This window comes from Gobio gobio (assembly GCF_949357685.1).
Source record: "Gobio gobio genome assembly, chromosome: 4".
In the NCBI taxonomy this organism is placed as follows: Eukaryota; Metazoa; Chordata; class Actinopteri; order Cypriniformes; family Gobionidae; genus Gobio; species Gobio gobio.
Window position 1 is genome coordinate 69109307 of NC_137100.1, and position 72089 is coordinate 69181395.

The following is a 72089-nucleotide window of genomic DNA, read 5'->3' on the forward strand; positions in this document are numbered from 1 at the left end:
CCAACCCGCTGAACACGCATGCCCCAACCCAACCAGCTGAACACGCGTGCCCGTGCCCCAACCCGCTGAACACGTGTGCCCGTGCCCCAACCCGCTGAACACGCGTGCCCCAACCCAACCCGCTGAACACGCGTGCCCCAACCCAACCCGCTGAACACGCGTGCCCCAACCCAACCCGCTGAACACGCATGCCCCAACCCAACCCGCTGAACACGCGTGCCCCAACCCAACCCGCTGAACACGCATGCCCCAACCCAACCAGCTGAACACGCGTGCCCGTGCCCCAACCCGCTGAACACGTGTGCCCGTGCCCCAACCCGCTGAACACGCATGCCCGTGCCCCAACCCAACCCGCTGAACACGCATGCCCCAACCCAACCAGCTGAACACGCGTGCCCGTGCCCCAACCCGCTGAACACGTGTGCCCGTGCCCCAACCCGCTGAACACGCGTGCCCCAACCCAACCCGCTGAACACGCGTGCCCCAACCCAACCCGCTGAACACGCGTGCCCCAACCCAACCCGCTGAACACGCGTGCCCCAACCCAACCCGCTGAACACGCGTGCCCCAACCCAACCCGCTGAACACGCGTGCCCCAACCCAACCCGCTGAACACGCGTGCCCCAACCCAACCCGCTGAACAGGCGTGCCCCAACCCAACCCGCTGAACACGCGTGCCCCAACCCAACCCGCTGAACACGCATGCCCCAACCCAACCCGCTGAACACGCGTGCCCCAACCCAACCCGCTGAACACGCGTGCCCCTGCCCCAACCCGCTGAACACGCGTGCCCCTGCCCCAACCCGCTGAACACGCGTGCCCCAACCCAACCCGCTGAACACGCATGCCCCAACCCAACCCGCTGAACACGCGTGCCCCAACCCAACCCGCTGAACACGCATGCCCCAACCCAACCAGCTGAACACGCATGCCCGTGCCCCAACCAGCTGAACACGCGTGCCCGTGCCCCAACCCGCTGAACACGTGTGCCCCAACCCAACCCAACCCGCTGAACACGCGTGCCCCTGCCCCAACCCGCTGAACACGCGTGCCCCAACCCAACCCGCTGAACACGCATGCCCCAACCCAACCCGCTGAACACGCATGCCCCAACCCAACCCGCTGAACACGCGTGCCCCAACCCAACCCGCTGAACACGCATGCCCCAACCCAACCAGCTGAACACGCATGCCCGTGCCCCAACCAGCTGAACACGCGTGCCCGTGCCCCAACCCGCTGAACACGTGTGCCCCAACCCAACCCAACCCGCTGAACACGCATGCCCCAACCCAACCCGCTGAACACGCGTGCCCCAACCCAACCCGCTGAACACGCGTGCCCCAACCCAACCCGCTGAACACGCGTGCCCGTGCCCCAACCCGCTGAACACGTGTGCCCGTGCCCCAACCCGCTGAACACGCATGCCCGTGCCCCAACCCAACCCGCTGAACACGCGTGCCCCAACCCAACCCGCTGAACACGCATGCCCCAACCCAACCAGCTGAACACGCGTGCCCGTGCCCCAACCCGCTGAACACGTGTGCCCGTGCCCCAACCCGCTGAACACGCATGCCCGTGCCCCAACCCAACCCGCTGAACACGCATGCCCCAACCCAACCAGCTGAACACGCGTGCCCGTGCCCCAACCCGCTGAACACGTGTGCCCGTGCCCCAACCCGCTGAACACGCATGCCCGTGCCCCAACCCAACCCGCTGAACACGCATGCCCCAACCCAACCAGCTGAACACGCGTGCCCGTGCCCCAACCCGCTGAACACGTGTGCCCGTGCCCCAACCCGCTGAACACGCATGCCCGTGCCCCAACCCAACCCGCTGAACACGTGTGCCCCAACGTGTGTCAACACAGGAAAAGTGTCAGAGAAAGAAAAAAAAAACACAACGTCATTCATTACAAGCAAAATATGTACACTTTAACATCCCTGAGAAGAACGTTGATTTCAATGTCTCTCCTACAAAAGAAAATATATAAATTCAACAATAACTAATAATAAATTAACATCTCAAAACTGTAGGCAATATATGAAATGAATGAAAACCGGCTAGTTGGCAAAATCAGCTTTTTCCAAACTATTTTAAATATCCATGCAAGAAAACAATGTCACTGACTGATGAGGGTTTCAATAGCGAACGTCTTTCCTCCAAAATCCGACCGCAAAGTCTGAATGCTCTCTCGTGGCCGGGATGCAGAGGACACACTAGTGTTATTAGTGTGTACTGTATAGTGTTATTAGTGTGTGTTTCAGCCTTTATTCATTAATTCTGTGTTATTGGTTTATTTTGTGACGTTTCGCCGATAGTGTGAGACTGTGAGGATTTATGACGGTATGAGGATGTATTTGAGTGAACTTGAATATACGGCATGAATAAAATATTTACATTACCACCCCATAATTCCACATGTTTAGAAAAGTGTGAGACTGTATGCGTTTGTGTTAATGTAAATACTGTTTATTCATCAATGTTCAAAATGATTCGCGTAAAAACAACGGCAAAGAAGCATCGCGTGTGGATGTTTATTAATTTAATATCATCCTTTACATGAGTATTAGCATGTTAAACACATCCTATCGCTGCGATGATAACGCTACACACACACACACACATACACCACAGCGTGTTTCTGGGCAGATGCAGGAGTGAAGTGTCTCTTCACCTGCACAAGCTCCACCGTGCCGGTTTCCAGGTGTCCTCAACTTGTGTTTAATAGTAAACCTGTGGACACAATCATTTACCCTGACAGTTGTACAACAGAACAGAAAATCTACGAAAACACACGGACTCGTGCTGAACACCAGCCTATCCAACACAGAGCCGGCCAGCGACTCCCTCTCGGGACGCCATGTTGGACAAAAAGCGTTTTTTACAAGCGGCCAATGAAACGGCCTCTTCATCTGCTACATTTGTGCTCATGTCTTTTAAAACATTTTAAATCCTGCATTACCTTTTCATGTGGTATTTTCATACAAGGTTATATATTCACTTAGAAAAAAGTTTAACCTGCAATATGTCCTTTAATATCAGATTATGATGTAATCACATCTTAGATGACATGCAATTTAATTTAAGAATATTGTGTAATATCTTCTCTGTGTACAGTATTGGGCTTTTAATGTTCATTTCAACTATTCCTGATGTTAAGCTTCAGTGAAATAAAGCTGTGTGTGAATCTCTGTCTGTGTGTGTGTGTGTTAGTTTGAGGTTAGGGTTAGAAATTACTGCATATGTTCAGATTTTATGGCATTAGTTGACCTCAGGAATGTTAATAGAAGTGGTGTTTTATGAAGTGCGTAATAGTTAATGTTCATTGTTATATAATAGATGTTTAGACTGCGGTTAGATAACGTGAACAGCTTCTATATCCAGATGCTATCGTCAAATCAACAGTTTTCAGTCTCTCTGAGATCTTTCTGTCGAAAGCGTTTCTATGAAGTAGCCCATTCAAGGAATAGCGTATAATGCCTATGAATATGAATAACGCCTGGATAAAAAGAGTTGAATTAAATTGGTTGTCCTGGTTTTTTGAAAAACACTATTTAAAGCTTCTTTCTTGGGTTAAATTCTGTATATGCTAGAATCATTCGTTTATATTCACCTGTTGTGCTTATGAGAGTATCATAAAATAACATTCGGACGTTAACAATTAAATTGTAAAAGAAATGACCACGATAACCAGTAGATGGCGGAAGAGGAACATTCATTGGCTCATTAGCCATTTTTTTTCTTGTCATCAGAAATGCCCGTGATTGGCTGTAACACTCAACGCTGTAAAATCATGCCCTCACATGACCCAGATAAAATAACCAGATCACTCAAACAAACATGAATCAACATTATCTCTCCCCAGAGTAAAATGCTCCTGTAAAGCCCAGTCGAAGTCGATGCTCATATTGTGTTAATTAGGGCTGTCAAAAGATTAATCGCATCCAAAATAAAAGTTTGTGTACTCTGTTAATTATTATTTATATATAAATACACACACAAGCATGTATATATTTAAGAAAAAAATATTATTTTTATATATAAAACATTTATATTTATATATATTATAGATTATATAAATGTATATACAGTATATACATGCAAATATTTCTTAAATATATACATGAATGTGTTTGTATTTTTATATAAATAATAATTAACAGAGTACACACACATATATTATGTAAACACAATCTTTTATTTTGGATGCGATTAATCGCGATTAATCTTTTGACAGCCCTAGTGTTAATATTTACCAGAAATTGCTCAAATATAGTGAAGCTGCTGTCTGTCCTGCTCAACCCTGTTCACACAGATGGACAGCGCAGAGCTGTTTGGGACTATCGAGAGCTCCATGAACCACGAGACCACGGGATCAGAGACTGTCACAACTCTCTTTTCTATAACTCTGCCTCTGCCTATATGTAGTGAATTGCACTAAGTAGTGTATCCTAGGTAGTGTCATTCACTGCAAAGTCTTGTTAAGTGTAAGTTCTGAGCATTCTCTCTGGTTTCTGGTTTCGTGCCTGTTCGTGGATTACCCTTTTTCCTGTCTCTCCTGCCTTCTTTGCCTGTTTGGACTGCTTGCCTGTGTATGACCTTTTTCCTGTTTTTGACTATGATTCTGGATTACCCTCTGAATAAAACTGTGCTTGGATCCTCAGCCTTCGCGTTCAATTCAAGCCCCTTCTCATGTTGCTCACCATCAAGTGACCAGCAGGATGGCATGCAAGTGTTTGAACCCTCTTACCTCGTTTTTGTTTAGTCTGCACTTCTCACCATCAAAAGGCAGCAGATGCACAAACACACTTTGTTTTTGTTTACTCCATGTAGTTCTGAGAGCTGAGGTGCACATTTTGATTTTCTCAGACGCTGATAAGTGTGCAAAGGACACACACACGCACACAGTAATATGCTGTTAAACTCCATAGAAAAGCCAGAAACTAAGCTTTTTTTGCACAGTCCTATCTAAAGGGTTAATGGTGCCACCTGGTTATCAACTGTAAAAATGACACATTTTACCTCTTACCAACGGGGAAAACCATCAACAATCAAAAATGCATGAGTATATGGTGTGATTGGCTTTGCAAACAAGAAATGTGATTATAATGGAAGTCAATGGGGCAAAAACAGCCACGATGAATAAATGAGGGAGAAAAAATTTAAATCTGATCCTGCACAAAAACTAACAATGCATCAAAGCCAATGTTGTTTCTGATCTTTGACATGTCCAACACTGTGATAAAAGGTTAAAAAAATCCAGTCCACAATTACATTTCATATTGAAAATAAGTCATTTTGTGTTTTTCCCCCCAAATCAGTGACACCATTTATGAAATCTGCAATTAAAGAGTTAAAAAAAAACATTTTTTGTTTTGATCAGGACTGAGGTTGATTAATAGATTGATGCAAAAAAATGTGCAAAAAATATTTATCCGATACATTTTTACAGCAGTTTAATTTAGTGGCTGTTTTCAGCCACGAGGGTAACGAAAGTTTGTATCGTTGAGTTTGTTAAAACATTTCAAAATATGTGTAAAAATAAGATTTGTCACCAAAAATCATTAAATTTGCTGAAACACAGAGAAAGTTATGGCCAAATTAAGACTCAAAAACACCATAGTGGAGGAAAACGTCCCCAGGGATGCAAAAGGGTTAGTCCAGAATTACAGAGAGAAATTAATGAAGAGACACAGCATTGATGTACTTTACTAACAAACTGAAATCCACTACAGGTAAATATACTCATAACAACATGATTCTATGCACAAAATCAGGCATCAGCAGTTTGTTCTCATGTATTTTCCAAGTGTTTTTCCATCTCAGAACCAACAAGCTTAAAGGGTTATTTCACCCAAAAATGAAAATTGTGTCATTAATGACTGAGCCTCATGTCGTTCGACACCCGTCAGACCTCCGTTCGTCTTCAGACACAAATGAAGATATTTTAGTGTAAATCTGATGCTCTGAAAGGCCTCCATTGGCACAATGGCACTTTACACTCTCAAGACCCTTAAAAGACGTCGTTACAAAGTCCATCTCACTACAGTGGTTCTAAAATAACTTTATGAATCGGCGAGAATAGTTTTTGTGCGCAAAAAAAACCTAAATAACGACTTATATAGTGATGACGATTTCAAAACACTGCATCATGAAGCTTCGAAGCGTTATGAATCAGTGAGTCGATTCAGCGGTTTGGATCGCCAAATTTCAGCAGTTTGGCGGTTTGACACGCGATCCGAATCATGATTCGACTCACTGATTCATAACGCTTCGAAGCTTCATGATGCCGTGTTTTGAAATCGTCATCACTCATTAAGTCGTTATTTAGGGTTTTTTTGCACACAAAAACTATTCTCGCCGATTCATAAAGTTATTGTAGAGCCGCTGTAGTGAGATTGACTTTGTATCGACGTCTTTAGTGTCTTTTATGGGTCTTGAGAGTGTAAAGTGCATTGAGCCAATGGAGGCCTTTCAGAGCATCAGATTTACACTAAAATATCTTCATTTGTGTCTGAAGATGAACGGAGGTCTGACGGGTGTCCAACCACATGAGGCTCAGTCATTCATGACAGAATTTTCATTTTTGGGTGAACTATCCCTTTAAGAATAAAACATAATTTTAGAGCCATTACACTCATTCTGCTAACATCACACACACAGAACGCCCAGACCTGCATTATGAGGGCCGTTCAGAGCATCTGATCAATGAGATCCTCCGATGATCACTTGCTGACGGTGGGCACTGGATCATCCGCACGGCCGCTGGGGTTCGAGCAGCACGGCCGGACTTTGGGCAGCTTCTCCCGGGACAGATACAGAGCCGGCTGGAGGCTGCTGCTCACGTCCATGAACCCGAAGGCGATGTAGTGGATGTAGCAGCGGAACACCTCCGGGTGAAAATACTCTTTAAAAGGAAAGAGAGCCACCGGCGGGAAGTAGTTAAACACGATGATGGCCAGGATGATGAGCACCATTTTGAAGGCCTTTTTCTTGACGGGATGCCGCTCGTCTCGTCCTGGAGCCGATTGTCTCAGAGCCCAGAGGATGGAGACGTTACAGAAGAGCATGAACACGAACGCCACCAGAATCATGACCGTGAAGACCTTCTCAAAGTTAGGGATGTTTCCCACACACTTGGCTGCGGCGTAGGCCAGGGTGACGAGCCACACGCCCCAGGCACACACAGAGCGATGGCGCTTGTCCTTGAGCTCGGTGAAGGTGATGGGATGGCGGACGGCCATGTATCGGTCCAGACAGATGCAGGACAGGAAGAGCGGAGACGAGTCTTTGACGCCGTAGAAGAAGCGGAGGACGAACCAGGTGCTGCTGCTGGTCAGATAGATGAGGTTGGCCAGTTCCAGTGGAGGAATGAGGCAGAAGAAAGTGTCCAGCACGGCCAGGTGGACGATGAAGATGTCTGAGGTGGACGAGTCGCCCTTATTCTTACGGATGAGCCACAGGACCATGATGTTGGCCGGGATGCCCAGGAACATGTTGACGAACTGCAGCCCCAGGTAGAAGAGGAGGACGGCGGGCATGTGGGCGCAGCTGGCATAGACCGTCTGCTCGGCCGGAGAGGCGTTCAGCGGCCGGTGGATGATGAGCAGAGACGAGTTGAGGAATCTGAACAGCTCTGGGATCGCCATCGTCCTCAGAACAACCCCTGAAACACACACACTGTGATCAGATGCAAACTCTTGCTTTGTGCTTTTCTGGTCCTCGTTTAACCCTCTGGGGTTCTTCATTTATGGGTCACACTCAGGACCTTCGGGTCAAAAATGATTTGAGTAAAAAAAGATTTGAGTAAAATCAATTAAATATTTTTTTCTTTTTTGGTGTTTTGAGAAAATGTTATGATTAATAATGAATATTTATGCAATAATTATGACCTATTTTTTCTCATTGAATATAATAAAAAAATGATATATATATATATATATATATATATATATATATATATATATATATATATATATATATATATATATATATATTTTTTTTTTTTTTTTTAATTAAAGCCGTATTTCATTTTAGAGTCAAGCCTAGGACTCATGAAAGCAATTTTTTTAATGAGATCGGTGCCATCCGGTGGACACATTGAGCATTTTTATCACGCTGTAGCACATTTTTACCACTATAGTGGATCTTGCGTTTTATAAAAAAATTAAAACAATAGTAGCTTCATTGGAATGGTCCGAAACTTGGTGACTTTATTCATTCATTTCCTATGGCGGTCATCACTGTCCAAATCACAGTCTTTGTTGTCCTACCTTAATTGACATAAGTACCAATGTAGAACATTATATACAAACTGTGTCTATTCCTCGTTTAGTGAGGTCAAACATTAAATCTACTATAGGATCTAGGGTAAAATCTAATTGTGATTAAACCAGAAAATCTCAATATTAGTGAACAAAAACAATTTCTAAAACTAGGTCTTCTAAACATTAGATCGCTCACACCTAAGGCGGTTATTGTAAATGAAATGGTCACAGATAATAGTTTCGATGTACTTTGCCTTACTGAAACCTGGCTTAAGCCAAATGATTATTTCGGTCTAAATGAGTCTACTCCGCCAGGATACTGTTATAAGCATGAGCCCCGTCTGATTGGTCGTGGCGGCGGTGTTGCAACAATCTATAGAGATATTCTAAATGTTACTCAGAAAACAGGTCACAGGTTTAATTCGTTTGAAGTACTAGTGCTAAATGTTACGCTATTAAATGTAAGAAAGAAATCCGTATTATCTCTAGCCTTGGCTACTGTGTATAGACCTCCAGGGCCGTATGCTGATTTCCTAAAAGAGTTTGCAGACTTTCTCTCAGATCTATTGGTCAACGTCGATAAAGCATTAATTGTTGGAGATTTTAACATACACGTAGATAACACAAATGATGCGTTAGGGGCTGCGTTTACAGATCTATTAAACTCCTTTGGGGTCAAGCAAAACGTCACTGGTCCCACTCATCGTCTTAATCACACACTAGATTTAATTATATCACATGGAACCAACCCAACCGATATAGATATTATACCGCAAAGTGATGATGTCACTGACCATTACATGGTAACTTGCATACTGCGTACTGCTGAAATCTGTCATGTTGCGCCACGTTATCGTCCAGGCAGAACAATCCTTCCAACCACTATAGATAGATTCTCAAATACCTTACCTGATCTGTCTCAGCTGCTCAGTGAACCCAAACAAACAGATGAACTAGAGGAAATGACTAGCAGTATGAGCACCATTTTATCTAGCACATTAGAAATTGTTGCACCAATTAGATTAAAAAAGGTTAGAGAGAAAACTAAAGCACCATGGTACAACAGTGCTACACATGTTATCAAGAGAGAAACTCGTAACTTAGAGCGTAAATGGAAACAAACTAATTTAGAGGTCTTTAGAATCGCGTGGAAAGATAGTATGTCACGTTATAAAAAGGCCCTAAAAGCAGCCAGGGCTGAGCATCTCCGCAAAATAATAGAAAATAACCAAAATAATCCAAGGTTTTTATTTAACACTGTGGCTAGACTAACAAATAAACAAACATCGCCTGAGCAAAATATTCCGTTACAGTTTAGTAGTAATGATTTTATGAATTTCTTCACTGAGAAAATAGAAAGCATCAGAAACAAAATTGTAAATGTACAATCATTAATGATGTCTTATGATTCAACCGCAATTATCGCCCCTCAAGAATTACTATACCGCTTTACAACTATAGGACAGGAAGAGCTAAATAAACTTATCATTGCATCTAAACCAACAACATGTTTATTAGATCCAATACCCACTAAACTACTGAAAGAATTGTTACCTGTAGTGGAAGAGCCTCTTCTCAATATTATTAACTCGTCTTTATCTTTAGGTCATGTTCCAAGAATATTCAAGTTGGCAGTCATAAAACCTCTCATTGAGAAGCCACAATTAGATCATAATAACCTAGCAAATTACAGACCCATTTCAAATCTTCCATTTATGTCTAAAATACTAGAAAAAGTTGTGTCCGCTCAATTGTGCTCTTTCTTGCAAGAAAATGATATCTATGAAAAATTTCAATCAGGATTCAGGCCGCATCACAGCACAGAAACCGCGCTCGTTAAAATCACAAATGATTTACTTCTAGCTTCTGAACAAGGCTGTATCTCAATACTAGTTCTACTTGATCTTAGTGCTGCGTTCAATACTATAGATCATAAAATACTATTAGATCGACTTCAAAATTACACTGGTGTTCAGGGACAGGCATTAAACTGGTTTAGATCGTATTTATCAGACTGCTACCATTTTGTCTGTCTAAATGGGGAAAAATCAAAGATAACGTCAGTAGACTATGGGGTGCCGCAAGGATCAGTGCTAGGCCCTCTGCTATTCTCTATATATATGCTGCCACTTGGTAATATTATAAGAAAACATGGAATTAATTTCCACTGTTATGCTGATGACACTCAATTATATATTTCATCACGACCGGATGAAAACGCTAAATTATCTAAACTGACAGCGTGTGTTGAAGATATTAAATACTGGATGACGTGTAATTTTCTGCTATTAAAATCAGATAAAACGGAGGTATTACTTATTGGTCCAAAAAACTGCCCACAAAACCTCTCACAATACAACTTTAACTTGGAAGGATGTCCTGTCACTTTATCCACTACAGTAAAAGACCTGAGTGTTATATTAGACCACAACTTGTCTTTCGAAAATCATATTTCATATGTTACAAGAACGGCATTTTTCCACCTTAGAAACATTGCTAAGCTACGTAACATGCTATCTATTTCTGATGCAGAAAAGTTAGTTCATGCATTCATGACCTCGAGACTAGATTACTGTAATGCTTTATTAGCTGGTTGTCCTGCATCATCGATAAACAAACTACAGTTAGTCCAAAACGCAGCTGCTAGAGTTCTTACTAGGTCAAGAAAATATGATCATATAACACCAATTTTATCATCTCTACACTGGTTACCTGTGAAGTTCCGTATCAATTACAAAGTATTGCTACTGACCTATAAAGCCCTAAATGGTTTAGCTCCAGTGTATTTAACGGATCTTCTATCGCCCTACAATCCATCGCGCTCTTTAAGATCACTAAACTCGAGGCTTCTGGTCATTCCTAGGATATCTAAGTCCACTAAAGGAGGGAGGGCATTTTCACATTTAGCTCCTAAACTCTGGAATAGTCTTCCTGATATTGTTCGAGGTTCAGACTCGCTGTCCCAGTTTAAAACTAGATTAAAGACGCATCTCTTTAGCCAAGCATTCACATTATAATGACCTTTTATACTACAGTTAAATCGGATCAAAAGCATTAATATTCTGAACAGCAGCTACGCTAATTATTTCCCATCTGCTTTTCTGTTGTTATCTCGGGACACTAGTCCCGAGGTAACTAGTTCGTCAGCTCCAGTTTGTATCCAGCCTCTCATGGAGACTTCGGATGCCCCGACACCTGTGATGAGACGACTCGACGCCTGTGAAGAGACGACTCGACGCCAGAGTTGTTATGGCCTAAATTAATACATGATTGATTAACTTATTCTAACATTTTTCTTTAACATTCTCTTTCTAACATTTTTCAATGTACATTTATGAAATGCACTTTCTGTAAAGCTGCTTTGAAACAATGTGTATTGTGAAAAGCGCTATACAAATAAATTTGAATTGAATTGAATTGAATTTTTGACCCGAAGGTCCTGAGTGTGACTATTTTTTTTACGACCACTTAGACTTTTCAAATCCTGTCCCAAATTTATTTGTGTGTTCATATACCAAGTACCAATAAAGTCACCAAGTTTCGGACCATTCCGATGAAGCTACGATTTTTAACATAAAAAAAAAAAGTGGGGGTCAGAAATGACCGAAGACCCCCAGAGGGTTTAAAATGCCACGTCAAGCCGAATGGCACTGAAACAGCTTGCACTTTATGTTATGATAATTACATTCATGAGGGTATTTCACCGCTTCACTCATAAAACTGTACACGCGTTCAAAGGGACTTGCAGACGCTTTTATCCAAAGAGACTTACATTGCATTCAAGATACACATTTTACATTTGGTCAGTTCTTGCTTTCCCTGGGAATCGAACCCATGACCTTGGCATTGCTAGCGCCACGCTCTACAGTTTGAGCTACAGGAAAGCAGACACAATAACTGAAGTTCACATGTTAAAATAAAGCATGGACATCACATGTGACGATCTCTCATAATGCAACAGAAGGCTTTCTGCTGAAGAATATTCACTTCCCATAATCATTTTAATAATGGACATTCCTTAATCAAACCATAAAGTCTTGACTAGTGTTGTGTTTTTATACCGCTGTAACATCCTAACATCCCCATAAGCCTAACAATCATAACTGGTTCTCACCTGCAGGTTAAAGGTCAGGCGTCTCTTCAGGCCCTCGGCGTGTCCGTCCAGTTCCAGCGCATGCGAATAAATATCTAAACCACAACCAATAAAGATATTTTCAGGAAAAAACACTGAGACTTGATTTAAAAGTTTGTACGAATAACCACAGAATGGTTTCCGTTTTTACTTTAAAAAGTTTCAGAATAATAGAAAGACAATAATCCAAAAAGGAAAAATAACAAAACAATGTGTAAGTTTTCACCCGAAGCGCGGCCCCGAGAAACAATAAAAGTATTTTTTTTTACTTCTATACTTGAAGCTATGACAGCATAATAATTATCCACAAGGTTAGCGACTCGCCTTGGATTCAAGCAATCATAAAATTGTCCAAGGCTACCTTTCTTTGCAAACGTCTCTTGCAAATTAAACATTTCACAATTGAAACACTCAAATAAAACTTCTAACGTCATTTAATCATTTTTTATTCAATTTTTCTATTTGTCTGATGACTCTTGCCCTCCACTGGGAGGGAACGTGTGTTTTCGTCCTTCTTTTCTCTTTCTTCTCCGCCCTTTTAGTCGTCCAAGTAAAAGACCGGCCATAAACAATTCAATATTATCTGACAAATTTGTTGTTATCCTCATATAATTTAGAAGAGATCGTGTTTCCGGGAATTCAAACTTACATGTGGACTAACACTAGGAAATACACGACCGTACAGTTCATATAACAAACTCGGACATCTACAGCGGGGCATGTTGTCACAGTAGGAATTTGCTGGGTTTTTTTAATGTTTAAAAAAACAACAACAACCTTTGTTTGAAATATGAATAAAAGTAAGTGCTAAAATCTTCTATACAATGACTTTTTAGTAATAATTGAACAGTACAATAACTATGATGCACAAAATATAAACACAAGAAAACAAGCAACCTTATGACAACTATTTCTATGTGTAGAGTTTGTGATATAAACTCCTGAGATTACTCAAGTCATGTTCACAGCACTTTATACAACACAGCTAAAACAGCCTCAGATTCAGGAATCTGTCTTTTCAAATATCATTATGATTTCAATTTCATCCGTAAAGCAGATCTATAAAATGTAGTAGAGTACAAGTTCAATTATTCCCTGAACGGAGTATCAATACAGCTAAACCAGTAAGGGTCAGTGAATATGAGCTCTCAACACTACAGCTAAACCAGTAAGGGTCCGTGAATATGAGCTCTCAACACTACAGCTGAACCAGTAAGGGTCCGTGAATATGAGCTCTCAACACTACAGCTAAACCAGTAAGGGTCCGTGAATATGAGCTCTCAACACTACAGCTGAACCAGTAAGGGTCCGTGAATATGAGCTCTCAACACTACAGCTAAACCAGTAAGGGTCAGTGAATATGAGCTCTTAACCCACACTACAGCTAAACCAGTAAGGGTCAGTGAATATGAGCTCTTAACCCACACTACAGCTAAACCAGTAAGGGTCAGTGAATATGAGCTCTTAACCCACACTACAGCTAAACCAGTAAGGGTCCGTGAATATGAGCTCTTAACCCACACTACAGCTAAACCAGTAAGGGTCAGTGAATATGAGCTCTTAACCCACACTACAGCTAAACCAGTAAGGGTCCGTGAATATGAGCTCTCAACACTACAGCTAAACCAGTAAGGGTCCGTGAATATGAGCTCTCAACACTACAGCTGAACCAGTAAGGGTCCGTGAATATGAGCTCTCAACACTACAGCTAAACCAGTAAGGGTCAGTGAATATGAGCTCTTAACCCACACTACAGCTAAACCAGTAAGGGTCCGTGAATATGAGCTCTCAACACTACAGCTGAACCAGTAAGGGTCCGTGAATATGAGCTCTCAACACTACAGCTAAACCAGTAAGGGTCAGTGAATATGAGCTCTTAACCCACACTACAGCTAAACCAGTAAGGGTCAGTGAATATGAGCTCTTAACCCACACTACAGCTAAACCAGTAAGGGTCAGTGAATATGAGCTCTTAACCCACACTACAGCTAAACCAGTAAGGGTCAGTGAATATGAGCTCTTAACCCACACTACAGCTAAACCAGTAAGGGTCAGTGAATATGAGCTCTTAACCCACACTACAGCTAAACCAGTAAGGGTCAGTGAATATGAGCTCTTAACCCACACTACAGCTGAACCCATAGAGAAAGTGTGATCTCTTACCTGTGTTGAGTTCCTGAGGTCTTCAGCCGTGTGTGAAGGTCATTGAGGGAATGACAGCTCATTTTAAGATGAAGACACTGACAACACTTTCACTCCCATGATTCAACACCACCGGGAGCCTCAGGAGCCAATCGGAGACCAGCGTTCTGGAGATTAAACCAATATGGAAATGTGTCCTCTGAACTATTTGCATATTATTGAGTTTATGGACCAGATAACAAGCTAACATATTAACATGTTTACTGGCCTTGTGACAAATAACCCGTGTATGGATGGTGGGATTGGTCCAGAAGACGAGTAGAAGCAAGTCCTCATCATTAACACTGATTGGCAATGATGCAACTCGCCATTGGCTCCTGACGGAAATTTGGTGGTAAACAACTGATGCAACCGTACATTAGAATACTTCTGAAATTCACTGTAACAAAGTGTCATTTGTTACGTGAAGATGACATGGCGCTTCATCTGGATGGAAGAAAAGACAAAGAGGCGCAGTGTGATCGTCAAATAATGCCTGTTTTCTTACCTTTGTGCGACAGAAGTCAGAACAGCAGCACTTCTGAATAAACTGAAGAACATTTAAATCCCATCGTTTGCACAGCCTCATAATAAAGACACAATATTCATGGGACAGAAATCTCTGCTCTGCTTATTGATTATAATGTAATTCAGATAATAAAATGACAGAAATTAGATCAAATAAGAGGTCAAAGATGAAAGATTAAGTAAAAAACACGATTAAAAAGCCTGAAGAAGAGATTCTGAGAAACTGCTTGTTGTCACTGAATGTTATAGTGTTTATATATTATTAAAATTATAAGCTCTTCTGAACATGTTTGCCTTCTGAAACAGGAGAAACCAGATTTACACTTCAAACAAACGTGGGATGTATTCACCAAAAATGAAGACATATGAAGGATATAGGGTAACACTTTACCTGAAGGGGTGAGCATAAGACTGACATGACACACGTCATGAATATGAAGGAGTTTTTATGCATGTTTATGACAACTGTCATTAAGTGTCATTCGCTCAATTATGTCATTTTTAATGTAAAGATGACATTTGAGATGTCTTTATTATGACAACTTGACATTACCAAGACAACATAACCTGTCATAAATCTTTTTTTCAGTGGTACAAGTTGAATTTGTCATTAAAATGCCATTAAGTGTTAATACTCTGTCAAATTATTTTATAACAGTGTTGTGAATATTTTTCAGTTCATAATGTTTTAAAAAAAGTTTCCTAAACAGTTAATTATGTATGTACAATGTACATTTATGAAATGCACTTTCTGTAAAGCTGCTTTGAAACAATGTGTATTGTGAAAAGCGCTATACAAATAAATTTGAATTGAATTGAATTAATTAGAGCATCCCACACATTTATATTTTCTTGAAATGTTTTTTCACATGATGGATAAGTCCAGCTAAGACACATCATAATGGCGAACAGCTGACCTGTGCCACGCTAGCATTCAGACGAGAGTTTCCACTGGAAAAGCATCAGGACTGTGGTGGATTACATATGCAAAAGAAATGAGCAGTATGATGATATTCATAACATCAGGTGTAAAACAGATATATAGCGCCTCTAATGACATCATGTTCTTCAGCTTCATTGATTGGTCTCCTGTAAAGTCTCTTAACGATCACCTCAACCATTTAAAGTCCCTGTAAAGGCAATTCTGAGATTTGTTTCTAAACACATTATAAATGTTAGAAATGTATTGCTGAAACACGTTACAAACACTAAACTGTGTAGAACTGAATTGTGGAGTTAGACCGTTAAACAGTTTTTCACCGTTGCTGTGTTCAGGATTTTCTGGGCGGGGCTAAAACAGTGGCTCCTCCCCCTAACACCATCATAACTAGAGCACATTCACATCAGCTCGACCGCCAGTTACTGTCAGTACTGTTAGTTACTACAGTCAAGTCAAGTCAAGTCAACTTTATTTATATAGCGCTTTTAACAATGTAGATTGTTTCAAAGCAGCTTTACAGTGTTAAACAGGAAAATAATGCAGCATAATTTTATTCAGCTGTATAGCCATTCTGGAGAAAACGGTGATGTCATCAGTTCATTTCAATTATCATACAGTGACAGTGTGGGCTTTAGATCAATAATTCGATCAGTAATTTCGTTTAAATGGTTAATTTAGTTTATTAATTAGATTTATTTCGATGTTTAGTTGAAAAATGTAGTGTCTCCAACTGAGCAAGCCAAGCCAGAGGCAACAGTGGCAAGGAAACCAAAACCCCATCAGGAGCAGAATGGAGGAAAATAAACCTTGGAGAAACCAGGCTCAGTCGGGGGGGCAGTTCTCCTCTGGCCAATTAACAAACAGCGTATTATTATTATTATTATTATTATTCTGGCAGCTTTACAGCTCAGAGGTCATAATAGATAAGAATATTCGAGGGACCGGAGGCAACATGCTGGAGACGGGTTTATTGAGGATGATGTTGATTAAATAATTATTAAAGTGCAATATTCGAATGATCGGTGGCAACACGCCGGAGACGGGTTTATTGAGGATGACATATCGATTCAAGTATTATTTAATTGTAATATTCGAACAATCTGAGTCAACACGCCGGAGACAGGTTTATTGAGATGCCGTGTCGATGAGGCAGTTTCAGGGGGAGTCTAATCACGGTCTCTCAGACACTTCAGGGTCATGTGTTGGTCATGTGTTGGTCTTCTCTGGGCGCAGGTCCACCATCTGAACTGGATATGGCCCGGATCCGGCTGACTGCAGTAAACCTCGGGATAAAACAGAGAGACTATCATTAGCGTAGATGCCATTCTTCTGATGATGTCACGAGTACATCAGGTGTTATGGGAAGTGTTCCCGGTTCCGGCTGAACTAGTTAATGCAGCCTAACAATCATTTCATTGAAAAAGTGTTTTATGTGTATGCCACAGTAAAGAGATGTGTTTTTAGTCTAGATTTAAACTGACAGAGTGTGTCTGCTTCCCGAACAATGTTAGGAAGACTGTTCCAGAGTTTAGGTGCTAAATAGGAAAAGGATCGAGCGCCTGCAGTTGATTTGGATATTCTCTGTATGATCAACTGGCCAGAATTTTGAGACCGCAGTAGACGTGATGGAGTATAATGTGTTAAGAGCTCGCTCAAGTATTGGGGAGCTAAATCATTTAGTGCTTTGTAAGTAATAAGTAAGATTTTAAAATGTATGCGATGTTTAATAGGCAGCCAGTGCAGTGTTGACAGAACTGGGCTAATATGGTCATACTTCCTGGTTCTAGTAAGAACTGGAGCTGCTGCGTTTTGGACCAGCTGGAGTTTATTTATTAAGCGAGCAGGGCAACCACCCAGTAGAGCATTACAATAATCTAACCTTGAGGTCATGAACGCATGAACTAACTGTTCAGCATTTTGCATTGAGAGCATGTGCCGTAATTTAGATATATTTTTAAGATGGTAGAATGCAGTTTTACAGATGCTAGAAACGTGGCTTTCAAACGAAAGATTGGTATCAAAGAGCACACCCAGGTTCCTCACTGACGACGAGGACTTGACAGAGCAGCCATCAAGTGTTAGACAGTATTCTAGGTTACTACTTGTGGAGCTTTTTTGTCCAATAATTAAAAATTCCGTTTTTTCTGAATTGAGTTGCAGGAAATTACGGTCATCCAATGTTTTATATCAGCTATGCATTCCGTTAATCTTGTGAATTGGTAAGTTTCTTCAGGGCGTGAAGAAATATAGAGCTGAGTATCGTCAGCATAACAATGAAAACTAACGCCATGCTTCCTAATGATATCTCCCAGTGGTAGCATGTACAGGGTGAAGAGCAGCGGTCCTAGCACTGAGCCTTGTGGTACTCCATACTGAACTTGTGCTCGCTGGGACATCTCTTCATTTACTACTACAAACTGATAACGGTCGCATAGGTATGATTTAAACCACGATAAAGCAATTCCACTAATACCTACATAATTTTCGAGTCTATTCAAAAGAATGTTGTGGTCGATAGTATCAAATGCAGCGCTAAGATCGAGTAACACTAATAGAGAGATACAGCCACGATCGGATGATAAAAGCAAATCATTTGTAACTCTGACGAGAGCAGTCTCAGTGCTATGATACGGTCTAAATCCTGACTGGAAATCCTCACAGATACCATTTCTTTCTAAAAAGGAGCATAATTGTGAAGACACTGCCTTTTCAAGTATTTTTGACAGAAAGGGTAGATTTGAGATTGGTCTATAATTGACTAATTCTGTAGGATCAAGTTGCGGTTTTTTAATAAGTGGTTTAATAATAGCCAACTTAAAAGTTTTCGGTACATATCCTAATGACAAAGATGAATTAATGATATTAAGAAGAGGATCTATGACCTCTGGTAGCATCTCTTTTAATAGCCTAGTCGGTATAGGGTCAAGCATACATGTTGTCGATTTTGATGATTTAACGAGTTTAGCCAATTCTTCTGCTCCTATAGCAGTGAATGAGTGTGTGTGAGTGTGTGTGTGTGTGTGTGTGTGTGTGTGTGTGTGTGTGTGTTCTCCTATAGCAGTGAATGAGTGTAATTTTTCCTCAGTGACACTACAATGCTCTGTCTGATGTGATGCTGTAGTAGACGGCTGCATGGTTAAAAAATTTTCCTAATATTATCAATCTTACATGTGAAGAAGTTCATAAAGTCATTACTGCTGTGCTGTTTACAATCATCAGAAGTTGAAGCTTTATTTTTGGTTAATTTAGCCACTGTATCGAATAAATACCTTGGGTTGTGTTTGTTTTCTTCCAAGAGAGTTGAGAAATAAGCAGATCTAGCAGTTTTTACGGCCTTTCTGTATGTGATCATGTGCTCTTTCCACGAATTACGAAATACCTCTAATTTTGTTTTCTTCCAGCTGCGCTCCATTTTTCTGGCTGCTGTTTTAAGGGCCCGAGTGTGTGTGTGTGTGTGTGTGTGTGTGTGTGTGTGTGTGTGTGTGTGTGTGTGTGTGTGTGTGTGTGTGTGTGTGTGTGTGTGTGTGTGTGTGTGTGTGTGTGTGTGTGTGTGTGTGTGTGTGTGTGTGTGTGTGTGTGTGTGTGTGTGTGTGTGCTCGTTGTACCACGGCGTTGGACTATTTTCTTTAATCTTCTTTAAGCGCAGAGGAGCAACTGTGTCTAAAGTACTGGAAAAGAGAGAGTCAATAGTTTCTGTTGCAACATCGAGTTCTTCTATACTATCTGGGATGCTGAGCAGATGATACTGATGAGGGAGATTATTTAAAAAGCAATCTTTAGTAGCGGCAGTGATTGTCCTGCCATTTTTGAAGCGAGGGGGCGGCTTTGCAACCTTAGCTAAATTAAGTATACATGATACTAAGTAATGATCTGAGATGTCATCGCTCTGCTGCAGAATTTCAACGGTATCAACATTTATTCCATGTGACAATATTAGGTCTAAAGTATGATTATGGCGATGAGTGGCTCCTGACATGTGTTGCCCAACTCCAATAGAGTTTAGTGTGTCTTTAAATGCTAATCCCAATAAGTTTTTTCCGTTGTCTACATGGATATTAAAATCACCAACAATTAGTACTTTATCTACGGCCAGTACTAACTCTGATAGAAAATCAGCAAATTCTTTGATAAAGTCTGTATTATGCCCTGGTGGCCTGTATACAGTAGCTAACACAAATGTTGAACGGGTTTTATCATGTACACTACATAATGTTACATAAAGCACCAAAATTTCGAAGGAATTATATTTGAAGCTAGACTTCTGAGTAATACTGAAGATATTATTATAAATTACAGCAACCCCTCCCCCTTTACCTTTCAGACGCGGCTCATGTTTATAACAATAATCTTGGGGGGTGGACTCATTTAAGGTAATGTAGTCGTCAGGTTTTAGCCAGGTTTCTGTCAAACACAGCACATCTAGATTATTATCTGTAATAATATCATTAACAATAAGCGCTTTTGGGGAAAGGGATCTAATATTCAGCAACCCAAGCTTTATCAATTGTTCATCTGTATTATATCTTTTGTTTATTTTTTGGACATCAATTAAATTTTTACTGTTGAATAGTTTTGATGTTTTTTTGTATTTACTAAATCGGGGAACAGACACAGTCTCTATATGATAATATCTAGGTGAAAGAGTCTCTATATGATAATATCTAGGTGAAAGAGTCTCTATGTGATAATATCTAGGTGAAAGAGTCTCTAGGTGAAAGAGTCTCTATGTGATAATATCTAGGTGAAAGAGTCTCTATGTGCTGGGATTTATCTGACTCCGGTAACGTGAGACAGCTAGCAGACGGTCGGTTTAGCCAGTTTGTCTGCCTCCTGACCTGGGCCCTAGTGAGTCAAGGTTTAGCTCTAAGACTATGTGCCAAGTTACTAGAGAGAAGAGCGGCACCACCCCAAGAGGGATGGATGCCATCCTTCTTCAACAGGTCAGGTCTGCCCCAAAAACTTTTCCAATTGTCTGTGAACCCTATGTTATTTTGCAGACACCACTTAGACAACCAGCCATTGAGTGATGATAGTCTGCTAACTATCTCATCACTCCGCCTAATGGGGAGCGGACCAGAACAAAAAACAGCCTCAGACATCGTACTAGCGAGTTCACACACCTCTTTAATGTTAATTTTGGTGATCTCCGACTGGCGAAGTCGAACATCATTAGTGCCGACGTGAATAATAATCTTAGAGAATTTACGATTAGCTTTAGCCAGCACTTTTAAATTTGCTTTGATGTCAGGTGCTCTGGCTCCCGGTAAACATGTGACTATGGTGGCTGGTGTCTCTATCTTCACGTTCCGTGTAATAGAATCGCCAATGACTAGGGCACTTTCAACAGGATACTCAGTGGGTGCTTCACTGAGAGGGGAGAACCTGTTTGATGTTCTAACCGGAACGGAAAAGCGGTTCTTTGGTCTGCGACTATGCTGCCTCACTGTTACCCAGTTTCCCTGCTGCGGGGATCCTGCAGCCGGAACCGAAGAATGTACAGAGTTCACTAAGCTATTCGCATCCAAATCAGTGTCTAAAGCTGTTACATCCTCACTACTCTCAGATAAAGTATGGATGCGTGTTTCTAATTCTGAAATCTTCTCCGTCAGCCTAACTATCTCCTTACATTTATCACATGTGAAGCAGTGGCGATTTCTTTAAGACTGCAAGGGAAGCTCAGCTTCCCTTATAATGTCACAAAATGAATGGTCAAATATGTACTATTGTATTAACATTTTATTGACTAAAAATGCGTTAGAAAACGTTCATCTCAAAGACGAGTTCGTACAGAATCAGTTACATATAGCAGGTAGGCTGACTCGATTTCCTTCTCATACATTACCGCAGCGTCACAGTGCATTTCCCTATTGAAGCCCAGCGTCCATTGACTTCAATGGGGCTGCTTTGAACGGTTTTTTTCAGCGCTTCGAAACTAGACGGTCATTGGATAAACGCTGCGATTATGTCCCGCCCACGGACGCTCAGCGTCTCTGGGGGTGAATGGGGAGTGGGCTGGCCCGGACTCCGAGCTTCTGCGTGATGATTGGAGGGTCTGTCGAAAGACTGCATCTCCTTTTGACTGACAGCGATTCTGTACTATAAGGAATCACTGAAGCTATTCGCGCTCAGTCCATAGTTGCCATGTCCGCGTATAACACGCGACTTTGGGCTTCTTTTTTTGGCAAGTCGCGTTAAAAAATCACGAGTCGCGGGTTGCGGTTTTTTGGGCTTATTTTAAAAAATATGGTTGCTTGTTAGGAAAATATAATAAGCAACTTCGTTTCTTTACATTTATGGTCGCTGTTTTGTCCAATACATTGACTGACACTGTCTTCTCACAGCTAATAGCCATTCAGTGCAACGATACAAGTGCTGTAGTAATCCGTCCTTTTATATCCCGCCTCCTTCTCCCCCTCATTGAAGAAAAATCGCGTTCAACGTGCAGGCATGTGACGTTATAAATGCACGTAATGATAGTCAGTAGACATAAATAGACGTATACATTTTTACAAACAACAGCACAAGCAGAGATGGAGAGGAAAGAGGGAGGAGAGGCACCTAATTTAATTAAAAAAATATTTTTGTCTATGTAATGTATTTAAAATTACAGGCTATTATAAAAAAACAAGTCTATTAATAATAACAGTAGGTATGGTTCGAATTTATTTTATTTTAAATATGTGGCTATATTGCAGCGCTCTAGTGCTTGTGTCCCAATGTGCACACTTTCCATCCTAAATAGTGTGACATTAGTAATTTTCAGTACTATTTAGGGCAGATAGTGTGCACAATGAGATGCAGGGCTTGTCTTTTTCAAGGTTTGCAGTGTGTGTGTTCACTACTCACTGCCCCTAATATGTGTGCACTAACTCCGACTATGGGTTCCCATAATTGGCCTCATGTCACTCTTCACTCTCCAAACCTCTTCTGTTCACAGCTGATCGGAGGATATTGTGTGTCCTTTATTGGAATTTGATGATTTTTATAAAATCACATCTGTTTTTGCTTTTCAAACTCTGAGAGGTTTCAGTTTAATATGTTGCAGGCTCATTTATTGATAAAAAAAATTATTTATTATAAATAATATTGATGATAATAAATAATATAATAATATTGGGCTTGTTTTGGGCTTGTTTTTGAAGCTGCGGTTGCTTATTTGTCTCGCGAGAGTTGGCAACACTGGCTCAGTCCCATCGCGGATTTCTCAAGTTCAGTCGAAATAAAAACTGCTGCAACCTATTTCTTTGATATTTGCTTGGCGAAATTGCTTGATTTTCATCATACATTTCACACAATTATACACCACATTCCTTGTTTCAGTTTTACAGAGTTTAATATTTTTTTTTAGATCGTTCATTCATTCATTCATTCCTTCATTCCTTCATTCATTCATATAACGTTAGTAGGCTAGGCTAGCGTTGTGGGTGAAACTGCGCACGATGGCAGACGGTGCTAATATTGTCGACCTGATTTTGGCGAAGCCATTTGAAAGTGTTCCTTACGAGGAAAAACTTAGAATTAAACAGCAGGGCAGATCAACACCTAAGATTGATTTAGTGCAAAAGATAGGGAAAAATAACAGGTCTTTTCAGCTCTCCTGGTATAACAAAGTTAGCTGGCTGACTGGAAGTGCTGTGACAAATAAAATGTACTGCTGGCCATGCCTCTTGAGAGGACACTGGTCAAGTCACTTGAAAAGACTCCTAGTTGGTACGACAGGGTCACAGACCATTTTCTTGAAAAGGAACGTAGGGCAGAATTTACTTTTAAATAAATAGACAATTTTATGATGTAGGCCGAAAATGAGCTTCCCCTCTCTGACAGACCAGTAGCCGCCACTGATGTGAAGCCCTGTTCACCAGCGGAGAAGCCTACACTAAACATGCGGCATGCAGTGCAGGTGATAATGACAGGAGAAGACATGACTTACCGTGTTTGTTGATTAATCCAATTTACCACTTACCACAATCGTTTGCTGGACACAATTTACTAATCCAAGTTATGAACTCAGAAAAAGGGAGGCCCGGGTGCAGAGATAACAAGCTAACAGGCTAGCAAAATGCTAACGTGTGATGGTGATTTAGATTAAAAGCTAGCGATGTCAAATTTAACGCGATAGGCAATTTTTAAACAATGTATGGTGATGAGTAAGTTACATTTAGCAGTAGAAGAAAGAGGAAATATCAAACGTAAGCAAGGCTCTACAGAGCAACACGGGGAAGGGAGACGTAAAATAACATATCGACCCAGCCCACAACTTACAATACAAAAATGATGACAGGGGCGTTTCTTGGATTTTCATTTTAGGGCGGCTCAGCCCCAGTGAGGGTATGGGGAAAAAATGGTAACACTTTAGTTTAGGGTCCAATTCTCACTATTAACTAGTAGTTTATTAGTATGCATATTAGGATATTGGCTGTTTATTATTACTTATAAAGCAAGTATTAATGCCTTATTCTGCATGACCATATTGTACATCCCTTAATCATACAATGTAGGCAGGTTTATAGTCACTGAGATCCCACATGTGCGGTAATTAGGGGGGTTCTGGGGCTCCCTCGAGAACATTTAGATTTCCATGATCTAGCCTACATATGTGCATTTTAAGATACGCACATACGCCAAAAAATGAGATATTCAGTGAACCATGTCAGTGGGCAGATATGACTGATTAAGTTTTTTCCATTTTCATCAGTGAAGACAGTAAATATCTGTTTTACTGATATTTATATGTTTTATGAATCATTTTTGTAGGCATGTTAATTCACTGAAGGCTAACAGAAAAGCTAGGTAACTAAATGTATTAAATTAATTCACAATATGCACATATTCATTACTAATCGTATGCCTTATACAGGCTGAAAAAAGCTGAGCTTTTTTATTTACTGAGAGCTACAAATGGAATTAAATTAATTTACAATATGCACACATTCATTACTATTAATCTTATGCCTAATCTGAAGAAAACGGCTTTGTTAATATTTCTTGTTTGTTAATTATATTATGAATCACATTATAGGCCTATTTCAAATCAAAATGGCAAAATTAGACAAAAGTTTATTAATTTGGCTGAATATTTTTGACATTTGTTTAACATTTCTGACGTACAGAAGCCGCTGTCAGATATGAAGCGTTTAGTTTAGTCATATCTCTCACTTGACGTCGAGTCTCGCTCAGCCTCAGCAGCTTCTGTGAACATAAAGCCCGCCTACTCTGATATGATTGGCTTTCTCAAATATTTTGGCATTGACGAGCGGTGACAGACCAATGAGAGCTCAGATCAGCACACACACACACCTCTGCTTCTGACGTGCGCTCTGCGGATTGAAGAACAGCTGATTAAACGACGGGACGAAGGCGAAGTTCCATATGTTATAAAGGTTAAAGGGTTAGTTCACCCAAAAATGAAAATTCTCATGTGGTTGGACACCCGTCAGACCTCCGTTCATCTTCAGACACAAATGAAGATATTTTAGTGTAAATCTGATGCTCTGAAAGGCCTCCATTGGCTCAATGCACTTTACACTCTCAAGACCCTTAAAAGACACTAAAGACTAAAGTTACAAAGTCCATCTCACCACAGCGGCTCTACAATAACTTTATGAAGACGAGAATAGTTTTTGTGCGCAAAAAAACCCTAAATAACGACTTATATAGTGATGACGATTTCAAAACAAGGCATCATGAAGCTTCTAAGCGTTATGAATCAGTGAGTCAATTCAGCGGTTCAGAGCGTTATGAATCAGTGAGTCGATTCAGCGGTTCAGAGCGTTATGAATCAGTGAGTCGATTCAGCGGTTCAGAGTGTTATGAATCAGTGAGTCGATTCAGCGGTTCAGAGCGTTATGAATCAGTGAGTCGATTCAGCGGTTCAGAGCGTTATGAATCAGTGAGTCGATTCAGCGGTTCAGAGCGTTATGAATCAGTGAGTTGATTCAGCGGTTCAGAGCGTTATGAATCAGTGAGTCGATTCAGAGTGTTATGAATCAGTGAGTCGATTCAGCGGTTCAGAGCGTTATGAATCAGTGAGTCGATTCAGCGGTTCAGAGCGTTATGAATCAGTGAGTTGAATGAGCAGTTTGAATCGCCAAATTTCAGCAGTTTGGCGGTTTGACACGTGATCCGAATCATGATTCGACTCACTGATTCATAACGCTTCGAAGCTTCATGAGGCCGTGTTTTGAAATCGTCATCACTATATAAGTCGTTATTTAGGGTTTTTTTGCGCACAAAAACTATTCTCGTCTTCATAAAGTTATTGTAGAGCCGCTGTAGTGAGATGGACTTTGTAACTTTAGTCTTTAGTGTCTTTTAAGGGTCTTGAGAGTGTAAAGTTGAGCCAATGGAGGCCTTTCAGAGCATCAGATTTACACTAAAATATCTTCATTTGTGTCTGAAGATGAACGGAGGTCTGACGGCATGAGGTTACAGAGCTCCATGTAAACATAGGGGTAAGTAATTAATGACAGAATTTTCATTTTTGGGTGAACTAACCCTTTAAATCACACATTTTTTAGGGGGGCTGGAGCTCCCTTAAAAAGGGCCTAGTGACGCCCATGAGCGATGATCAAGAAGAGGTGGATTAATGTTGTGAACAGCCACCCTGATGGAGACTGAGGATCACCACCTGCCTCTGCAGTGACTCTACACCGGATAACGTTAGTTTTATTGTGGACGTTCACTGATGATCCGCTGCAGAATGGGCCGACCCGATTATCTCCCGCCCGGGCCTTCATCCCCCGTCCCGCCGACATCTGGTGCCCTGAGTGATGTCTAACCCTAACAAACTCAACACAGATTTCATTTGGACTTTACAGGAACTTTAACGATCATTTTTCCAAAGCAACATCCAAACGCTGAGCTGCAGAGAACGCAGAGGATCTCTCCAGAGAATGAAGAGAACACACTCTTCAGCTGCTGCGGTCCGTCTGCGGGAAATGTGTGCTGATTTTGTTTTGTGTCTTTATGAACACACACACACACACGCACACACACACACACACTAGCTTCTGTAAACTGAATTGCTAATTTATTTCAGTAATAATTGAAAATCATGTGGCAGATCATCAGGGCTTTATAGAGGTGAGGTCAAATGATATACATTAATGTCAGATCTCAGTATATCACACAGGTATAAATGCTTCAACACGAGCGGCAACAAGGAAAGACGAAAGAGGATTGACTTTGAATGCTGTGAACTTCCTGTTTTTCAGCGGCTGTCGTTGAACCCCACAGACGTTCTCCATTCCCGACACGAGCCATCTTTAGAGGATCACAGGAACACATCCAGTAGTCCAGATCACGTCCACATCCTTCCTTTGACCTCCATGCCATCAGGGCTGAGAGAGAACCAGGCAGTTCTCGAGTAATGTTCACATCATTCAGGTCTGAAATGCACTTTCATGCCACGCTGTGCTTTTATATGGCTATAGTAAATATATACGGGAAGGGTTTAGTCCTCTGAAGGGTCATGTCACTGCGGTAGTCATTCATAAAATAACATACAATTAATCTTCACCCCTGGTTAAACGGGAAAAAGATGAAACCATCAGTCACGGTGAAAATGAGCTGTCAAAGAATCATACAAACGCAGAACCAGTGAAAGAATGTTCCAGGCCATCCGTGAGCCGCTGTCATTTACCACAGCCAATCATTCTCACTCATTACTCCCGCCTCAAAAAACAACTTAACTGTGTAAATATCACTCGTGTTTTACTGATGTAAGTGCTTAAACAAAAACACAAGCTTCCTGCTTTTAATCTCTCTAGAATGACTTCCATTATTACAAAGACCTTCCTGTTCTTCTGCACTCACTTCCTGTGGCATTAGACAGCGAGTCCCGGACGAATCGTCTTCAGGAAACCTGATCATACGGTTCCTCATGCAAAGACGGACTGGAGCAGAATAAAGGCGTCCGGAGTAGGGATGGGCGATATCGTATCGTTTAGGATAAACCTTCTCTCCACGATAAGAGGAAGTCTTCCTGTGATAATAACACTAAAGCCTAGCCGATGGCGTGTCTCTGTTTCCCTGTAAAATAATTATAATTATTCAGCCTTTATGAAAAGCATAAACTGATGCAGAGCGATCTCATTGGCCGGCGCTCACCCAATACTGTTTGATTTCAGCAAATCAGTTCAATCTGAAAACATGCTTGGGGTTTAACTTTCGCTGTTCACACTATAAGAGTATGAATAAATGCAGAATCTGTGTAATTATTATTGTGTGATGTTTTCAGCACAGTCGCACTATTTTAACATGATCTGCACTTTTACAGAAGAAAAGTATTTCTGCAACTTTCTGCTGGTGTTGATGAGTCGGTTCTTCTTTTATATGTAAAGAGTTTATTATAGGAGCGTATCTGATGACGGGAACGCTTTACTTTAGATCAGTGTGTGTGTGTTTCTGAAGAATGTGTGCGGCTCTCACGTGTCACGCTATATCTTTATCGTCATTGATATCGTTATCACAAACATTACCAGAAAATATTGTGATAGATATAGTTTTAAGTCCATATCGCCCATCCCTGGTCCTGGGGTGCATTTTTCATTTTGACCTCATCATTTTTAAATCATAATATCATAACGTCTCTATGGTGATGTGCAGGACTTCTCCAATCCGTTTAAGCCCCGCCCCTTTCAGATCCACTTCTGTCACCTTTAACAGCAAAGTTTATTATGAGATGCTCAAAAACAGCCAAAGACGTATGCATGTGTTCAGATGAAGGAGAGGGAACACAGCACAGCCAATCAAAGCTCCACAACTCAAACCATCAAACCAAACGAAAGATCCACAGCACACGATGATCTGACTGATCGACTGATCGATTGATCGACTGATCGACTGACCGACTGACCGACTGTGAGAATGAAACGGCCAGAACTTTAAAAGCAGCATCTGTGTTTATTCTTACAGCTGGAATCCGGTTTATTGTTCTGCTTGCTTCATTTAGTCTCAGCTGGTCTGGGGTGATGATGATGATGATGATGAAGATGATGATGATGATGAAGGTCAGATGAAGGTGTGATTGGGCCGCAGTGAGCAGCAGTGTCCGGCTGGTCTCTGTGATGATGATGGTGATGGTGAAGGTGATGATGATGATGATGATGATGGTGATGATGATAATGATGATGGTGATGATGGTGATGATGGTGATGATGGTGATGATGGTGATGGTGGTCAGATGATGATGATGAAGGTGATGATGATGATGATGATGATGAAGGTGATGATGATGATGATGGTCAGATGAAGGTGGAGTCGAGGGCGCTGCTGTCATGAGCCCCGCGAGCGCGAGCTTCGAACAGCTGGAATCCGGTTTATTGTTCTGCTTGCTTCATGAAGTCCGGCTGGTCTGGGGTGATGATGATGATGATGATGATGAAGGTCAGATGAAGGTGGAGTCGAGGGCGCTGCTGTCATGAGCCCCGCGGGCGCGAGCTTCGAACAGCTGCTTGATCAGCGCAGACTTCTCCTGCTCCAGCTGAGTGATGCGCTCGCTCTTCTCGCTCACTTCCTGTTCGGGAGAGAGGAAGACACACCAGGACCTTCAGAATTATAGCATTTCACATCCTGAGAAAACTTATTTCAAAGACCTCGATTACTGTGCTTTCTCTCCAGAACAGGAATGAGGGACTATTCTACACAAAAGGTCATACATTCTGTTTTAAATACCAAGATTGAAATGCCCTTTAAAGGTCCCATGGCATGAAATTTTCATTTTATGAGGTATTTCAACATTAATATGAGTTCCCCTAGTCTGAATATTGTCCCCAAGTGGATAGAAATGTTGATCGGTGTAAAAGCGAGTTCTGGCTGTCTCTCTCTGCCCTTGAGAAAATGACAGGCCAGACTAGCCAATCCTGAAGTCTCCTGTTTTGACGTCCACACAGGAACGGTTCCCTCCCTTTCCTCCACCCAGAGAATCTGGCACGCCCATACAAACGCTATATTTGTGGCACGAGTGAATGCTGGCAGTTTCTCAGTGTTTGGATGTACAAATGAAAACAGAAGTCTTTTTTCAGTTCCTTCTGATCTGTGATCAGTGATTTCTGATGTGTAGCTAATTATTTATTATTCGTGCACACACTGCGGCTTCTCTCTCTCCCGACAGAACGGTGTTTTCGTATTTTCTATCTTGTGAGTCAGTGTTTTTGTACGTCCTCGTCGTGTCTATCGGTTCTAAAATGTGCATACAGTCGTGAGTTTCTGCTCAACATCGGCAGTCTCACATCTCTTTAGAGATAAACCTCACACACGCCGAAGCTCGGGCTGCACTGACCGGTCGGCCTTCAACATCCCCGACCCCCAGTACTGCATCTTCAACATCACTGACCCCCAGTACTGCATCTTCAACATCCCCGACCCCCAGTACTGCATCTTCAACATCCCCGACCCCCAGTACTGCATCTTCATCATCCCCGACCCCCAGTACTGCATCTTCAACATCACTGACCCCCAGTACTGCATCTTCAACATCACTGACCCCCAGTACTGCATCTTCAACATCACTGACCCCCAGTACTGCATCTTCAACATCACTGACCCCCAGTACTGCATCTTCAACATCACTGACCCCCAGTACTGCATCTTCAACATCACTGACCCCCAGTACTGCATCTTCAACATCACTGACCCCCAGTACTGCATCTTCAACATCCCCGACCCCCAGTACTGCATCTTCAACATCACTGACCCCCAGTACTGCATCTTCAACATCACTGACCCCCAGTACTGCATCTTCAACATCACCGACCCCCAGTACTGCATCTTCAACATCCCCGACCCCCAGTACTGCATCTTCAACATCACCGACCCCCAGTACTGCATCTTCATCATCCCCGACCCCCAGTACTGCATCTTCAACATCTCCGACCCCCAGTACTGCATCTTCAACATCACCGACCCCCAGTACTGCATCTTCATCATCCCCGACCCCCAGTACTGCATCTTCAACATCCCGACCCCCAGTACTGCATCTTCAACATCACTGACCCCCAGTACTGCATCTTCAACATCACTGACCCCCAGTACTGCATCTTCAACATCACCGACCCCCAGTACTGCATCTTCATCATCCCCGACCCCCAGTACTGCATCTTCAACATCACCGACCCCCAGTACTGCATCTTCAACATCACCGACCCCCAGTACTGCATCTTCAACATCACCGACCCCCAGTACTGCATCTTCAGCATCCCCGACCCCCAGTACTGCATCTTCAACATCCCCGACCCCCAGTACTGCATCTTCAACATCACCGACCCCCAGTACTGCATCTTCAGCATCCCCGACCCCCAGTACTGCATCTTCAACATCCCAGACCCCCAGTACTGCATCTTCAACATCCCGACCCCCAGTACTGCATCTTCAACATCCCGACCCCCAGTACTGCATCTTCAACATCACCGACCCCCAGTACTGCATCTTCATCATCACTGACCCCCAGTACTGCATCTTCAACATCACCGACCCCCAGTACTGCATCTTCAACATCACTGACCCCCAGTACTGCATCTTCAACATCCCGACCCCCAGTACTGCATCTTCATCATCCCCGACCCCCAGTACTGCATCTTCATCATCCCCGACCCCCAGTACTGCATCTTCAACATCACCGACCCCCAGTACTGCATCTTCAACATCACTGACCCCCAGTACTGCATCTTCATCATCCCCGACCCCCAGTACTGCATCTTCAACATCACTGACCCTCAGTACTGCATCTTCAACCTCACTGACCCCCAGTACTGCATCTTCAACCTCACTGACCCCCAGTACTGCATCTTCAACATCACCGACCCCCAGTACTGCATCTTCAACATCCCCGACCCCCAGTACTGCATCTTCATCATCCCCGACCCCCAGTACTGCATCTTCATCATCCCCGACCCCCAGTACTGCATCTTCAACATCACCGACCCCCAGTACTGCATCTTCAACATCACTGACCCCCAGTACTGCATCTTCATCATCCCCGACCCCCAGTACTGCATCTTCAACATCACTGACCCCCAGTACTGCATCTTCAACATCACTGACCCCCAGTACTGCATCTTCAACATCACCGACCCCCAGTACTGCATCTTCATCATCCCCGACCCCCAGTACTGCATCTTCAACATCACTGACCCCCAGTACTGCATCTTCAACATCACTGACCCCCAGTACTGCATCTTCAACATCCCCGACCCCCAGTACTGCATCTTCAACATCCCCGACCCCCAGTACTGCATCTTCAACATCACTGACCCCCAGTACTGCATCTTCAACATCCCCGACCCCCAGTACTGCATCTTCAACATCCCTGACCCCCAGTACTGCATCTTCAACATCACTGACCCCCAGTACTGCATCTTCAACATCCCCGACCCCCAGTACTGCATCTTCAACATCACTGACCGCCAGTACTGCATCTTCAACATCCCCGACCCCCAGTACTGCATCTTCAACATCACCGACCCCCAGTACTGCATCTTCAACATCTCCGACCCCCAGTACTGCATCTTCAACATCCCCGACCCCCAGTACTGCATCTTCAACATCACCGACCCCCAGTACTGCATCTTCAACATCCCCGACCCCCAGTACTGCATCTTCAACATCACTGACCCCCAGTACTGCATCTTCAACATCCCCGACCCCCAGTACTGCATCTTCATCATCACTGACCCCCAGTACTGCATCTTCAACATCCCCGACCCCCAGTACTGCATCTTCAACATCACTGACCCCCAGTACTGCATCTTCAACATCCCCGACCCCCAGTACTGCATCTTCAACATCACTGACCGCCAGTACTGCATCTTCAACATCTCCGACCCCCAGTACTGCATCTTCAACATCCCCGACCCCCAGTACTGCATCTTCAACATCCCCGACCCCCAGTACTGCATCTTCAACATCTCCGACCGCCAGTACTGCATCTTCAACATCTCCGACCCCCAGTACTGCATCTTCAACATCCCCGACCCCCAGTACTGCATCTTCAACATCCCCGACCCCCAGTACTGCATCTTCAACATCCCCGACCCCCAGTACTGCATCTTCAACATCCCTGACCCCCAGTACTGCATCTTCAACATCACTGACCCCCAGTACTGCATCTTCAACATCCCCGACCCCCAGTACTGCATCTTCAACACCCCCGACCCCCAGTACTGCATCTTCAACATCACTGACCCCCAGTACTGCATCTTCAACATCCCCGACCCCCAGTACTGCATCTTCAACATCACTGACCGCCAGTACTGCATCTTCAACATCCCCGACCCCCAGTACTGCATCTTCAACATCACCGACCCCCAGTACTGCATCTTCAACATCTCCGACCCCCAGTACTGCATCTTCAACATCCCCGACCCCCAGTACTGCATCTTCAACATCACCGACCCCCAGTACTGCATCTTCAACATCCCCGACCCCCAGTACTGCATCTTCAACATCACTGACCCCCAGTACTGCATCTTCAACATCCCCGACCCCCAGTACTGCATCTTCATCATCACTGACCCCCAGTACTGCATCTTCAACATCCCCGACCCCCAGTACTGCATCTTCAACATCACTGACCCCCAGTACTGCATCTTCAACATCCCCGACCCCCAGTACTGCATCTTCAACATCACTGACCGCCAGTACTGCATCTTCAACATCTCCGACCCCCAGTACTGCATCTTCAACATCCCCGACCCCCAGTACTGCATCTTCAACATCCCCGACCCCCAGTACTGCATCTTCAACATCACTGACCGCCAGTACTGCATCTTCAACATCTCCGACCCCCAGTACTGCATCTTCAACATCACCGACCCCCAGTAACGCATCTTCAACATCACTGACCCCCAGTACTGCATCTTCAACATCCCCGACCCCCAGTACTGCATCTTCATCATCACTGACCCCCAGTACTGCATCTTCAACATCCCCGACCCCCAGTACTGCATCTTCAACATCACTGACCCCCAGTACTGCATCTTCAACATCCCCGACCCCCAGTACTGCATCTTCAACATCCCCGACCCCCAGTACTGCATCTTCAACATCACTGACCGCTAGTACTGCATCTTCAACATCTCCGACCCCCAGTACTGCATCTTCAACATCTCCGACCCCCAGTACTGCATCTTCAACATCCCCGACCCCCAGTACTGCATCTTCATCATCACTGACCCCCAGTACTGCATCTTCAACATCCCCGACCCCCAGTACTGCATCTTCAACATCACCGACCCCCAGTACTGCATCTTCAACATCACCGACCCCCAGTACTGCATCTTCATCATCACTGACCCCCAGTACTGCATCTTCATCATCACTGACCCCCAGTACTGCATCTTCAACATCTCCGACCCCCAGTACTGCATCTTCAACATCTCCGACCCCCAGTACTGCATCTTCAACATCCCCGACCCCCAGTACTGCATCTTCATCATCACTGACCCCCAGTACTGCATCTTCAACATCCCCGACCCCCAGTACTGCATCTTCAACATCACCGACCCCCAGTACTGCATCTTCAACATCACCGACCCCCAGTACTGCATCTTCATCATCCCCGACCCCCAGTACTGCATCTTCAACATCACCGACCCCCAGTACTGCATCTTCAACATCCCCGACCCCCAGTACTGCATCTTCATCATCCCCGACCCCCAGTACTGCATCTTCAACATCACCGACCCCCAGTACTGCATCTTCAACATCACCGACCCCCAGTACTGCATCTTCATCATCACTGACCCCCAGTACTGCATCTTCATCATCCCCGACCCCCAGTACTGCATCTTCAACATCTCCGACCCCCAGTACTGCATCTTCAACATCCCCGACCCCCAGTACTGCATCTTCATCATCACTGACCCCCAGTACTGCATCTTCAACATCCCCGACCCCCAGTACTGCATCTTCAACATCACTGACCCCCAGTACTGCATCTTCAACATCACCGACCCCCAGTACTGCATCTTCAACATCTCCGACCCCCAGTACTGCATCTTCAACATCCCCGACCCCCAGTACTGCATCTTCATCATCACTGACCCCCAGTACTGCATCTTCAACATCCCCGACCCCCAGTACTGCATCTTCAACATCACTGACCCCCAGTACTGCATCTTCAACATCCCCGACCCCCAGTACTGCATCTTCAACATCACTGACCCCCAGTACTGCATCTTCATCATCACTGACCCCCAGTACTGCATCTTCAACATCCCCGACCCCCAGTACTGCATCTTCAACATCCCCGACCCCCAGTACTGCATCTTCAACATCCCCGACCCCCAGTACTGCATCTTCAACATCCCCGACCCCCAGTACTGCATCTTCAACATCCCCGACCCCCAGTACTGCATCTTCAACATCCCCGACCCCCAGTACTGCATCTTCAACATCCCCGACCCCCAGTACTGCATCTTCATCATCACTGACCCCCAGTACTGCATCTTCATCATCACTGACCCCCAGTACTGCATCTTCATCATCACTGACCCCCAGTACTGCATCTTCAACATCACCGACCCCCAGTACTGCATCTTCAACATCCCCGACCCCCAGTACTGCATCTTCAACATCCCCGACCCCCAGTACTGCATCTTCATCATCACTGACCCCCAGTACTGCATCTTCATCATCACTGACCCCCAGTACTGCATCTTCAACATCCCCGACCCCCAGTACTGCATCTTCAACATCCCCGACCCCCAGTACTGCATCTTCAACATCACCGACCCCCAGTACTGCATCTTCAACATCACCGACCCCCAGTACTGCATCTTCAACATCACTGACCCCCAGTACTGCATCTTCAACATCACCGACCCCCAGTACTGCATCTTCAACATCTCCGACCCCCAGTACTGCATCTTCAACATCCCCGACCCCCAGTACTGCATCTTCATCATCTCCGACCCCCAGTACTGCATCTTCAACATCCCCGACCCCCAGTACTGCATCTTCATCATCACTGACCCCCAGTACTGCATCTTCAACATCCCCGACCCCCAGTACTGCATCTTCAACATCCCCGACCCCCAGTACTGCATCTTCAACATCCCCGACCCCCAGTACTGCATCTTCAACATCACTGACCCCCAGTACTGCATCTTCATCATCCCCGACCCCCAGTACTGCATCTTCAACATCTCCGACCCCCAGTACTGCATCTTCAACATCCCCGACCCCCAGTACTGCATCTTCAACATCTCCGACCCCCAGTACTGCATCTTCAACATCCCCGACCCCCAGTACTGCATCTTCATCATCACTGACCCCCAGTACTGCATCTTCAACATCACCGACCCCCAGTACTGCATCTTCAACATCTCCGACCCCCAGTACTGCATCTTCAACATCCCCGACCCCCAGTACTGCATCTTCAACATCACCGACCCCCAGTACTGCATCTTCAACATCACTGACCCCCAGTACTGCATCTTCAACATCACTGACCCCCAGTACTGCATCTTCAACATCACTGACCCCCAGTACTGCATCTTCAACATCTCCGACCCCCAGTACTGCATCTTCAACATCCCCGACCCCCAGTACTGCATCTTCAACATCCCCGACCCCCAGTACTGCATCTTCATCATCACTGACCCCCAGTACTGCATCTTCATCATCACCGACCCCCAGTACTGCATCTTCATCATCACTGACCCCCAGTACTGCATCTTCAACATCCCCGACCCCCAGTACTGCATCTTCAACATCACTGACCCCCAGTACTGCATCTTCAACATCCCCGACCCCCAGTACTGCATCTTCAACATCACTGACCCCCAGTACTGCATCTTCATCATCACTGACCCCCAGTACTGCATCTTCAACATCCCCGACCCCCAGTACTGCATGTTCATCATCACTGACCCCCAGTACTGCATCTTCAACATCCCCGACCCCCAGTACTGCATCTTCAACATCCCCGACCCCCAGTACTGCATCTTCAACATCCCCGACCCCCAGTACTGCATCTTCAACATCACCGACCCCCAGTACTGCATCTTCAACATCCCCGACCCCCAGTACTGCATCTGGCCCACAGCGGAGGCACCAAACGCGGCGTGAGATTAAGCAGAAGGGGGGTAAGCGTGAGGGTATCCGGCTAGGCTAGCCAGCTATCCCCACAATAAACTGGATTACATTCGATTACTGCTGTTGTGTCTTTGTTTGCGCTGTGTACTCAATGCGCGTCACTGACGCTTTTCATATGATTGGAACATATCTTAAAATAATGCTATAATCAACACTTACTAACTCGTTCATCTCGCTGTAATGCTACATTGCATGTGTTACAAAGTTGGTAGAATAATGATGAAGACGGACTCGGTGTGACTGGGACTCGTGTTTATTCAGAACTCTCAGATACAAACACAATAAACTCGCGCTGACAGCGCTCTAACAACTCAGTAGTTACTATAAATAACTTTGTTAGCAATCGCTCCGTCTTTGGTACATTAGTGATGTTCGGTTCGCAAACTAATCATTCTTTTGAAATGGTTCTTTTTAGTGAACCGACTGAATGACTGAATCGTTCTAAACGGTTTGCGTCTCCAGTCAGCGCTGATCCATAATTTACTAAAGTTACTAACTTTCTGACATGAGTGACAGCCCCTCCGACTAGAAATAAAAGAATAACCTGAAGTATACTCTAGTAACTACAACAGTTCACTGAACTGAGACTGACAGAACTGATGAGAAGTGAACTCAGGTCCATCCGTCTCTCTGGCAGCAGCTCGTGCCTGGTAGACCTCATTAAACCACGCCCCCTCCGCTCATTTCAAATGCAAAGATGTCAGCCAATCACAACAGTGGGCGTTTTTACTGTCTCACAGCAGACACGCCTCTTGAAACAGGGCATTCAGCCACAGGCAAACATCAGTATAGAAAAAATGCCCTTTATTTCTAAATTATGACATTTTATGATGTAAAAATCATACTAACAATATAAGTACACTTCAGGAAACATTACAAAATAATAGAAAAATGCCATGCCATGGGACCTTTAAAACATTATAGCAAGTGCAAGCCAGTGGCTCTCATCTGATATCTGAGTGTGACCTCTGACCTGTGTGAGGAGGCGGTTGTGCTCCTTCAGTGTGTGGATGGCCTGAGGAGGAGCGGCGCTGGACGACCCGGCGGACGACAGCGGGCCTGAGGACGGGAAGGTCTGGAGAACAGCAGAACACACACACACACACACAAACTGAGCTCATTCTCAGACAGGAAGAGAACCATCAGGAGCTAAAGCGACAGTAGGTGTGTTTACATGGAGCTCTGTAACCGGTATAAAAGTCCAATCCGAATGAAAATACTCCATATAAACACCTCAATCGGAATAAAAATGGCCAAACGGAATGAAATTGTAATGGGTTTGAGAGGGGCGGGATAAACCTTTTCATGAACCGATCAAACGAAAAATCTCACCATGTAAACGCCCTGATCCGAGAACTGTGAGTGTACGACCTTCTGTGACTGATATACAGCGCTCGCCTCCACAATTGAAGAGTGTGTGAGCACTCAAACCAGGCTAATGCTGACAAGAGAGGAAAGCTCATTTTATGAGGCATTAAACGTTTTATTTCGTAACATGTTGAACATGATGTTGGAATAATGACAGTCATAGCCTGGCTACAGCATCTCATCTCCAGCGTTAGTCTGAGGCTTTAACTGAGCCTGACAGAAGAATTCATCTTTCTGAGGTGATCTTACACTTTACTACAAATAATAAATAGCTTTTATAAAACTGTATAAGTCCTGGTGGCCGGTGAGAGTTGCCATGGCAACGGGAATATTCAAGCTGCTGGAGAGGACGCGTCGACATTTTGTTTCTCGTAAGTTAGATATTAAAAAAAGTTCAACAACTGCTTCAAACTGGTTAAGTAACATTACCCACAGTCTACTTTAATTACTTTTGTTAATATTTATACCTTTGTGATTATGGTATCTTTCCTTAATCATCTGAAATATCTGTGCGTTTAGTACTAATGATGTGGAGCACGTCTTGAATGCTTTCATTCATATTTCACCGTACATCCTATGTTTTTATTAATAATTTGGCATTTTATAGTTAATTTTGTGTTTTTCAAAATAAATGAATTGAATTAATATTGATTCCGCATTCATTATTCACAGCTGTTGAAATAGCCATTGTATAGGACATAAATTAGTTTAAACTACTGCATGTCCGCCCACAGAAAAATAAATAAATATAAAAATGATCAACACAGAATTATTGATCCACGATACTAACGTTACGAATCTGATGCACAGACAAACTGTGCTCACGTCACAATGATCCCGATCTAAAGTCAGCACATGAACACCAGATGGGTTTAGATAACGGCTCATGTAAACAGTCCAGCGAATCTTTCAATCGGAATGACAAAAAAAGTGCACATGTAAACGTGGCTACTGATATCAGAGTGAAAGGATGGACACACACCTTCCCAGAGCAGGAGATTAGATCCCTGAGGCAGCGCGTCACTTCCTGTAGTTTAGGCAGAAGAACATCCAACCGACTCTGACAAGATTCAGCCAAAAACTCCTGAAGAAACACAACACGTGTCAGAGATGAGCTTTTTGATTAAGACGATCAATATTTGAGCCCTGGAATTGTCTTTCTGGGAATCTGTATAACCATAGGAAAACACACTCACTGTTCATCTACGTCTAACACTGCAATCAAATCAGCATTTTCAAGTTTTCCTTGTAAAAGTTTTCCATTATCTTCAAACTCAGTTCAGTTCTAACACACACACACACACACACACGCACACAACTATAATGCAATGAAAATGTTAGCCTTTAGCCAGAGCTCTGTCTTTCTGTCTGTAATGAGCCTCAAGTGTTCTTAAGTTAAATCAGAAAGAGCGCTGGAATCAGTCCGTCCTCCCACTGGAAGACTTCCTGGACTGTAGTTTTGAATGAGACGTCTCACAGCAATGGTGTGTGTTAACCCAGGGACAGGAAACATGACGTACGGTGGAGTGGCGGCTCTGGCCGACGTGTCTCTGGGTCTCAGTGATGGTGTGGATCTGGGTCTGGTACCAGTCTCTGGCTCTCTCCAGCACATCCAGCCCGGCCAGCAGAGAGTCCTTCTCCTGCTCCAGCTCCTTCATCTGCTTCAGCTGACACACACACACACACACACACACAGCGGTTCACTGAAAACAGTGCTGCTCATTTAAGGCTGAAGAAATTAACATTAATGCTGTATACACACATAAAGAACAAACTCACACATTATCAAAACACACTGTGTTATGTGTAATAATGATATACAAAAAGTAAACGCTTGACAAATCAAAATGTATTTATAAAGCACAATAAAACAACAGTAGTTGACCACTGAATGAACGATGAAACTAATCTGAGGGAAACCGGAAGGATATTCCACCGTTCCGCCGCTCAACTGATCGAGATCTTCAGGAGATCTGGCAGATGTTCGACATCATGACAACACCTAACAGAGCTCAGTACAAGTTAGAATCTAACACACATAACTGGGTGTAATGTGACTGATCAAATGACATGTCAAACATCACACTGTCATCTGTTTCTCATTCTTCTGTTCATCCTGTCTTACTGGCATTTCATAAACGGAGTGATCCTTCCACACTCGAGCAGTGGAAGTGAACACAGGAGCCGTGTGATCGGTGTCCAGGTGTGTGTGTGTGTGTGTGTGTGTGTGAGTGTGAACACAGGAGCCGTGTGATCGGTGTCCAGGTGTGTGTGTGTGTGTGTGAGTGTGAACACAAGAGCCGTGTGATCGGTGTCCAGGTGTGTGTGTGTGTGTGTGTGTGTGTGTGTGTGTGAGTGTGAACACAAGAGCCGTGTGATCGGTGTCCAGGTGTGTGTGTGTGTGTGTGTGTGTGTGAGTGTGAACACAAGAGCCGTGTGATCGGTGTCCAGGTGTGTGTGTGTGTGTGTGAACACAAGAGCCGTGTGATCGGTGTCCAGGTGTGTGTGTGTGTGTGTGTGTGTGTGAGTGTGAACACAAGAGCCGTGTGATCGGTGTCCAGGTGTGTGTGTGTGTGTGTGTGAGTGTGAACACAGGAGCCGTGTGATCGGTGTCCAGGTGTGTGTGTGTGTGTGTGTGTGAACACAAGAGCCGTGTGATCGGTGTCCAGGTGTGTGTGTGTGTGTGTGTGTGTGTGTGAACACAAGAGCCGTGTGATCGGTGTCCAGGTGTGTGTGTTGGATGTGAACACACCACAGCGCTTCAGTTTAGGGTGTGTGTGTGTGTGTGTGTGTGTGAGTGTGTGTGGGCATGTTTTCGTGAAATATCAGGACACAAATGTGTATAATGACATGGGTATTACAAAAAGAGGGTGAAATATGAGGACGTTCCCCATGTCCTCACTTTTCAAAATGCTCATAAATCACACAGAACAAGTTTTTTTTCACAGAAAGTGAACTGCACAGTCTCCTGTGAGGGCTAGGTTTAGGGGCAGTGTAAGGGGATAGAAAATACGGTTTGTACAGTATAAAAACCATTACGCCTATGGAATGTCCTCACATTTCACAAAAACAAACGAGTGTGTGTGTGTGTGTGTGTATGTGTGAACACAAGAGCCGTGTGATCGGTGTCCAGGTGTGTGTGTTGGATGTGAACACACCACAGCGCTTCAGTTTAGGGTGTGTGTGTGTGTGTGTGTGTGTGTGTGTGTGTGTGAGTGTGTGTGTGTGTGTGTGTGTGTGTGTGTGTGTGTGTGTGTGTGTGTGTGTGTGTGTGTGTGTGTGTGTGTGAACACAAGAGCCGTGTGATCGGTGTCCAGGTGTGTGTGTGTTTGTGAACACACCACAGCGCTTCGGTTTAGGGTGTGTGTGCTGTCGTCTTCACCGGCTACTCGCTCGGGCTGGGCGATATGGACAAAAATCATATCTTGACAATATATGGTATATATCTCAATATTTTCTACGTTTTTATAAATGGATTTTTAAAAAATAGGTATTTATTTTTGTCAAATGTATTTTACATCCTGCTCAATGGTCCTACAATGTTCATATTGAAGGCTATGAAAATAAATATAGTGAATGTAACCATGCAGGCAATGCTATATAGCATATTATGAGCAAAAAAGAACATGATGAGCAGAGGGGGGAGATTACAGACGTTAGCACATTCTGAGGTAAATACTTTAGTAGAAGTTTTAAAAAGAGGGAAACAACAGCTTTAGGAAACGCTTGAACGTGTTTAATTTAGAGCAGCTCTCATCAAGCTCCAGTTTTAGAACGATGAACTGCCGTCTCAACGGTTTTTAAAGCGGCCCGTGAGTGAAACAGAGGGAATAAAGGGAGGGGTGAGGCTTTGAGCCGTGTGTGTGTGTGTGTGTGTGTGTGTGTGGAGGGCCGGCGACAGGGAAATTCCTCTTTGTATAGAGACGGACACAACCGCTGTTACAAGAGAACCCATGTGAACGCCACATGAGGGACAAGAGCGACACATCGCATTAACACGGTCCTCTTCAAATACTAAAACATGAGGAAAGTTTAGCAGAACAGATGATTCAAGTCAGAGTAAACGGCCATTGTAGAAGAAAGAACAGCAGAGTAAACACCATCCCACACACCCGTCCTCCGTCTGTCACTCACCCAGAGGTAGAAGTGCAGGGCTCTGCTGGAGAACAGGCTGCTGCTCAGAGGGATGAAGACGCTGGTGTAAGCGGCCCACACCGCAGCCTCCAGGCCCCGGGGCCCGAGCCGACTGACCACCATGAGGAGGAGGGAGACCCGAACCCAGACTCAGAGCGACAGCAGCGAGAGAGAGACAGATGAGAGGAGGGACAGAGCGACAGGAGACCCGAACGACAGACTCAGAGCGACAGCAGCGAGAGAGAGACAGATGAGAGGAGGGACAGAGCGACAGGAGACCCGAACGACAGACTCAGAGCGACAGCAGCAGGAGAGAGACAGATGAGAGGAGGGGCTTCAGACTGACCACAGCCACGGTCATCTGACATCTGCAGAGTCAACGCTTTCAGACACTTGGCATGATGGACAGAAAGGGTTACAGCGAGAGCCTCACACTTCGCTCTGACCGCCCTGCCATCGATCCGTGGACGCGCTGGCGCTCTGACGCAGATCCAATGCTTGGTCTTTTTTTAAACTGTATTTTAAAGAATATATATTGTATATATATACATATATATATACAACCCCAAATCAGAAAAAGTTGGGACAGTATGGAAAACGCAAATAATAAAAAAAGAAGTGATTTCTAAATTTACTTTAACTCGTATTTCATTGCAGACAATATAAACACAAAATATTTCATGTTTTGTCTGGTCAACTTCATGTCATTTGTAAATATGCATCCTTTCCTGTCATTCAGACCTGCAACACATTTCAAAAAAAGTTGGGACAGTAAAGCATTTACCACTTTGTAATGTTGCCATTCCTTTTCACAACACTTAAAAGACGTTTAGGGACTGAAGACACCAAGTGATGAAGTGTTTCAGGTGTAATTTTGTCCCATTCTTCCTGCAAACAAGTCTTAAGGTGGGCAACAGTTCGGGGTCTTCGTTGTCCACATTCTCTATTGGAGACAGGTCGGGACTGAGGCAGGCCAGTCAAGTACCCGAACCCTCTTCCTCCGCAGCCAGGACTGCAGAATGTGTGCAGAATGTGCTTTTGCATTGTCTTGTTGAAATATGCATGGACGTCCCTGGAAAAGATGTCTTCTTGAAGGCAGCATATTATGCTCCAAAATCTCGATGTACTTTTCAGCATTAATGGAGCCTTCACAGAAGTGCAAGTTACCTTTGCCAAGGGCACTGACACAACCCCATACCATGACAGACCCTGGCTTCTGGACTTGTTGCTGGTAACAGTCTGGATGATCCTTTTCTTCTTTGGTCTGGAGCACACGGCGTCCATTCCTCCCAAAAAATACCTGAAATACTGCTTCATCTGACCACAGTACACGTTTCCACTGTGTGATGGTCCATCCCAGATGCCTCCGAGCCCAGAGAAGTCGACGGCGCTTCTGGACACTGTTAACATAGGGCTTCCTTTTGGCACAGTACAGTTTTAACTGGCATTTGTGGATGTAACTACGTATTGTGGTGCTTGACAAAGGTTTGCCAAAGTAGTCCTGAGCCCATGTGGTGATATGGCTTCTAGATGATGACGATTCTTGATGCAGTGCCGCCTGAGGGATCGGAGATCACGGTTGTTCAGCTTAGGCTTGCGCCCTTGTCCTTTACGCACTGAAATTCCTCCAGATTCCTTGAATCTTTTAATTATGTTATGCACTGTTGAATGTGAAATATCCAAATCTCTTCCTATCTTTCTTTGAGGAACATTGTTTTTAAACATTTCAATAGTTCAATCACGTATTTGTTGGCAAACTGGCGATCCTCGGCCCATCTTTGCTCCTAAAGGATTAGACCTTTCTTGGATGCTGCTTTTGTATCAAATCATAATTACAATCACCTGTTGACATCACCTGTTTCAAATCACATCACTATTTAACCATTTTACCTCATTACTAGCCCTAAATTGATTCTGTCCCAACTTTTTTTGAAATGTGTTGCAGGTCTGAATGACAGGAAAGGATGCATATTAATATGGTAAACAGAATGAAATAATGTACAAAACTGATATTCTCGTCAATGTGTCCGTCTGGCGGAGCAGATATAGATGCAATTAGATTGACTGATAGATAGATAATTTGGGAGATAGATAGATAGATAGATAGATAGATAGATAGATAGATAGATAGATAGATAGATAGATAGATAGATAGATAGATAGATAGATAGATAGATAGATAGATAGATAGATAGATAGATAGATAGATAGATAGATAGATAGATAGATAGATAGATAGATAGATAGATAGATAGATAGATAGATAGATAGATAGATGTATTAATTGTCCACTGGGGAAAGTTGTTTTCATAGTAAAAATTTCTTCATCAGCTACGGAATCATGGTATTCATGCATATGCCTTTAGTTTGTTTTATTTTTGATAAAATAACGTATGACGTATGTCTCAACCATTCAGAAAGCTGCAAGAAATTACATTTGCACTGAACTATTTCCCATTTCCACGTAGATAATAGGGATAGGGATTAATAGGGATTCCCCAATAATTGCCGCCAGTTTCTCATCAAGAGGCTCAGCTCCGGTGTCCCCTTCCCCACCCGTGGCAGACACACTCTGGCGATGGAGCGCTAGACGCTTTTTTACCTCAACTTTGATGTCCAACCATTTCTTTTTTATTTCGCAATGGTCTGAGGTTGTGAGGCTACAGCATTTACGGCGTCTGCAACCTTTTGCACCTCAAGTGTCTTTTTGGCATCAGTAATGCCCACACTGTGCCCTCCAAACAACACTTTCTCCTCTTTTCTACCTCGCCAACGATAAACTTCTACTTCACATTGAGTGAAGTTACGTTTTTTTGATTTCCTCTCTGTGTTTGCCATGATTTCGCAATCGATGAATATTAACTTGTGGGCGTTTCACAGACTATTTATGGGCAACTATGGGCGTGACATGAAGCCGCAAAAGCTGCGCTACATTTAGAATTGATTGTGATTTATTAAGGGAAAACTGCGTAGGATGTGCGTGCGCACGGTTTTATAAATCTGAATATTTCTGTGCGTACGCACGTCCTATGTTCCATCCGTACGCCACTTCTGACGCAAATCCTACGCAAAGTTTTATAAATGAGGCCCCTGGTGTTAGCATCCCATTGACTCCCATTCATTTTGGCCTCACTTTGACAGGGAATATCTTTACATCTGAGGTGTTTAAAGACTCCATTCGTCCATTGCTTATTTCTAAACAAACACGACAATGTATAAAAGGCTCCATTACCTTGTATCTTATACTATCGCCCTGTAGAAAACGTTTTTGTAAAAAAGTAGGCTAACGATTGCGTCATGACCACGCGACTCCTTCGTGCTGTTGAGCAAATGACCCTATAGACCCGAGGAGAAGCTCGTAGGCAATCTTTACTGTCTATGAGGCAATCGGGGGGACTTGGAGGCATAAACGCAGATAGAGATGTCCCAAATCCTGCTTCATTCATCAAAAGTTGCTCCTGCTCACTTTCTCTGTCTCTGCAAGATTCGGTGATTCAGATTTCACTTTGCACAACTACTAGAAGACTTGCCACTGTGGGACAGGCTGATCACGTCACATCTCCGTCGTCCAGCTCAGTCTGAGGCTGCAGGACATCAGACTTCAGGAAGAGATGCTTCTATCTGATTTCAATTATCTCCGTTGAAGTTGAGTCGCTCAACCATTTCTTTTACTGTCTATGGTAGCACTTTACAATAAGGTTCATTAGTTAAAGGGTTAGTTCACCCAAAAATGAAAATTCTGTCATTAATTACTTACCCTCATGTCGTTCGACACCCGTCAGACCTCCGTTCATCTTCGGAATTAATGACAGAATTTTCATTTTTGGGTGAACTAACCCTTTAACATCAGTTTAACCATCCCTCTGTTCTTCCACCTGTTCTTCCCTCAGATGGCGCCCAGAAGGCAAACGTTTGAAATTCTTGATTTAATAATAGGTGATATACAGTCATTTCCTTAAAGTTGAATGTGCCTCTCTTACAGCCTGTCTATGATAAATATCAATAGGCTGAATTTGATTTACCCGTATGACTTTTCCTTTTACCGCATTTTATGAAATTCAGAAATAACATAAAATAATGGTAAATAAAGTGAAATGTGTACAAACATTATAAAAACAAATCTCCTGTACCATCCCATAATCGACTCCGTTAGTGATGGTGTGGCGGCGCTGTGGATCTCGGCTCCTCGTGTGCCGGCGTGACCTCGTGAAGCCCGTCGTCGAGTCGCTCCGTGAGCGAGGCAGAGCCAGGCTCTCCACTGGGAGAGGAAACACACAGCACATCAACAACATTCAGTCTCACAATCACAACTACACAATTAACAACTCTAGAATAAAAGCACCTCCGTTCAGTTGAGCTGGTTTACCACATCACTGCCATGGTGGAGCGACCGTGATGATTTAAGACAAATACTGTTTTAATAGTTAAAGTCTGTTTCTATAAGACAAATATGAATATGATGCTTGTGTAATATCAATGTCACTCTGTTTGGTAAGAATATTTGAGCCTGTTTGGAGATTATTGTTCCACTCACCGCAAAATAAGTTTCCCTTACAGTGGAGCTGATTCAACTTTACAATCTACACATCATTATGGCAAACAATAACCAACTAGATTGTTTTTTTTACAACTCTGTTGTAAATGTGTCCCTTTGACTGAATGTTGTCATATGAACAACTAATCATTAAATAGCCTTAAAGTCGGCATGAAACGGAAGTTGAGATCGTCTTTTTCTCCTTATTGTGACGTATATCGAAGTGAAATGGTTTCTGAAATTAGTAAAATGTAGGGCGAGGCTTGATTTCGTCCTTCGGGAATTGATTGGATCGTTGGAAGTTGGGCGTTGCTAACAAAATGGAGGCAGATTTGAAGTTTGCACTCAGTTGTGGAGAAAAACTCGATCTATCTCCTAAATAAATGTATTTTCTCTCTAAATCTTTTCTACATAAATGTTACTGAGTATATTTCCTCACTTTTCGCTGGTTTATGCTACAGATTTTACTTATTTTAAGCCTTTTATGGCTTTATTTCTGTAAAGCTTTTTTCTCAGCTCTCCGCTTATATCCCCGTAAGCGCGTTCACACGCTGCATTCCTCAGTGCGAGCCGTCACGATAAGCTGTTCGTCCGACTATATTGAGTAATTTTTACATTAAAAAAAGCTTTTATTTCTCATATATTTCTCTCTTTTTGCCTCAAGTCCTTCTTGAAGAAGGTATTGTGTATACCGAGAAAAATGCACCTAACCACGATCAGTGACATGTTTCTGAGAGGAGGTGCAGAAACGAGACGGGGCGATAACCCCGCCCTCACGCCATAGCCCCGCCCTCACGCCATAGCCCTGCCCTCACGCCATAGCCCCACCCTCACAACATAGCCCTGACCTCACGCCATATCCCCACCCTCACGCCATAGCCCCACCCTCACGCCATAGCCCCGCCCTCACGCCATAGCCCCACCCTCATACCATAGCCCCGCCCTCACACCATAGCCCCGCCCTCACGCCATAGCCCCACCCTCATACCATAGCCCCGCCCTCACGCCATAGCCCCGCCCTCACGCCATAGCCCCACCCTCACACCATAACCCCGCCCTCACGCCATAGCCACGCCCTCGCACCATAGCACATGACCAGGAGAGAAGAGAGGTTGTTTCGATGGGGGAGGGAAAGTTAACATATTTGATTAAAGATTATAAGGGTAAATTAATTTTTAAAAAATAATGAAGTGCACAGATAAATCAGTTATAGTAAACACTACAATATTAATATAAAAATACGAATTGTAAAATTTGATTTCATGCCGCCTTTAAGAGTTAAGCCTCATCAAGCATAAATCATAGTAAAGGTTCTTGGTTCATTGTGAATCAAAGGTCACTGAAAGGACTCAGTTCAGTTAGAGTTAGTTGTGACCTCAGTAATGTTGTGAGTTAGGGTTAGGTCAGTTGTTAGTGTGGGTCAGTTGTGACCTCAGTAATGATCTAGTCGAGTTAGGGTTAGGTCAGTTGTTAGTGTGGGTCAGTGTGACCTCAGTAATGTTGTGAGTTAGGGTTAGGTCAGTTGTTAGTGTGGGTCAGTTGTGACCTCAGTAATGTTGTGAGTTAGGGTTAGGTCAGTTGTTAGCGTGGGTCAGTTGTGACCTCAGTAATGTTGTGAGTTAGGGTTAGGTCAGTTGTTAGTGTGGGTCAGTTGTGACCTCAGTAATGTTGTGAGTTAGGGTTAGGTCAGTTGTTAGTGTGGGTCAGTTGTGACCTCAGTAATGTTGTGAGTTAGGGTTAGGTCAGTTGTTAGCGTGGGTCAGTTGTGACCTCAGTAATGTTGTGAGTTAGGGTTAGGTCAGTTGTTAGTGTGGGTCAGTTGTGACCTCAGTAATGTTGTGAGTTAGAGTTAGGTCAGTTGTTAATGTGGGTCAGTTGTGACCTCAGTAATGTTGTGAGTTAGGGTTAGGTCAGTTGTTAATGTGGGTCAGTTGTGACCTCAGTAATGTTGTGAGTTAGGGTTAGGTCAGTTGTTAGTGTGGGTCAGTTGTAACCTCAGTAATGTTGTGAGTTAGGGTTAGGTCAGTTGTTAGTGTGGGTCAGTTGTGACCTCAGTAATGTTGTTAGTTAGGGTTAGGTCAGTTGTTAGTGTGGGTCAGTTGTGACCTCAGTAATGTTGTGAGTTAGAGTTAGGTCAGTTGTTAGTGTGGGTCAGTTGTGACCTCAGTAATGTTGTGAGTTAGGGTTAGGTCAGTTGTTAGTGTGGGTCAGTTGTGACCTCAGTAATGTTGTGAGTTAGAGTTAGGTCAGTTGTTAGTGTGGGTCAGTTGTGACCTCAGTAATGTTGTGAGTTAGGGTTAGGTCAGTTGTTAGTGTGGGTCAGTTGTGACCTCAGTAATGTTGTGAGTTAGAGTTAGGTCAGTTGTTAGTGTGGGTCAGTTGTGACCTCAGTAATGTTGTGAGTTAGGGTTAGGTCAGTTGTTAGCGTGGGTCAGTTGTGACCTCAGTAATGTTGTGAGTTAGGGTTAGGTCAGTTGTTAGTGTGGGTCAGTTGTGACCTCAGTAATGATCTAGTCGAGTTAGAGTTAGGTCAGTTGTTAGCGTGGGTCAGTTGTGACCTCAGTAATGTTGTGAGTTAGGGTTAGGTCAGTTGTTAATGTGGGTCAGTTGTGACCTCAGTAATGTTGTGAGTTAGGGTTAGGTCAGTTGTTAGTGTGGGTCAGTTGTGACCTCAGTAATGTTGTGAGTTAGGGTTAGGTCAGTTGTTAGTGTGGGTCAGTTGTGACCTCAGTAATGTTGTGAGTTAGGGTTAGGTCAGTTGTTGGCGTGGGTCAGTTGTGACCACAGTAATGTTGTGAGTTAGGGTTAGGTCAGTTGTTAGTGTGGGTCAGTTGTGACCTCAGTAATGTTGTGAGTTAGGGTTAGGTCAGTTGTTAGTGTGGGTCAGTTGTGACCTCAGTAATGTTGTGAGTTAGGGTTAGGTCAGTTGTTGGCGTGGGTCAGTGTGACCTCAGTAATGTTGTGAGTTAGGGTTAGGTCAGTTGTTAGTGTGGGTCAGTTGTGACCTCAGTAATGTTGTGAGTTAGGGTTAGGTCAGTTGTTAATGTGGGTCAGTTGTGACCTCAGTAATGTTGTGAGTTAGGGTTAGGTCAGTTGTTAATGTGGGTCAGTTGTGACCTCAGTAATGTTGTGAGTTAGAGTTAGGTCAGTTGTTGGCGTGGGTCAGTTGTGACCTCAGTAATGTTGTGAGTTAGGGTTAGGTCAGTTGTTAATGTGGGTCAGTTGTGACCTCAGTAATGTTGTGAGTTAGAGTTAGGTCAGTTGTTGGCGTGGGTCAGTTGTGACCTCAGTAATGTTGTGAGTTAGGGTTAGGTCAGTTGTTAATGTGGGTCAGTTGTGACCTCAGTAATGTTGTGAGTTAGGGTTAGGTCAGTTGTTAGTGTGGGTCAGTGTGACCTCAGTAATGTTGTGAGTTAGGGTTAGGTCAGTTGTTAGTGTGGGTCAGTTGTGACCTCAGTAATGTTGTGAGTTAGGGTTATGTCAGTTGTTAGTGTGGGTCAGTTGTGACCACAGTAATGTTGTGAGTTAGGGTTAGGTCAGTTGTTGGCGTGGGTCAGTTGTGACCTCAGTAATGTTGTGAGTTAGGGTTAGGTCAGTTGTTAATGTGGGTCAGTTGTGACCTCAGTAATGTTGTGAGTTAGGGTTAGGTCAGTTGTTAATGTGGGTCAGTTGTGACCTCAGTAATGTTGTGAGTTAGGGTTAGGTCAGTTGTTAATGTGGGTCAGTTGTGACCTCAGTAATGTTGTGAGTTAGGGTTAGGTCAGTTGTTAGTGTGGGTCAGTTGTGACCTCAGTAATGTTGTGAGTTAGGGTTAGGTCAGTTGTTAATGTGGGTCAGTTGTGACCTCAGTAATGTTGTGAGTTAGGGTTAGGTCAGTTGTTAGTGTGGGTCAGTTGTGACCTCAGTAATGTTGTGAGTTAGGGTTAGGTCAGTTGTTAGCGTGGGTCAGTTGTGACCTCAGTAATGTTGTGAGTTAGGGTTAGGTCAGTTGTTAGCGTGGGTCAGTGTGACCTCAGTAATGTTGTGAGTTAGGGTTAGGTCAGTTGTTAGTGTGGGTCAGTTGTGACCTCAGTAATGTTGTGAGTTAGGGTTAGGTCAGTTGTTAGTGTGGGTCAGTTGTGACCTCAGTAATGTTGTGAGTTGCACTGAATCTGAACTGGTTAACCCACGAGCAAGAACAAGCTGCGACGTGAATCTCTTTTAGGAACTGGGTTTGTTGGTTTACACAGGAAGAACAGGTTTAGCCAACTGTTGAAAGTGACGACTAGATCTAAAATGACTTATGCAAACGTTATTATTTAGTCGCATTTGTGGCTGTTTTAGTGGCAGTCTTTTACGGTTCATCTGAAACATGCAGTACAGAAAATATTTCAAACAAATATGTTTACTTGTCTTCAAGCTTGAGAGTTTTTTTTAATGATATTGAAAATGGTGACAAGAATTATGACATTTCAATGGTATAGGGTTAGGGTTATTAAAGCTTATTTAAAGCAAAAATAACTATACTGTGATGTGATATCATTGGGCAGGATGTGAAATAAAATTATTATTAAAATAAATACAGAGATATGATTTTTTTGGCCATATCGAAACTGCATTTCGTTGCCTTGTTCTTGTACTTGTGTAATTACAATAAAGTTGAATCTAATCTAATCTAATCTAATCTAATCTAATCTAATCTAATCTAATCTAATCTAATCTAATATCGCCCAGCCCTATTAAGTGTCCTGATATGCAGAAACCCATTTTAAAGGCATATTAAAATGTTCACTGTATAATGAATATTTTTTGTGATTATTTAGTACCCTGTTAAAACAATAGTTACATTACATTACATAATTACCATACAAATGTAACAAAAAATATAATAAAGGCAACATCTATAGTATTTTTTTTTTCTGAAAAAAGCTTAACAGTGATCAAAGACCGTAGAAATCAGTGAAGCATTGGAGCATCCCTACCATAAACTGATGCAGAGCGATCTCATTGGCCGGCGCTCACCCAATACTGTTTGATTTCAGCAAATCAGTTCAATCTGAAAACATGCTTGGGGTTTAACTTTCGCTGTTCACACTATAAGAGTATGAATAAATGCAGAATCTGTGTAATTATTATTGTGTGATGTTTTCAGCACAGTCGCACTATTTTAACATGATCTGCACTTTTACAGAAGAAAAGTATTTCTGCAACTTTCTGCTGGTGTTTATGAGTCGGTTCTTCTTTTATATGTAAAGAGTTTATTATAGGAGCGTATCTGATGACGGGGACGCTTTACTTTAGATCAGTGTGTGTGTGTTTCTGAAGAATGTGTGCGGCTCTCACGTGTAGCCAAAAACTATTTAGTGCTGAATAGAGCTATATCTTTATCATCATTGATATCGTTATCACAAACAATACCAGAAAATATTGTGATATAGTTTTAAGTTAGAGATTCCTACAAGTGTGGAATAGAGTCGGAAACAGGTGTTTTTTTTCTGCGGTCTTGAATGGGAATATTATATTAATAGATAGAAATATCCAGGTGTGTTATCTTTAGCTCAGGCTGTGTTGAGAGCTGCAGATTTAACTCTGAAAAAATTTTCTTTACAAAATGAAAAGTGGGTTTTAAAGGAACTCGGCTCTAATTCTAAGAGGATTGAAATGCTTTAAAGGCTTGACGTGACAAAGGTTCACTGGTACATTAAATACTTCAGTGTTTGGTTATACTCTTAAACTCTACTCAGCTTTATATTGACCTTTCCTGGAATTAGATCTGCAAAGTAGAAGGAGGATATATATATAATAATGACTTCATGAATATGCATTTTTATGATGAGCATGCATTTCGTTTTTGAATTAAAATTCATTTAGATTTTTTTGTGAGTCATAAAGTCAAAAATGTCGTAAATATTTGATTCAAGTATATATCAGCTATTAAACTATTTCAATTAACCAACTCTAAACTCCTCGGTGTGAGCAGGCCTTTAACCTTAACTATATATTGTTTTACAGAAGAAAGTCACGTCACACAGGTTTGGACACGCGGGCGAGGAAATGACATCACTTTAATCAGGCACAGATTTCTGGCTCAGACGGAGGATCATCACATCTATCGCCAGATCAGTCTTTCAGACACACACACACACACACACACACACACACACACACACACACACACCTCGCTTTTCTTTAGTGTTCTCTGCACAATCAATAATCATTTACATCAGAGCTGTTTGATGAAACTAAAGAAACTGATTCACAGCCGATTGTGTGCATTAAGAGCTGCAGCTCCAAACAACTGTTATAGTAACAAAACATACAGAACCCTAACCCTAACCCTAAACATACAGAACCCTAACCCTAACAAAACATACAGAACCCTAACCCTAACAAAACATACAGAACCCTAACCCTAACAAAACATACAGAACCCTAACCCTAACAAAACATACAGAACCCTAACCCTAACAAAACATACAGAACCCTAACCCTAACAAAACATACAGAACCCTAACCCTAACCCTAAACATACAGAACCCTAACCCTAACAAAACATACAGAACCCTAACCCTAACAAAACATACAGAACCCTAACCCTAACATAAAGAACCCTAACCCTAACAAAACATACAGAACCCTAACCCTAACCCTAAACATACAGAACCCTAACAAAACATACAGAACCCTAACCCTAACCCTAAACATACAGAACCCTAACAAAACATACAGAACCCTAACCCTAACAAAACATACAGAACCCTAACCCTAACAAAACATACAGAACCCTAACCCTAACAAAACATACAGAACCCTAACAAAACATGCAGAACCTTAACCCTAACAAAACATACAGAACCCTAACCCTAACAAAACATACAGAACCCTAACAAAACATGCAGAACCTTAACCCTAACAAAACATACAGAACCCTAACCCTAACAAAACATACAGAACCCTAACCCTAACCCTAACAAAACATGCAGAACCTTAACCCTAACAAAACATACAGAACCCAAACCCTAACAAAACATACAGAGCCCTAACCCTAACAAAACATACAGAACCCTAACCCTAACAAAACATACAGAACCTTAACCCTAACAAAACATACAGAACCCTAACCCTAACAAAACATACAGAACCCTAACCCTAACAAAACATACAGAACCCTAACCCTAACAAAACATACAGAACCCTAACAAAACATGCAGAACCTTAACCCTAACAAAACATACAGAACCCTAACCCTAACAAAACATACAGAACCCTAACCCTAACAAAACTTACAGAACCCTAACCCTAACATAAAGAACCCTAACCCAAACAAAACATAAAGAACCCTAACCCTAACAAAACATACAGAACCCTAACCCTAACAAAACATACAGAACCCTACCCCTAACAAAACATACAGAACCCTAACCCTAACAAAACATACAGAACCCTAACCCTAACAAAACATACAGAACCCTAACAAAACATGCAGAACCTTAACCCTAACAAAACATACAGAACCCTAACCCTAACAAAACATACAGAACCTTAACCCTAACAAAACATACAGAACCCTAACCCTAACAAAACATACAGAACCCTAACCCTAACAAAACATACAGAACCCTAACAAAACATGCAGAACCTTAACCCTAACAAAACATACAGAACCCTAACCCTAACAAAACATACAGAACCCTAACCCTAACAAAACTTACAGAACCCTAACCCTAACATAAAGAACCCTAACCCTAACAAAACATAAAGAACCCTAACCCTAACAAAACATACAGAACCCTAACCCTAACAAAACATACAGAACCCTACCCCTAACAAAACATACAGAACCGTAACCCTAAGGAAACATACAGAACACTAACCCTAACAAAACATACAGAACCCTAACCCTAACAAAACATACAGAACACTAACCCTAACAAAACATACAGAACCATAACCCTAACGAAACATACAGAACCCTAACCCTAACAAAACATACAGAACCCTAACCCTAACGAAACATGCAGAACCCTAACCCTAACAAAACATACAGAACCCAAACCCTAACAAAACATACAGAACCCTAACCCTAACGAAACATACAGAACCATAACCCTAACAAAACATACAAAACCATAACCCTAACAAAACATACAGAACCATAACCCTAACAAAACATACAGAACCATAACCCTAACGAAACATACAGAACCCTAACCCTAACAAAACATGCAGAACCCTAACCCTAACAAAACATACAGAATCCAAACCCTAACAAAACATACAGAACCCTAACCCTAACGAAACATACAGAACCCTAACCCTAACAAAACATACAGAACCCTAACCCTAACAAAACATGCAGAACCCTAACCCTAACAAAACATACAGAATCCAAACCCTAACAAAACATACAGAACCCTAACCCTAACGAAACATACAGAACCCTAACCCTAACAAAACATACAGAACCCTAACAAAACATACAGAACCCTAACCCTAACAAAAACATTGAATGAATTGATCAAGTTGTTTTACACTGATGGTGTACAGTGTGTGTGTGTGTGTGTGTGTGTGTGTGTGTGTGTGTGTGTGTGTGTGTGTGTGTGAGAGAGAGAGAGAGTGTTAGTGCATGTGTGGGAGAGAGAGAGAGAGAGAGAGAGAGAGAGAGAGAGAGAGAGAGAGAGAGAGAGTGAGTGAGTGAGTGAGTGAGTGAGTGAGTGGGCATGTTTTTGTGAAATATCAGGACACAAATGTGTATAATGACATGGGTATTACAAAAAGAGGGTGAAATATGAGGACGTTCCCCATGTCCTCACTTTTCAAAATGCTTATAAATCATACAGAACAAGTTTTTTTTCACAGAAAGTGAACTGCACAGTCTCCTGTGAGGGTTAGGTTTAGGGGCAGGGGCAGTGTGTGTGTGTGTGTGTGTGTGTGTGTGTGTGTGTGTGTGTGTGTGTGTGATGGGTAGGTTTAGGGTCAGTGTAAGGGGATAGAAAATACGGTGTGTACGGTATAAAAACCATTACGCCTATGGAATGTCCTCACATTTCACAAAAACAAACATGTGTGAGTGTGTGTGTGTGTGTGTGTGTGTGTGTGTGTGTGTGTGTGTGTGTGTGTGTGTTGGCAGTTACTGCTGTATGTGAAGGGTTCGGCACTAAACGCTCATGCCAAACATTCCTGTCATTGTGAAGGATTGAAAGGCTGACAGCTCACACACACACACACACACACACACACACACACCATCAGAAGCTTCTCTCATAGAAGTGTTTCAACATTTAGCTCCTGCACGGGATTATTTACCATGTGTATCTGTAGAAATCTCCCATCTTTATAGAGTAACCCTGACCCTGGGCTGCAGTGACCCCTGACCTTGGGCTGCAGTGACCCCTGACCCTGAGGGTCCCGGTGACCTCAGTGAAAGGGAACTGATCATCTCACCTGTGTTTGGGCCATCGGAAGATTCAGTCGATCGGACGTGATGCGCGTTGTGCTCGATGTGGATCTGATCGGATCTGCCCGAACCCCCCGAGTAACGGGAAGAGTCGCAGTGTTTGTCTGAATACACGGAGCCCTCGCGCCTGTTCCGACTGTGGACGGTGTTTATTCCGTTACTCGGTCCGAGCGGCCGAACTTTACACTCCGCGCCGGTTCTCTGACGGTGGTTCGAGGCCAGCGGTTTGCTGCCGTTCTCGGGATTGAACATCGAGTATCTCAGTCCCGCGACGAACCGCTCGAAGGTTAGGCACCCGTGACGCGGAGCCACCCGCCTCAGACTCTCCAGAACCCCCGCCGGTAAATCCCGCGCCTCCGCGCCGCGCCACCGGCTCTCGATCTCGGACAGGTGAACGTAACCCCGCCTTCCGTCGTCCAGGATATCGAATAAAGTTCTCAAACTATGAAGGAAAGCTCTCGGGAGCCCGTGTGTGCTGAACTCTGTGTCCCTCGGCTGCATGTCCGCGGTGTTATAGAGGGGCCCGTCTCCCCGGATCCCGTCTCCCCGGACCCCGTCTCCCCGGACCCCGCTCTGAGGATCGGTCCGGCCGGTCCCTTTGCTGTTGGCGATCAGGGCCATTGCGTTCCTTTCCTTACAGCGAGGGGTTTTCTTTATAGTTCTTTACTCTCTCTCTCTCTCTCTCTCTCTCTCTCTCTCTCTCTAACACACACACACACACACACACACACACACACACACACACACACACACACACACACACACACACACTGAATCTGTCGCTCCGCCCAGCCGGGCACGCTCATTGGCCAAACGGAGAGTTGCTTCACTGTTATTGGCTGAAACAACAGCAACAATAGGTTTGAGTTTTCCCGGAGAAATGTTTGAATATCAATACGCCAGTTTCCCGCATATTTTTTGAAAAGCACGGAGAAACTGAACTAGTGAACATGTGTTTATGATCCAATACCAAACGCGATGATGTGAGTGTGTTTCCTCTTCTTCTGTGGATCTAACACTGAGGAACAGAATAAACACACATTCTCATTTCACTTATTCTGTTGAAGCCAGGGTTTCCACTGTTTTTCAGCATCATTTTCCAGGACATTTAAATTTGACTATGAAATAAAAGACAAGGAGCATGCCAAATACTGCCATGACTAAACAATAAAACAGTTTTTAATATCTGAGCTCTTAATCAAACTTTATGACTATGGAAACTAATGTTTATGCCCAGGGCTTGACATTAACTTTTTTGCTCACCAGCCACTGTGGCTAGTGGTTTTCCAACACTCATGACATCGTTAAACACTCATGACATCATCATTAAACACTTGTGACATCATCATTAAACACTCGTGCCATCATCATTAAACACTCATGACATCATCATTAGACACTCATGACATCATCATTAAACACTCATGACATCATCATTAAACACTTGTGAAATCATCATTAAACACTGATGATGTCATCATTAGACACTCATGACATCATCATTAGACATCATTAAACACTCAAACAGCATCAAGTCATTCATTCCCTTATATTGTCTTTCCTGTAAATGGATCCTTCATTGAAAGTCATTTGGTTGAGTCCACACTGCTAACAGTATTGATTTATGTGTTTAGATCATGTTTATATTCAGGTCACACATCAAAGCATGACACAGTCCATAATATAGCATGACAGTACTGCATAATAATTCTAATAAAATGTACTGTACTTAATACAAAATTAAGCTTTGAAAGGACAGCAGCCAATGTTATTTGCTTTTTACACACCGTTTAGGGACACGTTTACACATAATGGCCCTCATTCATGAAACTTTCGTAAATATATGAGCAAATTCGGAGTAATTTGCGTGTGAAATGGACCTTTACGAAAACTCTCCTCCAGATTCACAAACACTTCGTATACCACGGATTTGGTAGTTAAACATGTATATGAATGAATTCCAAACATTTGTAAATAGGACACGTGCACACGCATTCATAATGTGCAGGAACGCTGTGGAATCTTCTGGACTTTTTTCTCAGGTTTGGCTCCAGTATTTTGCATAAATGCTAAAGAGACTAACTGACCATATGCCTAGCAATACATATTAAATGATCATGTGTCCATCAAAGCATTTTTAGCCAGCTAAAAAACGCCTGGTGCTGTTCTGAAAACGGCCAGCTGGTGGCGCTTGAGAGCTTTGCAAGTGCAGCGTTTTTCAAGCTGAGACACTTTGGTTGCTATGATACAGAATATCCATGTGTGTAATGCGTTACTAATGTCTCATTTTGAAGAATATTACTGAATATAAAAATGCAGTGAAGCAGTATTAACTTCTCCATTATAGTTGTTCAGTCGGTGTACCAGTGGGATGATTGATCGTGTAGTTTTTGTCCCACCCCTCCTGCACTGTGATTGGACGGCCGGGTAAAAGGTGACAGTGACGAGCTATTACCGACTATTACCCAACGTTGAACAGTAAAAAAAATGTTTTTTTAAAAGACGGGGCAAATCAACTCTTGAAATTTTATTATGGTACATAGTGCATCAAAATGCAATGTCGTCAGTTTGCCTAAATTAGAGAACAGAACGTTCAAGCGTTTTACGCACCATTCACTCGTGGTAGGGAGCAGGTGTACATTTCTTTCGTACCAACTAACATTTTGAAAATACGAACATTTTCGAGAATCTGAAAATTTACGTCAGAGCAGCTTTACAACGATTTACACACAAATTCGTTCTGCTCGTGTTTCATGAATGAGGCCCATTAACGGAAAATGAAGAACTCCACAGCGGTTACTGATTATAGAAGTGTAATGCTGGGTGAACTGGGTTTAATAATGAACTAACACAATTACAAACAGAAGACGAGCAACTGAACAGAACAAACCCACAAGGTAGTGATGTGACGTGAAGCCTCGTTTTCTATTTCAAAAGTACCGTGAACCTCTCGCGCAGGTTTCGAGAGTCATTCGCTTCTTTGATAAGAATAAAATATAAAACAAATAAATATTTGCATGTGTAGTTTTGTGCATGTTCAATTTGTATTAATCCCCAGTTCATAAGCACTTCAACTGAGCGTTCCACAATAATCTTCATTTATTCGGATCATATATGCCTATGAACTCATAGGTCTAGGACTAAGGCAAATATTAATAAGGCTGCATATGTTGATGGAAGCAGATTCATAAAAACTGCTACAGTACAACCCTACAGTTCATTTGTCCCTTTATTTTCATACATTTTTTTTTAGATTGGATTAAACTTTATTGTCATTACACAAGTACAGGTACAAGGCAACAAAATGCAGTTTAGGTCTAACCAGAAGTGCAATAGCAGCAAGTGCAGGATATACAATGGTTGCATAAGTGCAGGACATGGATATGTACTGAATATATATAAATATATATAAATAGAGAGATGGTTATTACTATAAACAGAATTTACAGGTGAATATGTACTATCAATATAATATAATATACAGATGGCTATTACTATAAACAGAATTTACAGGTGAATATGTACTATCAATATAATATAATATACAGATGGCTATTACTATAAACAGAATTTTACAGATAGAGATATACAATTGAGAATGAGGAGATACGTCATGGTCGCTTGCTGTCACGTGACAAATTGGGCGGAGTCTGAGCCCGTCCACCCTTTTGGGATCCCACGCTATCGGTTGCCAGGGGCAACATTGTAAGAGCGATACAGAGATCAGAGCAGGAAAGACGGCTCGAGGAATTATCATCGCGGCGTTTAAGCAGATAAATTACCAGAAAACTTAGAAGAAATGGAGAAGAAGAGTTCTCTTACAGGGAGAAACTTACTACCAGCGCCAAGCTGAGGTATTTAGAGAAGCTGATATCAAAAACGTTGACCTACGAGCTGACACGGCAGAACTCAGAACTCTTTACCACCTTGCACTGAAATGTTTCTATAAATATATTTCCTGTGCATTTTGAATAATAAATAATATATCTCCCCACTATCCTGCAGCAGTCAGTGCTCGTCATCATTAGCAGTGTTTTTCTCTTACTGATCATATTTTATACCTGTTGAGTTTACATTTTTAAATGAATTTGACTAAAAGTTAAAATGATCGTTTGTGTGCGCTGGTGCTTTTATTCCAGCCTTCTTAAGTAGAATGAATGCTTGGTACGTTCCTTAAATGGATGTAATGTTAACAATGTTAAATATTGAATTAATCTTAAACAGTGATGCACACAGTAGAGAAAAATGACAGTCAACTAGGCCTACCTTGAATATTAATTAAGCGTTTTGGGCATAAACATGTTTATAACATACAGTAAAATGACTGACAATGAAAAATGACAGAATAGTGATCAACATGTTTAATACAAATAAATAAAGGTTTGTATTCATCAAGTGTCTCACGCTTCAGCATCGCGATCATTAGTTTAGACCATGACTGACACCCTGTGGTGAAATAATGGCGTACGTTTACCAGCCGCTGCTTTCTCAGATCGGCTTGGATGGATTAAAACTTCATGTTCAGTTGAGTTTGGAAAACTGGAACTTGGCGAACTGGACGCGCGAATAAGGCGGATTTGTGTCCTTCACGCCGCGCGAAATGCGCCTTCCGCGCCGCGGGACCTCCAGACACGCGTCAACGCGCCTTTCCATTGACTTAACATTGAAATCACTCGCGCCAGACGCTCTATTCGCGTTTGGTATGAACGCAGCATTAGGCTAAGATGAGTAGTGGATTAAGGTAGTGCAATAAATTATGGACAGAAGCTATCCGAAAAAAGTGTAAAAGTGCAGTGGAAAGTGATTGCATATTACAGTTAGAAGTACGGTGCAAAATGCAAATGTAAACAGTTGGTATTGTAAATAACAGTCGGCAGTGCAAATGAGCATAATCCAGTTAAGGTATTGTCCAGGTAAGGTAGTGCAAGATACATAAGTAAACAGTTGTTACTGTAATAAAGAGTCGGTAGTGCAAATAACAAAGTGAAGGCGGATGTGAGGTAGGAGAGTTATGAGTTTATGAGGGAAGTGGATCAACGGGGGTTTGAGTTCAGTAAAGAGACAGCTCTGGGGAAAAAACTGTTCTTTAGTCTGCTGGTCCTGGTCCGGTGGATCCTGAAACGCCTGCCGGAGGGCAGGAGAGAAAACAGTCTGTGGGCTGGGTGAGAGGAGTCCTTGAGGATGCTGCGAGCTCGATGCAGGCAGCGTTTCCTCTGGATGTGCTCGATGGCAGGCAGTGGAGTCCCTGTGATGCGCTGGGCAGTTTTCACCACCCGCTGCAGTGCCTTGCGCTCCGCAACAGAGCAGCTCCCATACCACACTGCCACACAGTTGGTCAGGATGCTTTCTATTGCGCAGCGGTAGAAGTTCACCAGGATAGCCGAGGATAGCCGAAATCTGACTGTAACAAAGGCAGATTTTATTCTCAGACTCATTTATTCATACACTGTGTAAGTTCAAAGAGACGCGAAAGACATTTGTTTATATAGACTAAATACTTTTATTGCCTCATATGGTTTTTGTAGCACAAACTTGTTTATTATAACAATAAAAAATGTCTGTTGTCTGGGACGCAGAGGCAGATTTTCCACCTTTTGACCACAAGATGTCGTTAGTGTGCACAGTGTTAAAAAGCTTTGCGTAATGAACCATTTTAAATACAATTGAGGGGAAAGTCTCTGTGCTTCACAAAGCTTCACTTCACCATCACTACCACAAGGAACTGAACTGAGGAATACACCAGCATACAGCTTTAGAATAAGACAAGACCTGACTATTAGGGATGCACCGATACCACTTTTTTTCAGACCAAGTACAACAAGTACTAACATTTGGGTACTTGCCGATACCGAGTACTGATACGAGTACTTAATAATACCACTACAGTTCTTCTAACAATGTTTTATTTTCATCAGATGTTTTTCACTTTCTGACTGTAACAGTCAGAAATACACAAATTGATGCTGTTGCTGACATTTTTACCTTCAACTTGGTGTTTTCCTAAACAAACAAGGCACTGCTGCCCATTGCACATCAATACAACCTTTAACATTCAGTGGATTTCAGTACCACACAACATAGTAGCACAACAACTGAATAAAATGATTAAATGTGTTCATGCGACGAACAACCGTATTAGTCCAAAAAAACTAAAATTGAGATAACCATGTGACTTGAATGTATGTGTGCCACTTTGTATACAGAATCACTCTGGGGGGTGTTCGCGCGACCAAAACTCTGTATTTTAAAATTTAAAATAGTCTCACGCGGAAAAAACGTTTATGTCCACTAACGAAAAATGGAGACGCCGGCTGCTTTCATGTCCGCTGCGGACATTAATAGGCAAAACCTCGGCAAAAAAAGGAGAGCGAACGTGAATGAATGGAAGGACAGAGCAAGGAAGTATTTGAGGAATGCTGGGAAACCCTATGTGAACCGGAGAGGAGAGCAAAAACAAGGAAAAAGTCCACCAAAAGAGGTGAGTGAAAACCCGTATAAAAGTATCTAACGTTACCTAAAGTTAGCGGTTACAGTCAGAGGGGCGTGTAGGCTCTGTCTACTACAGTTCATATAGCTCACTCTGTTTAAAGGATAATTTCATGAATGGGTCGAAATGAAAGCTGAGAAAATTAGGATTCAGGGGACGTTTTAAACATGTCTGTACTCCTTATAACCACGGAGAAATGAATCGAAACGCTTTAGGTGCGTCTCTAACACCAGCTCAGCTGCATCATTCATAGATTGTGTTATACGTAACGTTACTGCTGGCAGAATTGTATACATAAACAAATATAATATGTAAATATTATTATGTAAATTCATCCCCAATCTTTAAGATGTTTAGAGTAGAATTTTATTGCTTTATGTCTTCACTGAAATTGGTAAAAAAAAAAAAAAAAGTCATTGACGTGTTTAAAATATTTTGAAATAGGCTAATTTTTGTATCCCGTTAACGTTACCATTTAATGCAACACGTTGTTTTGTAATATTGTATGCTATGTTATGTTTGTTACTTGTTATTTAATAAATAATAAAAATAAATTAAAAAAAGGTAATAATAAAAAAAAAATGCATTGATTGTGTAAGCTGATATTCTAGCAAGTAACCTTAATAGCTGCTAATAGCTCTAGTTTTTATAGCTAAAAAAAAAAAAAAAAAACGCTAATGTGACTTTGTTTCTGTTAAGGGCAAGGTGTGCAAGGAGACGTGTCCCAGGCAGTGTTCAAGCCTAACAGATGAACGAAAACTCCAGCTCTTCACAGAGTTTTATGCTGTCTCTTATGAGAGGCAGCAGGCTATCATTCTCTCTGGTTTGGAGCAGGTAGGCTAACTTAAGCAATTCATGACCATATCATGTCAACAGTATGCAATGCATTACAATGTAGGCCCATGAAATAACCAGTGAATTGAATACTACTGTATGCCTTCAATTCACTAAGACTGCACATGTGCTTGATCACTGTAAATGTTACATTTTGTGAGGATGGATGAAGGATGACCAGCATCAAGTAGGCCACCAAGTGCATTAAAGACCACAGCGCTTTGATGCCCTAAAAGGCACACACATGGCTTATTCATTCTCCTAACCAAAGCCTACTCACATACTTAATGACCTTAACTTGACAGCATACGACGGCTAGCCTGCTACGCTATGGTAAATGTATTTTTATTTCTTTTTACTTCTAGCACAAGGTGAGTCGCAGACGACCACGTGGGCCTGACACTGAGAATACTAAGAGGAAGTACACCTTCAAGTACAATGTGCAACAAGGAGGCCAAAGACTTGCTGTTTGTAAGCTTACATTTATGTCCGTCTTTCAACTGACCAACAGTCGCCTACAGGCAAGTTTTCTATAGCCTAGCGTTTTCCGTTTAACTTTTCATTACATGCATGATTTTAATTAGATACATTGTCCATAACATATTTATTTAAAGTTACATATCTTTGAAAAGGTTATTCAAGAAAAGTTAGGCAGTCAGTCTGAGGGAACAGAGCAGGTAGCTAAAGTCAGGTCTCCATTAGAGGACTTCAGAGGAAAACATAAGAACAGGTAAGTAAAAAAAAACAAAAAAAACTTCACCTCAGGAAAGATTAATGTGTATTTAAAATGGGTCATTTATGTAGTAGAAATGTAAAATTATTTTTTAATTTGGAGCCTTCTAGACTGAGAAAAGTCAGAAAATTAATTTTTGATTTATGGGGATGAAAGACAACAACTCCCAGAATGCACTGGGACACAGAGACGCACTGGTCTCGTAGGCTATCTCTCACGGAGGAGAATGCACATTAACTGATCACTTGGTTAGCGTTCATGTAAACACTACATTCAGATTCACAAATCGTAATAAATTCAGTTAGATTTGAACAAAAGATGTGCATGTAAACAATGACGATTTTTGCGTCATCGCAGGATTTTTTCCAGACAAAAAATACATAAATCTCTTGTCTCAGGGGGACATGAGGGAGGAAAGCACGGTAATTCGAAAATACTACAGGTTTTCTACTGATACAAAGCTTAATGCTAAATCCTGAAGTATCCCTTTAATGACTGTATGTGAAAAACAAAATCCTATAATTTAATGTCAAAGAAACAATGCAATTTTGCAAAACAGACCAGCATAGTTTATTATATTTCCCGTGTTCATGAGTTGTGTTGTTTATTTTTTTAGGCCTCATAGCATTCATCCTGCAGTGAGAGAGGGGATAAGAGAGCATATCCTGAGCTTCCCACGCCAACCGAACCACTACTCACGGTTGAAGGGAGATGTGGAGAGGGAGTACCTGAGCCCTGATTTAAACCTGCTCCGCATGTTCCGCCTGTACAAGGAAAACAATCCAGCATCCACTGCAAAGTTCTGGCTCTATAGGGACATCTTCAAGCAGCAGAACCTCAGTTTTGGGCAGCCAAGAAGTGACACTTGTGCGAAATGTGACGCCCTGTTCTCAAAATTAACAGCTGCTACAACAGATGGAGAAAGGTTGAAGATCGCAGCCGAGAGTGAGCTTCACCACCGGAAAGCTGAAAAAGCGTACACCCAGTTGCAGGCTGACACAGATTGGGCCAAAGCCAATGATGACTGCCATGTCATTTGTATCGACATGCAGGGGGTAGTGTTCACGCCAAACCTGACACACTCCAACGTGTACTATCAACGGCAGCTGGCCAACTACAACCTCTGTATCCAGGAGATGGGCACTGACGATCCTCCTACAATGTGCCTCTGGCATGAGGGCATCGCTCACAGAGGTTCCATCGAGGTGGCAAGCTGTCTTTTGAAGTGGGAAGAAACATCTTTCGCTCCCCTAGTCCAGGCAAAGGAACGGAAGCTCATCATCTATAGTGACCGATGCTGTGGGCAGAACAACAACTGGCGAGTCCTAAACCTCATGGCCCTGCTCGTATCTAGAAGGTACTTCAGTCAGATAGAGCAGAAGTTCATGGTGTCTGGTCACTCCTTCCTTCCCTGTGACCGTTCATTTGCCACGCTGGACAAGAGGCGTAAGGTGTCCACACTCCACACCCCCAGCGATGTTGCCGAGATGATCCGTGGAGCCAGGCAGCAGCATCCATTTAAAATAACTGAGATGAAATGTGCGGACTTCAGGCAGCTTCCTGATGCAACATTAAAGCGTCCACCTGGCCTCCTAATCACATCCATGATGTGGTTGAAAGTGACAGGTAAAAAACCGAAGAACTAAACTAAAACTAAACTGGTTTTCTGAGATTAACAGTGTTAGGGATCTGTGCGTGAAGGAAGAATCTTTATTGAATTTCTTGTTGAATCATGATTTCAGCTGCTGATCCATGGTGTGTCCACACAAAAGGGAGCCACAGCCTTTACGAGGGATGGAAGACCTGGCTGATCACCAAACAGAGGAAGAATCAACCACCTCCAGCTCCCTTGTTCTCCACCACGTATGCTCGTGCTTACGAGGACCCTCTGCCCGTCAAGAAGGAGAAGCACCGTGACCTTATGAAAATGCTAGCCTACATGCCAGCGGAGGCCCAAGCATTTTATGGGACATTAGAATGTGAAGAGTAGCCTGGTATGTGTAGGTCATGTGCAGGGTAAGGTGGGGTATATTGTGTATATTGTGTAAAAGTAATCATAAAAGTAGTTGTAGCTTATCTTGTATGCCTTATCTTATGTTGTATAATAGGAATATATAGGTATTTATTTATTTAGTTAAAGGGTAACTAAACCCCTGCTCAGAGCTTAACTCCACCCACTGGCAATTTTCAAAAAATGCTGGAAAAGTGGGCAGAGCCCGGCGGACACAGGGGACGAACCGAGGGCGGGGCTGAGCGGAGGACGTGCACCTGAGACCCGCAGTGACGGATTGATTGACAGCTGTCAGACTCGCGAGTCGCAAAGATGGAGAATGACTGGAGTGACGCCAGCTTTGCAACTGAGCGGTCATTTCTCCTACCTTCACCTGAAGTGGAGGAGGGTGGATTGTCTGTAACAGACACAAACCCGGAGCCTTATCAATGCGAGCCGCTGCTCAAACTGCGTTAACTCCCGATGCCGACGATGCTAGTGAAGCAGCCGCGCAAGAGAACCGACCTAATCTATCTGCGTCCGCGGCAACCACTGGCGTGTCAGGGTTTGAAAGCGCGTCTCATGTATGAAAATTATCTGTACACATGACGGGCGGCAATAATATCGCAAGAAAAGCCAGACGTGCACTGACAACTGCATTATTTAACCGCATTTTCTTCAATACAATGTTAAAGCAAGTGTCAAGTCAGTTTCATTCATATTGTTTCTACTTCATGTAACATGACAGTTCATACTGGAGTGAAGCCGTTCTCATCATGTGATTGGGGGAAACATTTCTGAGGGCGTGGTGAGCTCGTGCCAGGGGCGCGGATAGTGAGCCGTTGGAAGAACCATCCTACGTCACGATGTACCACAACGTCCAATAGGAAAATTCAACTGCAGTAGCCACCGTTCAACCTTAAGAGGGCAGCACTTTGGCGGTTTTACACCATATTTTATAGAATTAAAACACTTTATACTCAAATGTCAAAACATTTACTCGAATCAATGAACAGCATTAATAAAGCCCCAGTATTACAGATCATTAACTAAAAAAAGTTGGTTTAGGGTTTAGTTACCCTTTAATGAATGAATGGGGTGATTATTTATGAAATGCATTATAAAAGTTAAAGGAACAAAAAAGGAAGATGTATATGTAAACTAGCATATGGAACTATAGCATGGAATGATGATGATGTATGTATTGTAAATATGTATTGTTTACTGTTATTACTGTTGTTTATTGTTTGTATGTATTGTTTATTGTATGTACGGTTTATTTTTTGTACTATAAGTAGGCCTATGTATTGTTCATTGTTCGTACCGTATTGTCCGTGTTTTTGTTCTGTGATTTACGTTGGCAAAAAAATAAAAGAAATTGAAAGAAAGAAATGCTTAATATTTTCTTTAAGGTTCTGTTACTGTATTAAAACTAAGATAAAGCAATCAAATCTCCAGTGGCTTAAAATGATAGGATGAATTGGACTTATACTGTTATTCCACATTAACTGGACATATACTGTTCTTCCACATTCCAGAAATGTAAATTACTCTAACTTTTTATTTTTAATATTGATACTAAAAAATATTATCTCATTAGAATTGGGAAGCTTTTGTTGTCTATCTTCAAGTAAAAAAAAAAAAAAATACATATAATATTCAGAATCCAAATAAAAATGTGCAAATATGGACTTATATGGTTCTTCGTCTCAAGCCCTCAAATGTTATCATAGCCATACAGCCCTTTTCGGAAAAGTGAGACGCAGGTTCTTTTTGATGAAAAGAAGCTTCTCTGCATTATCAGCTATGAGCCTGTTTCTGTTTTCATCTACAATGTATGATACTGAGCTAACTTAGGGATGTGCGAGACTAGTCGATTAAACGTTAGTGCTGCAAGACGAGTGCTACTAGTTGTTTAAATTTTTTTGGCACATTTAAGGTTTTGCTTTAAATATATATGTTTTTTACAAAGGCTATGTTTAAATTACTGTTGTGTTAATGTTATATCTTGAAATTAATATATTATTTTGAAAAGTGTATATCTGCAGCAAAACAAAATCATTTAATTTTACCTCAGGTTTTGCATGCGTTGGTTTTCTCTGGTGCTCACGGAGGCTTCAGATAAATCTCCACTCGGGTGAAGGAGGATTTTGAAAGCTTACACAAAACTTTTCCATTTTCTTCCATGTCATGTCAAACTAACAGTTAAGCTTGCTTAGGCTTGTTATACTACCAGGGTTAGGCTAGTCATTGCGCACATCTCTACTAAACAGCCCTTCACTTTCAGCACTCACTACGAGCAATATCTGCCTCATGAGCAGTTAAGCTAGGTTTATACTCGCCGCGTCCGCACTAGCGCTCTGCAAAAAGTAAGCCATGGCAGTCGTGCTCTTTGAGAACGCGAGACCCCTTTGCACTTGGCGCCACGGTGTGCGGGTGTGCACGGCGAATTATGTAACTTTCCGCGCGGCTCCGCATCCAAAGATGTGTTGCCATAAAGTGGTATCGGGTGCGGTTGTATCGGGGTAGTTTTACGAGTATGAGTACTTCACAACAGTATCGGACCGACACCCGAGTACTGGTATCGGTATCGGTATCAGTGCATCCCTACTGACAATGAACACAGGAAACACTGGAGTTTATACACACACAGGGATATAGAACAACAAGACACACCTGAACACAATCAGGGAACTAACCAACCTGGAAAACTAGAAAGGACTTCAAAATGACACAAGGAACAGGAAATACAGAGAACATGTAATAAGACACTGAAGAAATTAGCAAAAGTAATAAACAAGGTCAAGATTTGTGTAAAATTATAGTAAGCAGATGTGGTTTGTCTGGTGGACTTCAGTTATTCAAACTACTACTAGTTATTAATAAATAGACAAAGCAAATATTGCTTTTGATTGCTCATATTCTATTTCATTCACTAATAATTGCACAAAAATATGTATTTATGTGTGCAGAAGTTCTCATGTTCTGAAAAGCAGTTTATGTACACTAGTTCTGTTGTTGACAAATCTGGATTGTTCTAAGTGAGGAAGAAAGGGACATTTGTCTGTTTAGTAGCTATTTAGTAGCTAAAACCCCAAACCCTCTCCAGAAAGGGCTTTCTGCACAATGTCATCTCTCTCACCTCTCAGGATTGAGAGGGTAATTTAATATTTCATTAACATTTGATGAATCATTCATTCTAAAACCTTCCCACAATTAGTAAATGAGGGCCAATGCTTACTGTTGTATAGTGATTATCAGACAGCTACACACCAACCTGAGTCCGTGGGCAGGCAGGGGCCAGGATCAGTGGCACACATGGGGAGGAGAGAGAGGCAGGACTGAGTCCGTGGGCAGGCAGGGGCCAGGATCAGTGGCACACATGGGGAGGAGAGTGAGGCAGGACTGAGTCCCTGGGAAGGCAGGGGCCAGGATCAGTGGCACACATGGGGAGGAGAGTGAGGCAGGACTGAGTCCCTGGGAAGGCAGGGGCCAGGATCAGTGGCACACATGGGGAGGAGAGTGAGGCAGGACTGAGTCCGTGGGCAGGCAGGGGCCAGGATCAGTGGCACACATGGGGAGGAGAGTGAGCCAGGAATAAGCCTGTGGGCAGGCAGGGGTCAGGACCAGTAGCACATGGGGAGGAGAGTGAGCCAGGACTGAGTCCGTGTGCAGGCAGGGGTCAGGATTAGGGGCACACATGGGGAGGAGAGTGAGGCAGGACTGAGTCCCTGGGCAGGCAGGGGCCAGGATCAGTGGCACACATGGGGAGGAGAGTGAGGCAGGACTGAGTCCGTGGGCAGGCAGGGGCCAGGATCAGTGGCACACATGGGGAGGAGAGTGAGCCAGGAATAAGCCTGTGGGCAGGCAGGGGTCAGGACCAGTGGCACACATGGGGAGGACAGTGAGGCAGGACTGAGCCCATGGGCAGGCAGGTGTCAGGATCAGTGGCACACATGGGGAGGAGAGTGAGCCAGGAATAAGCCTGTGGGCAGGCAGGGGTCAGGACCAGTAGCACATGGGGAGGAGAGTGAGGCAGGACTGAGTCCGTGTGCAGGCAGGGGTCAGGACTAGTGGCACACATGGGGAGGACAGTGAGGCAGGACTGAGTCCGTGTGCAGGCAGGGGTCAGGACTAGTGGCACACATGGGGAGGACAGTAAGGCAGGACTGTGCCCGTGGGCAGGCAGGGGTCAGGACTAGTGGCACACATGGGGAGGACAGTAAGGCAGGACTGAGTCCGTGTGCAGGCAGGGGTCAGGATTAGGGGCACACATGGGGAGGAGAGTGAGGCAGGACTGAGTCCGTGTGCAGGCAGGGGTCAGGACTAGTGGCACACATGGGGAGGACAGTGAGGCAGGACTGAGTCCGTGTACAGGCAGGGGTCAGGACTAGTGGCACACATGGGGAGGACAGTAAGGCAGGACTGAGTCCGTGTGCAGGCAGGGGTCAGGACTAGTGGCACACATGGGGAGGACAGTAAGGCAGGACTGAGTCCGTGTGCAGGCAGGGGTCAGGACTAGTGGCACACATGGGGAGGACAGTAAGGCAGGACTGAGTCCGTGGGCAGGCAGGGGTCAGGACTAGTGGCACACATGGGCAGGAGAGTGAGGCAGGACTGTGCCCGTGGGCAGGCAGGGGTCAGGACTAGTGGCACACATGGGGAGGACAGTGAGGCAGGACTGAGTCCGTGTGCAGGCAGGGGTCAGGACTAGTGGCACACATGGGGAGGACAGTAAGGCAGGACTGTGCCCGTGGGCAGGCAGGGGTCAGGACCAGTGGCACACATGGGGAGGACAGCTATGCCTAAGGCTGATTTAGACTTTCACGTCACACCTCTCTGCACTCTCCACCCTGCTGAACTGGATCTGGGGCTAATTAGCACCCTCTAATGATGACCCTTAGTATAATCAAATGTATGGTTATAGTTTTTTAGTTGGTCAATCCTTAAATTTTAATTTTTGTATTTTTTTTAATTTTTTTTCAATTATCTTTTTATTGTTTTTTAGCATTTTATTAACATAACAGACAGAAGAGAAAAATATATAATAATAAAAAATGAAATAAATTATAATAATAATAAAAAAATATATAAAAAAAATACATCAAATTAAATCAAGTCAGTCCATGGTCATAGATCACAGTTCAACCTATTGTAAATGTTATGTAAACATGACAAACATTGTAGTGTCAGAGGTCCATAAGCGGTTCCCATATCTTTCTGAAGGCATCCCACATATTTTTTAGGGCGTATGTGCGTTGTTCCAGTCTTAAAGTTTCATTTAGGATTTGTTTAAACAGATTGAATGATGGGGGTCTTTGTTGTTTCCAATTGAGCAAGATGCATTTTTTTGCTATATACGACATTAAGATAATCCTCTTCTTGCATGTGGTGTCCAGTGTCTTGTCCACTTCCGTACCAAAGAGGTA

The 72089-nt window shown here is 43.0% G+C and overlaps 3 protein-coding genes across 3 annotated transcripts in view; 1 reads left to right on the forward strand and 2 right to left on the reverse strand.

The window, feature by feature from the left end:
- The window catches only part of LOC307125192 (uncharacterized protein), a 13133-nt gene extending 13105 nt beyond the window's left edge, over positions 1-28 (forward strand). The window contains exon 2 of the mRNA XM_079814874.1: positions 1-28. This exon is cut by the window's left edge and continues 1949 nt beyond it. The gene's annotated coding sequence lies outside the window, so the exon portion shown is untranslated.
- A 6697-nt stretch (positions 29-6725) lies between these two features.
- On the reverse strand, positions 6726-14758 carry hcar2 (hydroxycarboxylic acid receptor 2; the record flags this gene model as incomplete). Its single annotated transcript, XM_079815307.1, has 3 exons — positions 14563-14758; positions 12382-12455; positions 6726-7666 (listed from the first exon to the last, which is right to left on the reverse strand). The coding sequence occupies exon 3, from the start codon at positions 7647-7649 to the stop codon at positions 6726-6728; it is 924 nt and encodes a 307-aa protein (XP_079671433.1). The 5' UTR covers positions 7650-7666; positions 12382-12455; positions 14563-14758.
- Positions 14759-27061: 12303 nt separating this feature from the next.
- Positions 27062-57402, reverse strand: sapcd2 (suppressor APC domain containing 2). The gene is made up of 6 exons (XM_079816285.1): positions 56604-57402; positions 46777-46904; positions 40033-40179; positions 39495-39596; positions 38118-38219; positions 27062-29564 (listed from the first exon to the last, which is right to left on the reverse strand). The coding sequence occupies exons 1-6, from the start codon at positions 57235-57237 to the stop codon at positions 29436-29438; spliced, it is 1242 nt and encodes a 413-aa protein (XP_079672411.1). The 5' UTR covers positions 57238-57402; the 3' UTR covers positions 27062-29435.
- Between the last annotated feature and the right edge of the window lie 14687 nt (positions 57403-72089).

Coding starts and splice junctions, on each gene's coding strand:
- sapcd2 (XM_079816285.1), bottom strand. CDS start 57,237: ATGGCCCTGATCGCCAACAGCAAAGGGACCGGCCGGACCGATCCTCAG. Junction 38,220..39,494: donor TAATCTCCTGCTCTGGGAAG/GTGTGTGTCCAT, acceptor GCTGTTCTCCAG/ACCTTCCCGTCCTCAGGCCC. Junction 29,565..38,117: donor ACAACCGCCTCCTCACACAG/GTCAGAGGTCAC, acceptor TCTCCCGAACAG/GAAGTGAGCGAGAAGAGCGA.